The 70849-nt window shown below is 17.1% G+C and overlaps 15 protein-coding genes across 15 annotated transcripts in view, besides 91 other annotated features; 8 read left to right on the top strand and 7 right to left on the bottom strand. All coding sequences in view use genetic code 6, as the record gives it.

Annotated features, from left to right (window-relative positions):
* Nucleotides 1-1822, top strand: part of IMG5_194290 (hypothetical protein) — a gene marked incomplete at its 3' end in the record, with an annotated part of 2104 nt that extends 282 nt beyond the window's left edge. The window contains exons 1-2 of the mRNA XM_004024969.1: nt 1-1107; nt 1182-1822. The exon at nt 1-1107 is cut by the window's left edge and continues 282 nt beyond it. Of these exons, the coding sequence (XP_004025018.1) occupies nt 243-1107; nt 1182-1822 (1506 nt within the window). The 5' untranslated portion in view covers nt 1-242. The remainder of the gene's footprint in view (nt 1108-1181) is intronic.
* Nucleotides 1823-3217: 1395 nt separating this feature from the next.
* Nucleotides 3218-3268: a microsatellite.
* Nucleotides 3220-3263: a microsatellite.
* Nucleotides 3226-3265: a microsatellite.
* Nucleotides 3269-3337: 69 nt separating the features above from the next.
* Nucleotides 3338-3403: a microsatellite.
* Nucleotides 3339-3387: a microsatellite.
* Nucleotides 3404-3484: 81 nt separating the features above from the next.
* Nucleotides 3485-3531: a microsatellite.
* Nucleotides 3532-3649: 118 nt separating this feature from the next.
* Nucleotides 3650-3710: a microsatellite.
* Nucleotides 3650-3725: a microsatellite.
* Nucleotides 3726-3984: 259 nt separating this feature from the next.
* Nucleotides 3985-4022: a microsatellite.
* Nucleotides 4023-5069: 1047 nt separating this feature from the next.
* Nucleotides 5070-5127: a microsatellite.
* A 2244-nt stretch (nt 5128-7371) lies between these two features.
* Nucleotides 7372-7435: a microsatellite.
* Nucleotides 7436-7924: 489 nt separating this feature from the next.
* Nucleotides 7925-8005: a microsatellite.
* A 439-nt stretch (nt 8006-8444) lies between these two features.
* Nucleotides 8445-8469: a microsatellite.
* Nucleotides 8470-8668: 199 nt separating this feature from the next.
* Nucleotides 8669-8729: a microsatellite.
* Nucleotides 8730-11727: 2998 nt separating this feature from the next.
* Nucleotides 11728-11772: a microsatellite.
* Nucleotides 11773-11871: 99 nt separating this feature from the next.
* Nucleotides 11872-11920: a microsatellite.
* Nucleotides 11874-11919: a microsatellite.
* A 250-nt stretch (nt 11921-12170) lies between the features above and the next one.
* Nucleotides 12171-12219: a microsatellite.
* Nucleotides 12187-12237: a microsatellite.
* A 60-nt stretch (nt 12238-12297) lies between these two features.
* Nucleotides 12298-12376: a microsatellite.
* Nucleotides 12303-12368: a microsatellite.
* Nucleotides 12335-12376: a microsatellite.
* A 178-nt stretch (nt 12377-12554) lies between these two features.
* IMG5_194270 (hypothetical protein) lies at nt 12555-16881 on the bottom strand. The gene has a single exon (XM_004024967.1). It carries the CDS (start codon nt 14973-14975, stop codon nt 12993-12995), a length of 1983 nt encoding a protein of 660 aa, XP_004025016.1. The 5' UTR covers nt 14976-16881; the 3' UTR covers nt 12555-12992.
* Nucleotides 14948-14987: a microsatellite.
* IMG5_194280 (hypothetical protein) lies at nt 15638-16876 on the top strand (the record flags this gene model as incomplete). The annotated part of the gene is made up of 1 exon (XM_004024968.1): nt 15638-16876. One exon carries the CDS (start codon nt 15638-15640, stop codon nt 16874-16876), a length of 1239 nt encoding a protein of 412 aa, XP_004025017.1.
* Nucleotides 16882-16926: 45 nt separating the features above from the next.
* Nucleotides 16927-16980: a microsatellite.
* Nucleotides 16945-16992: a microsatellite.
* Nucleotides 16993-16998: 6 nt separating this feature from the next.
* Nucleotides 16999-17054: a microsatellite.
* Nucleotides 17001-17051: a microsatellite.
* Nucleotides 17001-17054: a microsatellite.
* Nucleotides 17001-17056: a microsatellite.
* Nucleotides 17012-17104: a microsatellite.
* Nucleotides 17063-17223: a microsatellite.
* Nucleotides 17158-17217: a microsatellite.
* A 191-nt stretch (nt 17224-17414) lies between the features above and the next one.
* Nucleotides 17415-18865, top strand: IMG5_194260 (mboat family protein, putative; the record flags this gene model as incomplete). The annotated part of the gene is made up of 2 exons (XM_004024966.1): nt 17415-17750; nt 17804-18865. The coding sequence occupies 2 exons, from the start codon at nt 17415-17417 to the stop codon at nt 18863-18865; spliced, it is 1398 nt and encodes a 465-aa protein (XP_004025015.1).
* Nucleotides 17752-17785: a microsatellite.
* A 978-nt stretch (nt 18866-19843) lies between the features above and the next one.
* Nucleotides 19844-19879: a microsatellite.
* A 324-nt stretch (nt 19880-20203) lies between these two features.
* Nucleotides 20204-20267: a microsatellite.
* Nucleotides 20228-20269: a microsatellite.
* Nucleotides 20270-20423: 154 nt separating this feature from the next.
* Nucleotides 20424-20502: a microsatellite.
* Nucleotides 20433-20508: a microsatellite.
* Nucleotides 20435-20511: a microsatellite.
* Nucleotides 20512-20662: 151 nt separating this feature from the next.
* Nucleotides 20663-20721: a microsatellite.
* A 58-nt stretch (nt 20722-20779) lies between these two features.
* Nucleotides 20780-20837: a microsatellite.
* A 20-nt stretch (nt 20838-20857) lies between these two features.
* Nucleotides 20858-20953: a microsatellite.
* Nucleotides 20954-21073: 120 nt separating this feature from the next.
* Nucleotides 21074-21116: a microsatellite.
* A 67-nt stretch (nt 21117-21183) lies between these two features.
* Nucleotides 21184-21231: a microsatellite.
* A 4827-nt stretch (nt 21232-26058) lies between these two features.
* Nucleotides 26059-26089: a microsatellite.
* Nucleotides 26090-28514: 2425 nt separating this feature from the next.
* Nucleotides 28515-28552: a microsatellite.
* Nucleotides 28553-29052: 500 nt separating this feature from the next.
* Nucleotides 29053-29119: a microsatellite.
* Nucleotides 29120-29156: 37 nt separating this feature from the next.
* Nucleotides 29157-29932, top strand: IMG5_194250 (hypothetical protein; the record flags this gene model as incomplete). Its single annotated transcript, XM_004024965.1, has 4 exons — nt 29157-29199; nt 29524-29629; nt 29669-29675; nt 29915-29932. The coding sequence occupies 4 exons, from the start codon at nt 29157-29159 to the stop codon at nt 29930-29932; spliced, it is 174 nt and encodes a 57-aa protein (XP_004025014.1).
* Nucleotides 29710-29766: a microsatellite.
* Nucleotides 29710-29767: a microsatellite.
* Nucleotides 29933-30081: 149 nt separating the features above from the next.
* IMG5_194240 (hypothetical protein) lies at nt 30082-31313 on the bottom strand (the record flags this gene model as incomplete). Its single annotated transcript, XM_004024964.1, has 5 exons — nt 30082-30351; nt 30398-30526; nt 30570-30695; nt 30770-30997; nt 31074-31313. 5 exons carry the CDS (start codon nt 31311-31313, stop codon nt 30082-30084), a joined length of 993 nt encoding a protein of 330 aa, XP_004025013.1.
* Nucleotides 31314-31548: 235 nt separating this feature from the next.
* Nucleotides 31549-31599: a microsatellite.
* Nucleotides 31600-31657: 58 nt separating this feature from the next.
* Nucleotides 31658-31696: a microsatellite.
* Nucleotides 31697-32567: 871 nt separating this feature from the next.
* Nucleotides 32568-32636: a microsatellite.
* Nucleotides 32637-34695: 2059 nt separating this feature from the next.
* On the bottom strand, nt 34696-35310 carry IMG5_194230 (rab guanine nucleotide exchange factor 1, putative; the record flags this gene model as incomplete). The annotated part of the gene is made up of 3 exons (XM_004024963.1): nt 34696-34717; nt 34952-35065; nt 35144-35310. 3 exons carry the CDS (start codon nt 35308-35310, stop codon nt 34696-34698), a joined length of 303 nt encoding a protein of 100 aa, XP_004025012.1.
* Nucleotides 35311-36854: 1544 nt separating this feature from the next.
* Nucleotides 36855-36887: a microsatellite.
* A 731-nt stretch (nt 36888-37618) lies between these two features.
* Nucleotides 37619-37670: a microsatellite.
* Nucleotides 37671-38854: 1184 nt separating this feature from the next.
* Nucleotides 38855-38897: a microsatellite.
* Nucleotides 38897-39955, top strand: IMG5_194220 (hypothetical protein; the record flags this gene model as incomplete). The annotated part of the gene is made up of 1 exon (XM_004024962.1): nt 38897-39955. The coding sequence occupies one exon, from the start codon at nt 38897-38899 to the stop codon at nt 39953-39955; it is 1059 nt and encodes a 352-aa protein (XP_004025011.1).
* Nucleotides 39956-40685: 730 nt separating this feature from the next.
* Nucleotides 40686-40731: a microsatellite.
* Nucleotides 40732-41174: 443 nt separating this feature from the next.
* On the bottom strand, nt 41175-42907 carry IMG5_194210 (hypothetical protein; the record flags this gene model as incomplete). Its single annotated transcript, XM_004024961.1, has 4 exons — nt 41175-41737; nt 42057-42588; nt 42690-42760; nt 42856-42907. 4 exons carry the CDS (start codon nt 42905-42907, stop codon nt 41175-41177), a joined length of 1218 nt encoding a protein of 405 aa, XP_004025010.1.
* A 971-nt stretch (nt 42908-43878) lies between these two features.
* Nucleotides 43879-43916: a microsatellite.
* An 80-nt stretch (nt 43917-43996) lies between these two features.
* Nucleotides 43997-44053: a microsatellite.
* Nucleotides 44046-44138: a microsatellite.
* Nucleotides 44057-44138: a microsatellite.
* Nucleotides 44139-44422: 284 nt separating this feature from the next.
* IMG5_194200 (sec13, putative) lies at nt 44423-45603 on the bottom strand (the record flags this gene model as incomplete). The annotated part of the gene is made up of 2 exons (XM_004024960.1): nt 44423-45462; nt 45519-45603. The coding sequence occupies 2 exons, from the start codon at nt 45601-45603 to the stop codon at nt 44423-44425; spliced, it is 1125 nt and encodes a 374-aa protein (XP_004025009.1).
* A 2305-nt stretch (nt 45604-47908) lies between these two features.
* IMG5_194190 (hypothetical protein) lies at nt 47909-49555 on the top strand (the record flags this gene model as incomplete). Its single annotated transcript, XM_004024959.1, has 2 exons — nt 47909-48818; nt 49005-49555. The coding sequence occupies 2 exons, from the start codon at nt 47909-47911 to the stop codon at nt 49553-49555; spliced, it is 1461 nt and encodes a 486-aa protein (XP_004025008.1).
* Nucleotides 48410-48441: a microsatellite.
* Nucleotides 49077-49110: a microsatellite.
* Nucleotides 49216-49258: a microsatellite.
* Nucleotides 49556-49755: 200 nt separating the features above from the next.
* Nucleotides 49756-53246, bottom strand: IMG5_194180 (kinesin-like protein, putative; the record flags this gene model as incomplete). Its single annotated transcript, XM_004024958.1, has 7 exons — nt 49756-49962; nt 50037-50105; nt 50146-50211; nt 50268-51312; nt 51369-52246; nt 52306-53057; nt 53108-53246. The coding sequence occupies 7 exons, from the start codon at nt 53244-53246 to the stop codon at nt 49756-49758; spliced, it is 3156 nt and encodes a 1051-aa protein (XP_004025007.1).
* Nucleotides 53247-53667: 421 nt separating this feature from the next.
* Nucleotides 53668-53707: a microsatellite.
* Nucleotides 53708-53982: 275 nt separating this feature from the next.
* Nucleotides 53983-54052: a microsatellite.
* Nucleotides 53983-54061: a microsatellite.
* Nucleotides 53989-54059: a microsatellite.
* Nucleotides 53998-54061: a microsatellite.
* Nucleotides 53999-54061: a microsatellite.
* A 681-nt stretch (nt 54062-54742) lies between these two features.
* Nucleotides 54743-54795: a microsatellite.
* Nucleotides 54750-54833: a microsatellite.
* Nucleotides 54751-54838: a microsatellite.
* Nucleotides 54753-54831: a microsatellite.
* Nucleotides 54791-54871: a microsatellite.
* Nucleotides 54872-55930: 1059 nt separating this feature from the next.
* Nucleotides 55931-55976: a microsatellite.
* A 255-nt stretch (nt 55977-56231) lies between these two features.
* Nucleotides 56232-56286: a microsatellite.
* Nucleotides 56287-56487: 201 nt separating this feature from the next.
* Nucleotides 56488-57492, top strand: IMG5_194170 (protein kinase domain protein; the record flags this gene model as incomplete). Its single annotated transcript, XM_004024957.1, has 4 exons — nt 56488-56805; nt 56860-56978; nt 57022-57120; nt 57165-57492. 4 exons carry the CDS (start codon nt 56488-56490, stop codon nt 57490-57492), a joined length of 864 nt encoding a protein of 287 aa, XP_004025006.1.
* A 2088-nt stretch (nt 57493-59580) lies between these two features.
* IMG5_194160 (protein kinase domain protein) lies at nt 59581-60330 on the bottom strand (the record flags this gene model as incomplete). The annotated part of the gene is made up of 3 exons (XM_004024956.1): nt 59581-59613; nt 60015-60215; nt 60322-60330. The coding sequence occupies 3 exons, from the start codon at nt 60328-60330 to the stop codon at nt 59581-59583; spliced, it is 243 nt and encodes an 80-aa protein (XP_004025005.1).
* A 381-nt stretch (nt 60331-60711) lies between these two features.
* Nucleotides 60712-60781: a microsatellite.
* Nucleotides 60782-61094: 313 nt separating this feature from the next.
* Nucleotides 61095-61155: a microsatellite.
* Nucleotides 61156-61442: 287 nt separating this feature from the next.
* Nucleotides 61443-61477: a microsatellite.
* Nucleotides 61478-62684: 1207 nt separating this feature from the next.
* Nucleotides 62685-62724: a microsatellite.
* Nucleotides 62725-62935: 211 nt separating this feature from the next.
* Nucleotides 62936-63087: a microsatellite.
* Nucleotides 62986-63063: a microsatellite.
* Nucleotides 63088-63250: 163 nt separating the features above from the next.
* Nucleotides 63251-63309: a microsatellite.
* Nucleotides 63251-63314: a microsatellite.
* A 137-nt stretch (nt 63315-63451) lies between these two features.
* Nucleotides 63452-63488: a microsatellite.
* A 1756-nt stretch (nt 63489-65244) lies between these two features.
* IMG5_194150 (hypothetical protein) lies at nt 65245-66712 on the top strand (the record flags this gene model as incomplete). The annotated part of the gene is made up of 6 exons (XM_004024955.1): nt 65245-65289; nt 65352-65493; nt 65553-65749; nt 65820-65867; nt 65985-66077; nt 66131-66712. 6 exons carry the CDS (start codon nt 65245-65247, stop codon nt 66710-66712), a joined length of 1107 nt encoding a protein of 368 aa, XP_004025004.1.
* Nucleotides 66713-67661: 949 nt separating this feature from the next.
* Nucleotides 67662-67699: a microsatellite.
* Nucleotides 67700-68846: 1147 nt separating this feature from the next.
* Nucleotides 68847-68896: a microsatellite.
* Nucleotides 68897-68986: 90 nt separating this feature from the next.
* Nucleotides 68987-69019: a microsatellite.
* Nucleotides 69020-70418: 1399 nt separating this feature from the next.
* Nucleotides 70419-70479: a microsatellite.
* Nucleotides 70424-70484: a microsatellite.
* Nucleotides 70451-70522: a microsatellite.
* Between the last annotated feature and the right edge of the window lie 327 nt (nt 70523-70849).

Below are 70849 nucleotides of genomic sequence, written 5' to 3'. Positions count from 1 at the left end.
TTTAAAATAATAGGAATTGATGAAAAATGGATTAACTTAAGAATAAGCGTTCAAAAAAACAGAAGTAATGTTTTAAGACAGAATTTAAAGAAAAGTTGACCAAAATAATTTAACTAGAGGGTTAGCAGTTAATAATAGAGCAAGATCTTTTATGAACTATTATTAATAATAAGCAGAAAAAGAATCTAGATTAAAGGTATTGAGAATGAAAAGAGACTTAAAATAATATTAATAATAAATGCATGATTTCGAATAAATATAATAAGATGATGGAGGTATTTACAACAACAAAAATATAATTAAAAAATAAATATATAAAAATAGATAATGAATAAGATTATTTAGAAACATAAGAAAATATTTATAATCGTGTACTTTTCAAACTACAAAATTAAGGTCATAAAACAACAGAAGCAAAAGAAGAAGAAAGAAAGCTAAGCAATTCAAAGGAATTCATAGAAAGAAATGAAAATATGTTTAAAGTGTATTATTAAAGAGCTGCTATTTACGACCGTCTTTAAGGTCTATCAGATTAATAAATACAAGAAGAAGTTAGAAATTCTCCTACTAAAATGAAAAACAGGGTAAGAAAATTAATTAAAAAATTAGAAAAGTTAAATGTAGTATTAAGGCCTGATGGTACAGTAGACTTTTCTTAAGTAAAAAATGAAAATTTGCGTGCTAAATTATAAGAAAATTTATACGTAAAATATGCTTTGATGTAGAAAGATTTAGAATTCGAGTTTCCTCATAAAGAGCATTAAATGGATTAAGCATTAGTATTAAAAAAACAATTAGAAAAAGTCAGATAATAATAAGAAAATTATACTAGAGATATAATTTAAATAGCTGGTTCACCTTTTAAAATGATTTAATAAATTCAAAGTTATGAAAATACTCATGATAGTACTGAAGAATTAGCTCAAAAATAAAAAGAATAATAAAGATTAGGTACTATTCAATTAGAACAAAACTATTTACAGTCTCTTTCTAAACCTCTATATGAATCTTAGGGTACTTATAAACTTTTTGAAACATATGAAGAAAGAATGCTTAGAATTGAAGAAAAGTGGTTAAGAAAATAATTAAAGAATTAAGATAAAATAGGTTTTTTTTATACAATAAATTTTTATTTCTCATTATATAAATAAATTTATCTATATTAAAAAAAAAAATAATAGATGATGATAAAGAAAATAGATTAATTGAAATTATAGATAGATTACGAAGATTAAAATATAAAATTGATTAACAAAGTTATAAAAATGCAAAGTAATTAATTTTTGAAGAACATGAAGTTTTTGGAGAAGATTTATTATAAGATGAGAAACATTCCTATGAAGATTTAAGAAATTATCTTTATTAAACTTAAGAAGAACGTAGGAAGTCAGACTTAGATATTTAAAATGATAACAAAATAAATGAAATGATTTAAATTAATGAATTTTATGAAGATTTATCAAATCCCTATGACAAAGCTTATTTATCAAAAATCAATCTTAAAGACACTATAGAATTTAAAAAAAGTAAAGAATAAAAAATATAAGAATTACGATTCATTAAAGAAAGCTAAGAAGGTTTAGAAGAAGATTAACAAAACGCTCTTGATTAATTAGAAGATAGCTAAGAAAACGATGAAGGTCTTATGACTATGCAAGAATATGAAAAAGGCTTAGAAATGGATTCTATTAAAATAAATAAGAAAGATTCTGAATAATTAGTTGATGAATCTAAGTAAAATAATGAAAAGAGAAAAATTGTAGATTTTATTAATAAAGCTAATAGAGAAAAAAAAACTAAGTCCAAGACTAAAGTAGAATGATTTTTATAAAAAACAATTAGAATATATCTAATTGTTTTTTATATTTTTTTTTTAAAAAAAAATTATTTATTATTAAATTAGCTATATTTTATTATGTTTTAGAATATATAAAATATACATATTTAAAATCATTAATAAAATATAAAAATTTATATTATAATAAAATGTAATATTGTTTTTTTAAATAAAAAATTATTATAGATATTAAATGATACATAAATATTAACTTTTATTTTTATATATTTTATATTATAATTTTATTAAAGTATAATAATTTGCAAATTTAAAAAAAAAATTATTTTAAATAATATTTAATTACTTATTCTTTATATGTTAAATATTTAGATAGTATATAAAAAATAACTATTACATAAACATTATATGATTGAATATGAATTAAATAAAGATTTTTCAGTGAAAATAATATGTTTTAAAATTTTAATTTACAAAGAAAGTAAATAAAATTAAAATATTTTTTTTTATTTTAAATATAATTAAAAATACTAATTAACATAATTTTATATTGATTTTTAACGAAATTTTATTTGTAAAAAAATTCATAAAATTAATAATGTTATTTTCTAAATAAATAAATTTATTAAAAATGAAAATTTTATACATTTTTAATATTATCTATAAATAATAGTGAAGAATTATAAAAAATATAAGAAATATCAAATTATAGAAATATACATATCATATACACAAAAAAATTTAAAGAGGAATATATTATTATAATTGTAAAAATATCAGAGAATATAGCTAAACATGCTTTATAAATAAAAATAAAAATAAATATTGATAAAAATATTTTTTATCAATCAAAATATATATATAAAAAAAAAATAATTAGAAAACCAAGAAAAAATTATCTATTTTTTTATCCTTGAACAATTTCTTAAAAATATTTCATTTTATTTTGTACTATATCAGATTATATAATATATAGACTGTAGAATTCAATTATGTTTTTTATTTATTAATTTTTTTTTGCTTCTTTATTTAAAATTTATATATTAAGTTTATATTAACTAAATATAAAATGCTAATTAAACTAGCATATAAACTATTAAAAATTTCGTAGATCTTATAGAATCAAATTAAAATTATGTTTACAATAATTTAAATAAAAAGAAAAATAAAATTGATATTTTTTGCTTAAATAATTATTTTAGATATTTTTATAAATAATTATATAAAAATAAAAGGAAATATTTTAAAAGTATATATTGAATAAAATAAAATTCGACTTGTAAGATAAAATATAAAAATTTTTAAAAGTATATTTATAAAAAAACTATAAATTAGTAAGCAAATATGATAAATATTTATGATATAATTTTAAAGATTTTCAAAATAAAATATAAAAAAATATTAACTTAATATATTATACTAATAAAAACAAAAAACAAAAAAATAAAAAAATAAAAAAAAAAAAAAATATAATATAATATAATATAAGTAAAAAATAACTTTAAAATAAAAATAAAAAGTAAATTATATTTTAAAAATATTTAAATATAAAATATTAATAAAAAATAAAAATAAATTATAAAAAATTAAAAAAAAAAAAAAAATATATATATATAGATAAAAATTGTTTTGATTTAATAAAAAAAAAAAATTATAAAATTCTATTATTTAATTTATATATTATTAAAAATATGTATATATACATATATATATATATATATATATTTATATATATAAATAATAGTTTAATAATGAATTTATGGGATTTAATAAATTTTTTTTTTTTTAAAATTAAATATATAAAAATAAAAAATAATTTAAATTTAATTTATAATTTAAAATTTGTTAAAAGTTTATAATTATAAATATATTATAATATATAAAATAAAAATATACATATAAATATAATATAAAATTAAATTTAAAATAATATTTTCTATATATAGAAATTTTATGACTAAGAAAATGACAAATATATAGAAAAAATTTTAATTAAAAAATTAATAATTAATAAAAAGTTTTAAATATTAATAAAATTCGCAAAATATACAAGAAAAAAAGTTAAATTTAATATAAAATTATATATGCTGAATAAAAAATTATAATTATATAATTTAAAATCTATTTAAAATATTTTTACAAAAATTATTTGTGCAATATTTTTTTTAGATCATTGTTATTTTTAATTATTAAATAATAAAAAAATTTAAATAATAAAAAAAATTTATATTTATTAAAATTTTAATTAAATATATTATTTCTATTTAAATATTTTAATAATAAGTAAATATCAAGTCTTAATGAGCAAGAGCATAAACATTTCATCATCATCCTAGAGCATCTTATAGTACCAATAATATACATATATATATATATACATAAATAGATTAATGTTTAATATATATATATATTTACTCATATTTATTTTACTTTTACTTAATAAAAGTAATGAATAATAATAGAAGCCAAACTAATCATAATAGTTGTCATTATAAAATAATAATAATTATGCATCTCCTTAATTTAGTAAAAATAATTCAAATTCTAGCCTGAACTAAAATCAAAATGGATATAAAAAGTAATCATAAATTTCCTAGATTACATAAAATAATAATTTACAATACCCAATTATGATTCCCACAGATTAATTCTAAATTTAAAAAAATTTAGTGCAATAATAATCAAATTTAAACGAAGCAAACACAATTAATCAATTAAAAATATAAATAGAAGTTTTATAAGCAAAGTACGATGACACTTTAGATAGATTAGCTTAATAAGAAAAATGTATTTTTGATAAATAAAGTTGCGTTATTTAAGAAAATTAGAATTAAGATAATAATGAAATTTAATAACTTAAATAGTAATTATATTTATGTAAATAAACTTTGGATAAAGAAAAGGAAAGATCACTATTGGTTATTTTAAAATTAGAAAAAGATTTAGAATACTATTAGAATGGAGAAGAGTTAAAAAAACTAAACTCTATTATATTTTCGTTATAAGAAAAATTAAATTAATATTAATAGTCTGAACAATGTTAATAAAAAAAAAATATATATAATTATTTAATTTCAAATATTTAGTAAGTTCTATATTAAGTTTAGAAAAAATGGATACGGAAAACGTTGTAAAATAATTACGAATTTAAAATTAATAATTAAGTGAACAAATAAATAATTAATCATAAAATTCGGAAGAATAAAAAGATAAAAAAACAATTGAAAACTAAATTTTATTATAATAAAATTATGAATAAGAAATTAATTTAAAAAATTAAATAATTTAAAATTTAGAAATATAATTAAGATAATTAAATTTACAAATTTAATAACTCTAAAAAGAAAAGAAAAGCTAAGAATATGTATTCGTACAAAAAAAATATTAATTTGAATCTGAAAAGAAAAAATTTTAGGATTAAGTATAAATATAAAACAATCTTTTTTATTTTGAATATAAATAATTATATTTTTATTTCAAAAATAAGTAAACAGATATAGATTCAGTCGAGTAATAAAGAAACGATCTAAAAAAAATATTAAGATTTAATAATTTAATCATAAAAAGATATAGATAGCATTCGTTAAGAATTTGATTAAAAGAGCAAAATATAAGAAGAAAAAATTATTAATTATAAACATTATATGAAAAAATATTAATTAAATAAATGAAACTGTTAAGTAAAAAGATTCCTAAATATCTTAACTAAATTAATAATTACTTTAATTTTAAATTAGATTAAATTAAGATATTAAAGAAGTATTTTTTTATATAAATGATAATATATATTATATAAATAGCATTAAAATGATAAGGATAATGAACTGTAAATTTTATAAGAAAAAATATAACTTTTAACTTAAGAAATAACTAAATAATAGTATAATAACGAAAATTTATAAAAAATGCTTAAGGAAAGTGATTTTAAGTTAGTAAATTAAAATCAGGAACTTAAATAAGTTAACCTTTTAATTGAAAATTTGAAAAAAGAATATGAATATAAACTTAAGTAATAAATAAAATTGAATTAAATAAACAATAATAATGAAATACAAGAATAAAATTATCAAAAAGAATAAAAAATTTAATAACTGAAAAATGAAAATGATAATTTAAAAAATTAAAACCTGTAAAAAGAAAATGAAATCAACTTTTTGAATAAAGATATTGAAAATCTTAAATTATAAATAGATAATTTTTAAAATGAAGCAAATATTAAAAAATAAAAAATTGAATTTTTAGTTGATGAAAATGAAAATTTAAAAACTTAAAAAAATGATTTCGAATAGTAAAATTTCTCTTTACTGTAATCTTCTTAACAATTAAATAATAGAATTTCAGAAATTAAACAAATAGAAAATATCAAAAATGAATTAGAATAAATAAATGGTAAATTATTAATTGAAATAGAAAATCTGAAAGAAGAAAATAAAAAAAAAAATCATTAAATAAATGAAGCTTAGTAAAGTTTAGCCCATTTGAATGAAGAAAATGATCTAAAAATGTTTAAATTAGATTAGATAAAAATGTAATTGCAATAAAAGGAAAATTAATTATTAAAATATGAAGAATTATAATAATAAAATTACAAAAAACTACAAGAAGAATTCGAATAAAAATTAAAAAAGTAAAAAAACGAGCTAAACGAAAATTTTAATCTTTATATGTAAGAAAGCTAAAAAAAATTTAAAGAAATAAATATTCAATAAGAAAAAAATTTAAAAAAATTAGAAGAAGAAAAAGATAATGAGATTAAAATTCTAAACAAAAAAATACTTAAAATTTAAAATGAAAATTAAGAAAAAGATTAACTTAATGATATTTAATTAAAAAATATAAACCAAATTAATATATAACTAAATAATTAATATTAAGAATTAATTAACCAACATTAAATTAATATTAATTTCCTCAAAGTTGAATTGTAAGAAGATATATCAAATAAATAAGTACTTATTGATAATCTCGAAAAATAAATTTTTTACTAAAAGGAAGAAATTTTAATTTTGAAAGAAAAAATAGATAACCTTAATTTATAAAATAATAATTTGAATTAAAAAATTTAAGAGATGAATTCTCAAAATTAAATAGAAAATAATTTAGTTGCTTAAATTTAGTTTTTAGATTGTGAGAATTCAAAAAACACTAAGTTAATAGAAAATTTAAATAAAAAAATTTCTTTTTTAAATAATGAAATTGAAAAATAAAATGAAGAGAGAAATTAATTGATATAATAAAAATTAGAAAATGAAAGAGTTATTTCTTAATAAATAAATATTATTAATTAAAACGCTTTACATATGTAAAAATAAATTGAGATGCTTAATACAGATAATAATAATTTACAATAAAACAATATAAAGAAATAAAAAGAATTAGAGTTTTATATTTAAGAAAATAATAATATAAATAATTAAATTAAATAATTTTAATAATAATAAAATTAATTATCTTTAAATGAAGATTTATAATAATTAAAAAATAATAATGAAAAAATAATAAAGGAAAATAATTAAAAAGATAAATAAATATGCAATTTATAAAATTAAATAAATGATATGTAAAAAAATTTGAATATTAAATAAATAAACTAAAAAGATTAAAAAAATGATACATAATAAGATGAAATAAATATACTAAACAAAAAAATTATTGAATTAAATAAGTAATTATCATATTATAAAAATAAATATGATAATCTTAATAATTTATAATAACTTGAATATAAAAAATTTAAATAATAAATAGAAAATTTTACAATTAAATAAGTATTTAAGAATATTATATTAATAATTTATAATATAAATTTATAAATATTAAAATATATTCATATATAAAAAGGAAAATTAATAAAAAATTTAATAAGAATAAAAAATTGAAAAATAAAATTAAGAGTTAAAATAAAAAAGTAAAGAAATTGAAAAAGCATATGAATTAATTGAAATAAAAAAACAAGAATGCTAATAAATTCATAATTAAGTAAATAAAAATATAAAAATAAATATTAATAAATAAAATTTAATGTATAATTTGAATTAAATAAAAAAATATAGTTTAAATTTTTATAAATAAAATAAATAGTTTAAAAATGTTTTATATATAAAAAAATTAAAATTTCTTAATATCTTAATTTATTTATTTATTTATTTATTTATTTATTTATTTATTTATTTATTTATTTATTTAATTATTTATTTAAATATTTATTTAATATATTTTTTAAAGTATATAGTTTTGAAAAATTTATTTGAAAATATTAATCTATAAAATAGTTTTACAACTGAACATTTTACTGAAAATTCTTAAATTTCAAAAATAGAAAACGAGTCTAATTATTTTTTAAATTTTTTATTTATTTTTTTTAATTTATTTATATTTAGGAATATATAATCTAAAATTCTTTTTAACAATTCTTATATTAAATCAGTTAACAATGCTATAAATACATTTTAAAGTTGTACATAATATTATCCAAAAAAATTTAAAATAGTCAATTAGATTCTATTGTAATATATTTATAATATTTTTTTTCAATTTTACATTTTTTAAAAGGATAAAGAAAATAAATATTGACAGACAACTTATTGTTAAATATAATAAAAATGAATAAAATATTAAATAATAAATTCAATTTTTTTCATTAACAATATTTTTATTTTTTTTATTTTTTTTATATATTTATAATTTTAATAAGCAGTCAATAAAAAATTATATTTTTTCTAAAAAAACAATATTTTAAATAAAAAAATAAATTGAAAAAGTGATATATTTATAAAAAAATTATTAATCTTTTTATTTAATTTTACTAAAAAAAGTAATTTCAATATTTTATTTTAAAATATATTTATAAAAATTTTATATTTTTTAATTTTATTATATAATAATATTTTTAATTTCTTTTAAAAATTAATGTTTTTATTTTTTTTATTAAATTTAAATATATAATTTTTATTTAATAATTATCATGTATTTAAAAGAATTTAATTTTTTTTTATTAATAATTATTATTTAAAATTATATCTTACTTAAAATTAAATAATTATATAACTTTTTAATATAATATATTTATCTTTAATAACCCTATTTGTATTAAAAATGCTTAAGTAATAATTATATATTATACATTTTTTTTATGTGTAAATGTAAAAAATTGTAATTATTTAAATTATATTTTCTTTTATTAAATATAATAGTTTTTATTCTTAATTCTTACGATGCTAGTTATTTAATTTTAAAGTATGTTTTAAAAATAGACGAAACAAATTAAATTTATTATAATTTTAAATATAGTTGGCATTTTACACTTTATCAAGTATTAAATATTATTTTAAAAGCAGTAAATTTTAGATTTTAAATTACAAATATTTACAATGTCTTTTTCTAAAGCAATTATTTACATTACTTTTATTATATGAATGATAAAATTTGAAGAAATAATAGAATATATATTGAATTTAATTGTACAAATTTATTGAAATTATATACATACTGATAATATAATTGATATAAATAATTAAAATAAATCAAACAATCGAATGTTAAATAATTATACACATTAATTAAAAATAATATGTAATTTTATGATTAATAGTTAATAATAAAAAATAAAAAAAAATATTTTTTTAGTAAAGGGCATATTAATTAGAGTATTTTAATGGTTAATAATTTGGTTTTAATAAATTAATTAGATCAAATTATTTTTAAAAATAACGAAACAAATACAAAATAATATTCTCTAATTAAAAGCAAGTGAAGTTATATAAAAAATATATTTTATAATGTTACCTAAATTTTAAAAGGAATAAAAATTAAAAAATTTTAATAAATTAATTTATTTAATTTAATAAATAGAATGTTAAAACATAAGATTCGAGTCTTAAATTAAAGTAACTTTTATAAATAAAAATATAATTTAGATTAATATAGCATAAATCTATAAGAATAGGAATAGCTACTTTACTTAGATAAAGATGATTTATAATATAATTTAAGATTTTCAGTATATAATTTTAAACTTATAGTTATCAATAAAATTACTAATCTATAAAGAACTTTAAAACATTTATTATATTAAAAATTTTTTCCACAAAAATTATTAGACAACTTAAAAAACTAAAAATTATCAAATATAAATTATAATTTATATAAAAATAAATTATTAAATTTAAACTAATTTTTTATTATTAAATTAAAATTATAATATAATAGAAACATTTAATAATTTTATATAAATAATAATAAAAGAATTATATGTGTATTGTGTATATTTTTTTAAAAAATCATTTAATATTTTAATTTACTAAATTATAAAAAATTTTTCTAAAATTAAAAAAAAAATTGTAATTAAATAATTAATATAAAAATCACCTACTTTAGATGTATTTCTACTTTAATCAATACAATGTCCCAAAGTATTATTAATCTAAGGGGATATTATCTTAAATTATTTAATTCAGTGTTCTTTGCCTTGGATTTTAAGGTAAGAATCCAATAATATGTTTTTCTTTAATATATTCAGTTGTTTTAGGACCAATTAAAGGCAAGTGCCTAAGTGATAAATTATTGCTACCAAAATAATCTTTTTTTTATCATATTTAAATTAAAAGTGTCATTAGGATTATTATTATTTTCTAATTTTTTTTATTATAATGATTTAATTTAAATTGATTGTTTTTGAATAATGTTTTTTCTAGTTTCAGAGTCTAATACTTTTGTTGTTTAGATAATTTCTTGAGCTCCTTTGTGTATCTGAATGATTATTTTTATTTGGTGTTTTATGTAACTAATATTTTAATTTATCCATTTTTTAATATTTACACTAATACTTTAAACTCTTTTATCTGTTCTATATGCATTATGGAAATTTTAGTAACTTAAATATGTGTTATTATTTAGGCTTAAAGCTAATTTTTTTCCTTATTTTTTATATTTTAAAAATTTAAAATCTTTTTACGAATAAATGTAACTATTATATTCTATTTTTTGTCATTATTTTGGATATTTATAATTATAAATTTGAGCTTCTTTGAGTCTGAGATAGAGGGACACTAAATTCAATTCCTTTTTTTTCTTTATTATTTTCTTATAAACGAACTCCGGAATTCATTTTAAAATATTAGAAATTATCTACAATTTCTTGCCTTGAAAAATAAGTGATATTTTCTGACTTCTCATCTACTAAACTTAATGCCTTATTTTTTTAAAAACTGTTTTTTATACTATTGGAGGTTTATTCTTGGTTAAAACATCAATTCCTTATAGTTTACTTGATAATTAAAAGGTGGTAATTTATTCATATTTACAGGCTTATAAATAATAAATTTTCAATCATAATCATATGTGTATGTTATTTTTTAAGTCTGTTTATTTGTAGCGAATTTTTTATTCCTTTACTTCTTATTGTGGCAATTGTTTAGCTATTTATTTTTCTTTCTTTGCTTAATTTTCTCTTTCCTTTAAATACCTTAATTGCGCTTCTTCACAATCTATTATTCGGTCGATACCCAAATCAATAATTTTTCCAATCTCATTTTTTAATTTTTTGATAGACTCTAAATTTATTAATTAATTTTTTATTTAATGTTTCTGTATTTTAAAAATATCTGATTAGCTTTTTAATTTAGATTTTTCTTAAGGAGATTATTAATATGATTATACTTCAAATTTTATGCAAGAAAAATTTCCATGTTTCTTAAAAAAAAAGGAAGGTTAATTCTCTTTATTAAAACATTTGATAAATTATCGTATCTGATAAATTCTTACGTTTGTTATGTAAATATTAAATTAAATATTTTTTCGAATGTATAAAAGCTTCTTTTTGTATATAAAAAATGATTATATAACAATTATAAAGATATTTTATAGATTTGTTCTAGAATTTAAAATGAAAATAAGCAAAATGAAATAATAATTTTGATGTTGCAAAATCTTTATTTTATGATTTAATAAATGAATATTTTTATAATTTAAAAATAATAGTATAGTAATATTTAAATTTAATATATTTTTAAGAATTATTTTAAAGAATAAAGTAAAATTTTGTTTTTCTTTTAAAAATATTAAATTATGGTTGTCCGTAAAAATAAATTATATATAAAAAAAAAAAAATATATATAAAATAAAAATTTTTATAATCAATTATTTTATATAATTTATGAATAATATTTATTATTTAAAAATAAATTATAGATAAAATATTTTTGTATTTATAATTATAATGATTAAATAATTAATTATAAAAATTATTAAAGAAAAATAAAATTATTAAAAATAAGAAATTTGATGTTAATAATAATTGAAAAATAGATAAAAATAATATATTTAAGTAAAAATTAGATTAAAAAAATATTGAAATAAGGAATTTTATTATTTATAAATTTTGATATTTAAAAAAAAAATTAATTTTATATTTAAAAAATTAATTTTATATTATAAAAATTAATACGTATATAGCAAAAAAATAAAAAAAAGATACAATTTTAATAATGCAAAATAATTTGTAAATATTTATTTATATATTTTATATATAAATTTTTAAAAATATTTATATATTTATATATATTTATATTTATATTTATATTTTTTTTATTTTGTTAATTTATCCATTTAATAATAATTAATTATTAAAAAAAAATGCACTTAGATAAAAATCTTGAAAATATAGTTAACAGAGAAGCATCTTTACCTAAATCAAATGCTTAGTTTCTAGATGAATAGAGTCATGATCGAAGTTAAGATTAAAAATTTAAAAAGAATCCCCCTAGGAAATAGATATCAAAATTTGTTAATCCAGTAACATTAGTTAAACAAGAGAATTAAAAATTAAAAACGGTACATTCAGAATAAAGTAATTCTAATTTAATATAAGTAAAATATGGAAATCGTTAAAAAGTTATAATATTATCATCTATAGGAATTCTTATAGCTATAGGATTAATTTTAGGAGGATTAGCGATTGGAGGAATGTTTTCTCCACAATCAATAGTAGAAAAGATGAATTATAATAAGTAAGTTAAACTTCCTGAATCATATGTGAAATTTGAATAATAAATTAATATAGGTTAAGAAATGAATATTGTATAATTAATTTAGGTCCCTTTATCTTAAAAACATTATGAATATAAGTTGGAAAATGAATAAATTACTACTACTGGGGACGGAAAAGTTAATTCTAAAAAATCTATTATTACACATTCTTTCAGTCTTTTATGTTATCAAATATCTAATACTGAATTTAATATGTTTTTGTATTTTACATCTACTATTATTTCTGAAAATGATTAAGTATAATCTACATTAACCGGTTATCCTGCTATATTAGAGAAAGAAAAAGCAAATAATATAAGAAATATAGAAGATAATGTATAATAATCTTCAAAAACATAGGATGATACTTCTACATAAGTAAATGAATATGCACCTTTAACTCCATAAGAAATTAAATTATTGTTAGAAAAAGGAATTAGTGAAGAATAATTTAATTTTAGTAAATATCCTATTATTCGTTTTACATTAAGTAAATAAGGAGAGATAAAAAAAATATACGAACCAATAAACTTAAGAAATGATTTATAATAAATCTACTTAAATATTATTGAATAGCTTTCTCCTTTATTGCGTATAGATTTATACAATATCGTCGAAACAGACAAGGAAACAGGTAAAAAACGTATTTTGAAAAATGCAAGTGAATCTTATAAATATAGAAATTTAAATAATGTAGAAGTAACTCCATAACATGAAGCTGAAATTTAGGAGGATGGAAAAGGAATTTTAAAATCCACAGAACCTGAAGTAAGTGAAAATGGAAATTAGAAAGGAGAATATACTCAAGAATGTATTATAGAAAACGGATCATTATTAAGAAGTTCTGTAAGTTCAAAATTTACTGTAAAAGGAAATTAAGATGATAGCACTTCAATGTTTAAGCAAATTGACAATATTTCTGCTGTTATTATTTAATATATAGATTGGGATCATAATATAGAAGAAGCTTTTATTTAAAATTTGGTTTAAATATAATAGAAAATGAGCTACTTTATAATGACTAAATAATAAGCTTTGGCTAAAAAAGCGAAACAACACTTAAAGCCTAAAGAAAATCCTAGTTCAGTTATTTCTGATGATAATCAAGAAAGGGTTTTGGTTGGAATAGATGAAAATAGAAATTTAGTGTTTGAAGATTAACCGAAAAATGATGATAATTTTTAAGAGCCTAAACCTATGGGAGAAGTTATTTAATAAAGCATTTTTAGAAAAAACTTTGAATCAATAGAATTCGGAGCCGATATTAGATCTGAATGTATTGAATCTGGATTTTATAGCTCTGAAGATGTTTGTACTGTCGGATTATATGGATATTTTAATGGATCTATAACAAAAATTATTGAAAGATAAACTAAAATAAATGTTTCAAGATTACTTAAACTTAATTGGTACATTTAATATGTCCTTGTAGAAAAAATGGGATCAGTAGAAAATTATGTTAATTAAAAATTAGATAGAATAGTTTAAAAGGTAAACGGTGTTTTAGATTAATTAGAACTTCTTCTTGATATTAATAAAAACCCTGCTTTAAAGGTTATTAATGATGCAATATAAAATGATTAATTTGAAATTATGGATTCTATTAATAAGTTTGAACAAAAAATTAATAAATCAATAAAAAGTATTAATTGCTTTGTAAAAGACCCTTTAGGATTTTTTAAAGAAAAAGTTTTTGCTTTTTTGAATAAAAAAGGAATCTAAATAGAAGATCAAATAAAAAATATATAGAATTTTTTTAAAGATAAAATAAAAAGAATAAAAGATTTTTTAGTAAAAAACCGTGTAGAAGGAATTTCAACAAAAATAAAAGAAAAAATCCAGCTTTTTATTCAAAATTATTAACTTATTATAACCTAAGTACTAGATGAACCTATAAAATAATTATTACATAATACAGAATCTTTTATTTTATAAAAAGCAAACGAATTATTTACAAATACATAAGATACAGATAAATAAGTAGATAAATATACAGAGGAATTAATTGAAAAATCTGAAGATAAATTAGTAGAAACAAAAGAATCTATCTAAAAGAAATCAACGATTACAAAGCAAATGAAAAAAATGCTTTCAACATCTTTTTTAGTGGATAAATTAAAGGAATTTATAAAATCTATAATTAAAAAGATAACATCTTAATATAAAATAACTGATCTTCTTTAAAAAGGTTTATAAAATGCTATAAGTTTTGGTAAAGACTTCATTTTAAGTGAACTTTAAAATATAAGTACGAAGAACGAAGGACTTTAATCTTAAGAACTTGATAAAATTTTATAAGAAGCAAATGAAGTTGTCGATTATAGTTATGATTTTTTTTCAGGAATTAGAGATTTGAAAAAAGATATAAATAATATAGTATAGTCATTAAAAAAATTACAAAAAAAAGAAATACTTGATAATGTAAAATCATTTACATCAAAATTGGTTAGTTATCCGAAAGAAGTTGCTAAAACTTTAAAAGAAAAAGGCTTGTCAGTTTTAAATAAAATAAAAGCAATGGGTTTAAATATAAAAAAAAATATATTTGATTGGAAAGACGAGCTTGTTTAATTATCCAAAGATTTATGGGACGAGATAAAGAATACTTTCGAAGAAATAAAAAATTTCGCAACTAAACCTAAATTTCCTCCTAATGACCCTAGTTATTATAAAGAACCAATATTTACTTAAGTGTTATAAGTAATTGATTCATTAAAAAGTGTAAGTAATTTGAAATTTACATAAGTAATTTCTATTTTTGATAGACTAAAACTTTTTCCTAGTTAATTTATGGCTTTTGTTGAATAAATTAAAGAAATGGGATTATCTACTTTTAAATATTGGGATAGAGTTAAATTAGCATTTAATAATGTGAAAATGGAAGGATAAATTTTGTGGACTAATATAAAAAGTAGAGCTGACTAAGCTAAAAATTTTTTTGAGAATCAATTTAAAAAGAAAATTGTTTCTTCATCTGAAAAAAAAGGAAGACTATTATTTTAAGAAACTTAAAGGTAACTTGATGGAAGTATTGATATTAATAATTTGGAATTCGCAACTGTTTTTGGATAAGTTTAAGATGTAGCAGATAACTTTTAAACTGAAGGGCTTACTGAAGTACTTAATAATGTAAGTGATTTTAAAAGTCAAGTTGAACAATAAACTGAAAATTCAGGAGGATTAATCTAAAGATTAATAAAATAAATTGTTAGCAAATTGGAATTCTCAAAGTCATTTCCTTCATAAACACGTAAAATTCCAGTAGATTATGCATATACATATAGTGGAAAAATTGCAAAATTCAAACTGGTTTTAAATGCTTAATGGGAAGTCACATTTAACACCGGAATATAATTTAAAAATGGCTTATTAGATTTCAAAGCTGGAATAAATACTAAAGTAAGTGTAAATGGTAATATTTCTTTTGGTATTTCAATAGGAGAAGTAGGTGGAACAGCAGAAGGAACATTTTTAAATACATAAGTATAGATTGGCTTAGGACTAAAAGTTTTGGAAAAATTTGCTGGTTAAGTTTACATTGATGGCAATTTTAGCCCTTATGCATTTAAAATAGGAGCATATTTAAATCTTAGTCTTTAAAAAGAAAACAAAGTTTGTGGGAAAAATAATAAACGTTATTTAGGAACTGCTAAAAAAAATAATGCAGGCAATGTAAATGTATAAGCTATAGGTTAGGCTGCTGATTTAGCTAAAAAAAATTAAAAAGTTGTTAGTTCCGTTAATAAAAATTCAAAAATGATTAATTCCGCTACTAATGCTGCAAAAGATAAAGCTATATAAGAGGCTAAAGGACTTGGTTCAGGTTCTATTACAAATGTTAAAAGTGCAGTTTAAGATATTGTAGGTGGTGATGAAACAACATTGGTAAAAAATGAATCTATTGATAATGCATAAAATCAATGTTAAGTTAATGTAGAGGCTGTACCTAAAAAAGATTATATTTTCGGACCATTTGAGTTTATAGGTGAAACATATAAAAAAAGATTACTTGATAAGTCATGGAATGGCTATAATTAATCTAAAGAAGGATAATGATGAGAATAAATTCATATTTAATTTTTAAATTGAAAAATTTCTTAATTAATATATTTTTATCTTAATAAGAAAAATTATATATATTAAATGAAAAATATTTATATTATATAAAAATAATAAAAATTTTTATTTTTATATTTTATTTATAATTTTATTTTTATATATTTAATTTTATTTTATACAAAATTTTATTTATTATTTAATAATATTTTTATATTTTTTTATTTTTTTTATGATAATTTGTTATTTATTTTTTTATTTAAAATTAAATTATATATATATATTTATTAATTAATTATTTATTTATTTATTTATTTATTTATTTTTTTATTTTTTATTTAATAATTATTTTTATCAAAAATATACAACAAAAATATTATATTAAATTTTTTATATCATTTTAAATAAAAAATTTTTTATATCAAAAATAAATTTTATTTTTTTATTTTTTTAAATTATTATTATATATATAGATTTTTATTTTAAAATATAAAAGCATAATATTTATATTTTTAATAAAAAATATACAATAAATATAATGATTTTCTAAATCCTTGATTAGTTGTTCCAAAATATTTCTATTTTATTAGGTGGTATGGAAGTTGATTAGATAAGACTTGCTGTTTCTTTAATAATGACCATTCCATTTGGGTTGATTTTTTACTTTATAAGAGGATTTTTTATTAGACATTTAATAGGAAGTGCTTTAGGTATATTTTTATAATATTTAGTATATCAAGATGGATTAATATTTTTATTATTCCAAACGGTATTTGTATACATAATAATTTTGATATTCTAAAGAAAATCTGCATTGATAGTATTTAGTTCAAGCCTTTTTTATTTAAGTTTACACCATTTATACAGACAATATGTAAAAATATAATATTAATAAAAATAAAATATTAAAATTTAAAAATAAAAAAGAATGATTATGGAGGTTGGAAAATGGATATAACAACGATATTAATGATGACAATGTGCAAATACACAAGCTTTGCGTGGTGTTATCAAGATGGTGACTAAAAGCTTTAAGATTAACTAAGTGAAGATTAAAAATTGAGAAAAATAGAGAAATTGCCCAATTTCTTTGAGTATTTTTCCTACATTCATTTCTTTGGTAGTGCTATATGTGGACCTACATTTGATTTCCATGAATATAAAATATATATGAGAACCTCATCTACAAAATCAATTTCTTTCCCATTAAAAAACAGTTTGAATTGGCTTTTATAAGGACTAGCATTTACTTTTACAATCATATTTTTATTACCGAAATTCCCATTAAAATATGTTTTGACAGAAGAATATAATTAATCTTCTATGCTTTTCAAGTTTTATTACTTTAATGTATGTATTACTTTAATTAGATTTAGATATTATGCTGGATGGTCCTTATCCTAAGCTGGATTAGCTTCTACAGGTATTACTTACAATACAAAAACACAATAATGGGATTAAATTATTTCTTGTAAAGCTTCTCATGAACTTACACATGATGTAAGATATAAAGTTGAATGTTGGAACACTTCTGTTTAAATTTGGTTAAAAAAATATGTCTATTTAAGAGTTTATCCATAAGATTAATTAAAAAGTAACGTTAATAAAAGTAACATAGCTTAATATATTACTAATATGGTTTCAGCTTTCTGGCATGGATTCTACCCTGGGTATTATTTATCATTCTTCTAATGGTCTTTAGTAATGAATTGTTCAAAATTGCTATTTAATGCTTCCAAAAATAAACCAGAGTTCTTTGATAAATTGGAAAAAACTTTAACTTCCCCAGTTTATTTTGCTATAAGATTCTGTATTACTCACTTTTCCTTGAACTGTTTTGGAATCGGTTTCTAATTGTTATCATTATACGATAATTATGCCTTTTATAAAACTCATTATTTTTCTGTTTTAATTGTTAACCTTTTAGTTATTGCGTTCTTTTCCGCCACTAAATGGGGATAGAAATCAAGTAAGCCAAAAGCTTAATGATTTGTTTTTTGTATTTTTTTGTTATTTAATTTTATTATTTTTAATTTCCTTATTTTTTCTTTATATTTTTAAATAATTATTATATCAAAATAACAAAAATAATTTTTTACACATATATATGCTTTAGAATAATATCTTTTATAAACAAATATATATTAGAATTACATTTTTACATAATTTTTTTTAAATTTAAAACATTTTATTGATATCATATTTCTTTTCTACAAAGGGGACACTTCCTGTTTTTCATTAACCAATTTCTGAGACATTTTTAATGGAAAAAATGCATACATTTTAGTATTTTTAGATTTTATAAATGACTATATTTTCTTAAACAAATTGAACATTATTATTCCTACTATAGTTAATTTTAATCATATTATATTATTTTTAAGTTATTAAATTATTATTAGGAAATCCCAATTTAATTCAATGTTTTATTAATAAATATAACATTACAATTTTTACCTTAGAATTAAATTGCTTCTTTTAAATTAAGCATGAAATTCTATTTATATTATAATTTAGCTTATTCTATATTATTTGTAATCTATATTTCTAATTCATTTTATTAATTATTATATATTATATTTTATGTTTGTTTTTTTCTTATAAATATGTATTTTTATACTAACTTAATTAATGCAAAAATCAAAAATTAAATACTAAATATATACAAAATTGCCTTATATGTAAAAAATTAAAAAAAGAATAATAAAAAGAATAATTAATTTAAAAGGAATAGTAATAAATAAATATAATATGAGTGATAAAATTATTATGGCTTCAATATGTTTGAATCAACGATTTTTGAATTTTAAATTTTAGGCTCATATTCTTATTATTATCTAAATTAATTTTTCTAAAATTATTATTATAGAGTTAAACAAATCTAATTTTCCAATTAATCATAATTATTTTATATAGAAGAATTATTTGAAGATCCAGAGGAATAATTACTATCAATATCATCATTAATTTTCATTAAAATAAAATTTTTAAATAAAATAAAATATATTATAATTATTATTTTATATATATAATAATTAATTTGTTTAAAATTTTTATATTTTCATGAATTAAAATATTAAAAAATATATATATAAACATATATTTTAATATTTAAAGTAATAGTTTATAATTAAAAAATAAAGATTTAGTAAACCAAAAAATTTTTTTAAATAAAAAAAAAATGTTATAAACAAATAAAAAAAATTAAGAAAAAAAAAATATCCATATAATAAAAATTGAATAAAAAAAAAAAAATTATTAAAAAATTAATTTATTATTAATAAATAATATATAACAATATTATTAACATTAATTTATTTATCTAATAAAATTTATTTTAAAAATCTATATTATTATTAAAAATAATATTTTAAAAAATATTATTATAAAATAGTATCATCTTTTAATAAAAAAAATAAATATTAAATATAATATATTTTTATTTAAAAAGTAAAGTTATAAATTATTAAAAAAAATAATATAAAAAAAATATTAATTATAATATTAAAATAGAAAAAACAATAAAATAAGAAAATTATTTTAAAATAAAATTTCAATATAAATAAATAAATAGATATATAAATAAAAAATATATATATAAATAATTAAATAAATCAATAAATAAATTAATAAATTTATGAATTTATAAATGGATAAATGAATAATTTATTAAAAAAAATAGTAATAAATAAACATATAATTAATTATCAAATACATATTTATAAATTATTTTAATTTTTATTACTCATAAATTAAAATCTTTTTATTTTTTATAATATACTTTTATTTTATTTTTTTACTTTTTTATTTTTTTTATTTTTTTCTTTTATTTATATTTATTTATTATTGCAATATAATTTTGTTTTGAAATATTTTATTATAATTTTTTTCTTTCATTTTTATATTTTTTTATTTTTATTAATTAAAATAAATTTATTTTTTATTTTACATATAAAATAAAGATTTAATAATTTTATATATTGTATATTATATTTTTATTTTTACTTTAAATAAAATGAATTTTATTTTTATCATTTTTTTTAAATTATCAAATGTATATTTTTTTTTATTTTTTTTTTATTATTATCAAATATTTTCAATTAAATGTACAAATTCTTTGTACAATTCATCAATTTAATTTTAATATTACTAATACTCTTAGTTTTTATACTTAAAAATGTTTTCTACTTTGTTTTCTTATTTGAAAATAAATAAATTTATTTAAAATTATAAATATATTAATATAACTTATTTTTTTATGTTAAATATGTATTTCATCTTGAATATAATTTGCCCATTTCTTTTTAAATTAAATCCATAATTAGAAATGTTAAAACAATAATTAAAATAATTAATAAAAACTTTAATAATTAATGGCCAAAATTTAATTTTTATCCAAAATACTTACTGAATAACAACCCAAACCGTAATTATGTAAATCATATTCTACTGACATACTTAGAAATTTTAATCTTTAGGTTTATAAATTAATGCTATTGCAAAAGTTAGCATTATCCCATTTATTGAAAGAATGTTCAATAAAATTTAAACAATCATAAGCATTTATTGCTAATTATTTCCAATATTCAATTTAATATTCTTAATTTATATTCTATTTTTCTACAAAGCTATTTGTACTTTTTTAAGTAAAGTTTTATAATATATTTGAATGCGAAAAACCTTCATTTATACATAAAGTTATTCCGTAAAGTATATTTTAATAATGCATTTCTACTTGAAGAACAAATAAATTATATCCATAAGGAGTTTTCTATAATAAATAAATATATTCTATTTTATTAAATAAAAAATACATTTTAATCTTATGATGTTTTTCTGTTTAAAAACAATTAGTCCTGTTCAATTTTATAAGGCGTTTAAGAAGGAGTTAATATTGAAATATAAGCATGAATATTATCTCCAATTATAGTATGATCAATTATTTATGAAAACTTTTTCTCGAATTTCGATACAGGATGGAATACTTAAGAAATTTGAAGTCTTGATTTAAATAAATTTATAGTGTAATGAGTTAGATTTTATAAAATTTTATCATATAATTAAGGCGATTCTTAATAAAAAGCATATGATTCTGCAAAAAATACTGACAACAAATCTATTATTTATTCCATTTCTTCTGTAAACTTTTTTTATTTTTAAAAAAAACATTTAATTTAATTTTTTTACTGCTAAAGAAAGCTTTTCATATTCCATTTAATTTATTTAAAATGAATTTTAATTTTATTTAAAAACTATTACTTAAGGTATTTATAAAATTTTCAAAATTCTCTTACTATAAACTTTTACAAACTAAAGAGTATTAAATGTATTTTAAATTTATGTAGTTAGTTATAGACAATACTCTTTAAAAAAAGCTAATGTTTAACACCAAAAAGAATGTATAATATTTCTTTCACCGTTTTGAAGATAAAAAAGTTCACTTTCAATATTTTTGTATAAATTGCTGCTACAGATTAAAGAAATTATATTAATTCCATTAAGCAAATCTGCTCCTTATTCAGATGTTTAAGCTAGCTTTTTGAGGAAATAATTTATACTTATGAATATTTATGCAGTTTATATCTCAAGAATAAAATAAATATAATTAAAATAAATTAAAAAATTACTTTTTATTAATAAATTTTAAATGCTATAGTTTCTAAATGCTTAGGATTTGTTTTAAAGGCTTATATAATAGCATTTGGCTAAATAATTAGCAATGAAGTTAAACAGGAAACAAGTATAGGCAATCCATCAATATCTTATTTAAACAAGATCATAAGAATTTCAATTAATTCATAAACAAATTTAGATAATTGTTAACTAAATGATAAATGCACTTAGTTTATAATCATAACTTCGATTATTTATAATTAATAAAAAAGAACCTAATGTTAAAAAATATAGTAAAATAATAAAATTATATATATTTACCTATAAAATTTCACATAAAAGTGCTTATGATTAAAATTAAGTGTATTTATTAAGAATGAGGCAAATTAGTTTAAATTAATCTTCAACTTCATTAAAATGGAAAGTGTCTTAAATATTATTCTAGAATTATTTATCTTTTTTCTTTTAGTTGTATTCTAAATCTTGCAAATGTCTCAAAGCATTCTAAATATGGAAAATTAGTTAAATTTTTCTCTCAAAAAGTTCCCCTACAATTTACAAATTATTAACATCCCAAACTATTTGTTTTAATAAATCACTCAAAAAGCTCATAAAAGAGGGAATACATTTTTTTCCTTCTCCTTATTCAAATACTTAAGTAAATCCACTCACAAATTCCATTTCATGGTTTGGATATAATAATCCTAATTGCTCTTTTGCAGTAATAATTTTCTGTTATTAAAGTTCTTTTATTGTAAAGCTCGGATAAATACTACTTATTGTACTCATAGCATGTCCTTCATTTCCAGCAGATAAAACAAGACAAAATAAGCGAATCCAGGAATCGTATAAATCTAAGCTTATATCTCTGATAGAAAAAATTAAATTTTAAGATCTTATTTAAATACTTTTAGCCAAAATTTAAAATCCTCTTTCAAAATATGATTGTTTTTATAAATTCGGATGATCAAGTTCTGTAAAATTTTCATTTACTTAATCTAATAAATAATATTGACCATATCCAAATATATTTATATTTAATAAATTATAAAATGGTTGTTCGAAAATAGTCTTTTTTGTTTATTATATTCGAACTTCTTAATCCATCGTATCTTAATTTTAAACTGTTTAGTATATATATTTGCAATTATGTTATTAATTGTAAAAAACAAATTCTTTTAAGTTATTAATTATTTCAATTCTTTTTTATATTTAAAATATTAATAATAGTTTTTTTATTGTTTCTTACGTTTTTTAATAGTTAAATATTTGCTTCAAACTCTCTAAAATAAAATTATGCTTTTAAACAAGGAATTATCTACTCATTAGCTCTAGTAATGTTTGGAAAGTACTTGCACAAACCATTTAAATATATAATTCTTGGTTTCTACTTTATTCCTTAAATAGTTTTATTAACTTTGTTTTTTAGAAGTTGGAAATAGTTATGTTACTTTAGTCGAATTCAGATTCTATTTAATTAAATCTATTTTAAATTAATCTGTTTATTTCATTAGGAACGAATTTATTTATGACTAGTTTTGTTATTTTTTCAAATAAATCTGAATTATTGTTTCTAAAGTCTTAACAAAAATTGCTGTATTAAAATTCATTTTTAAATATTTCAGATAATAGTATTAAATACTATTTTTAATAAAAAAATAAATAAAATTATTATAATATTTTTTTTACTTTGTTCATTAAAATTGTATTTTAATTACTTTACTCAAAAAACTACTTAATTATGCTTTTTAATTCGATATCTGTATTAGGCCCATTTATACTTTAAGGTTTTAAGATTTTATCAATAAAAGATTATTAAGTATATAAATTAGTTATCAAAAAATCAATAGCAGAAATTTAGTCATAAGAATTTTCAGATTATAACATTTTAAATAATTAATTGATGAAATAATATAAATTTTAGTTATATGATGACAAATTTAATGATTCTTAGTAATATTCAACATTTTTATTACTTAAATAATCAATAAGAAGAGGTTTTTTAATAAAAGGTTAAATATTCCAAATAAGCAAAATCTAATTCAGAATTCTCAAACAATATGAATTTATAGAATTATTACATTAATAAGGATTTACAGAAAAGCAATTTCTAATAGAATTAAAGTCTATTTTATCGATATGTTCATCATTAAGTTCAATAAATTACTAATTCAAAATATTAAAAATACTATAGGAAAAAGATTAATTCTTAAAATGCATTTCTTTTTAATTGAAATTAATATATGATGCTATAACGAATAGTATATTTGTTTTTGATATGAAGGATTTGCTTTTTTCCTAAAAAAATTATTGTTAATAATGGTATAAACATTCTAGCTTGCAAAAATTTCTTTCGAAAAATTCCAAGCAAGGAATATCATTTAATAACTTATATTTCTGAGCTAAATACTATTAAAATACGGATTATCTAAGCATTTATTTTTAATAAATAAGTTTCATTATTGTTTCTACTAATTTTAATGTATTCATAATTAAAAGTGTAAGGCTTTACTAATTTTTAATATCTTCGAATATTATTTCTTTTAATTTATTAGAAGAACTTTTACAATATGTAAGCCAAATTTTATTTTAGAAAGCATTAATTTAATTAATTTCTATTTTTTATAAAAAAATAATATGTAAATAAAAATTAATTTATTTTTTACTTGCGTTTTTCTAATTACTTGTAGTTTCTAATATATTAAGTATTAGTTCTTCAATTCTTACTTTTTTGAGTTAACTACATAAAAAAAACTTCAAGAAAATAAAATTATATGAGTTTTGCATTTGCTAATTATCATTTTCATTAATTAGAGTGATGTTTTTAATAAATCTTTGTAAACAAACATCAGTTATACTTATAATAAGTTAACCTAAATCAAAATAAATACAAATAATAAAAATTTAAAATACCTATTTTCCATTTATATTTTAAACTAATTAAACCATAGTTTTGTTCACAATCTATAACAAAACTTGCATAAAAGCTAAATAGATTTTCAAGTAAAGGTGATTCTGTTTCTTAAACTAATGTTTTTGATTATCTTATAAAGCAAGCTGGGAAAGCTCTTAATGGTTCTTCATAATTAATAAGGATATAATAGAGCATTTTTAGTAATTACTTTTTAAATTTTAGTTTTTTAATAATAAAGTTTATATCATCTTGTTAAGCTAATAATTTGAAAAAAAACTTAGTTATTGGTTAGCCATATTAAGCTTAATAATTTTAAAAAACATTTTATATTAAATGTTAATTAAAACTAATTATTACATTTATAGTTTTCAATGCTGAATTATAAAATTAGAATGAGTCTTTTGAATTTACTACTTAATAGTTAAGTAAAAAGCAATTTATTAAAGCCTATATTGTATTAGAAATTTCTATTTATTCAAAAGCTCTATTTTAGGTTAAATTAGTGTAGTCTTCATATGTTAAGATTGGATTAGAAATAAACGCATCTAATAAATTTATGCATGTATAATCAACTTATATTAATTTAAAAATAAGTTTAAGCTTAATAAGTAAGTAGCGGTTATCAAAAATATAATTTACACTTTATTATCTATATATATTATATAATTTTAATATTAAATAATTTTTTATTTTCTTTTACGCTTAATTAGTTTTTAAATCTATTTAATACCAATATTTTTGTGTTTAACCTTAGAAAATAATAACTTTTTCTGAAAATGGTTCACTTTGTGTATTGCAAGCTATTTTCATTAATTTATAAATCAAAACTTCATCAATTTTATTTTATTATGAAAAGAAAGTATTATATTCTGGTACATTTTCCATTTTCTCCCAAAATTCTTTAATTAAAATGCTATTTTTTTTCAAACATTCGATAAAAATTTAGGTAATATATTCATAGTTTTCTTCATTTTCATATTAAAATTCTACACATTAACAAATAATTAAATCTGCATATTTAAATAAGACTTCTTGATAAATATTTTTAAGAATACCCAAATTTTGATTTTATAACACTTTTTTAACAAAAGTAAAATACCTTTCAACACATTCGTTAAAATTATCTGTTAATTTTCCTTATTTTACAATTTTTAATAAATAAGTTAAAAGAATATACTTATCATTATCTTATTAAAACTAAGATAAGTTCAAATCTTTTTGTTCTTCTAAAAAGGAAATTATTTACACAATACAAGCATCTTATAATTAAATACTTAATTAATTGAGCTTATCTTTCTTTTTATTTAACCATACTTTAACATTTCCTCTATAATTGGTCTTAAATAAAATATCTAAGCAATGATTAATATTTATTTTATTAGGGCTCCAATTATAATTTAATAAGAAAGTTAACTACATTATTTAATAAATTTCTCTTTAAACCTAGACCTAAAACCTATCCATATCTTGCTAAGTTAACTGTTAAGGAATATTCATATAGTTTTCATATAAGAGTTTCTATAAATTTTCTTCAAACTTACTTTCTTAAAAAAAATCTTTTATTGTTTGATTGTGCTATTAGTTATCTTATTAACAAATGAGTATTCTTAAAGCTTAAATTAGGCAATTTCTTTGATAAAAGTATTATTTTTTCATAAATTAGGTGTTCAAGTTTTCTATAAATTTCGATTTATTTTAAATTATAACTTCCTTGCCACCATCATCAAACTTTAAACAATTTTAATCGTAAAAATATTGAATCGAAGGTTGTTTTGTATCGGGATCAAAAAAGTAATCAATATATTCTTTATTCGTTTGAAAGAATTAATCAATTTAATAGTATACTGATAAAGGATTTAAATCTAAATATAAAGCTATTTCTTCAATGAATAATACAATTATATATTAATATTTATATTCAGATAATTCTTTTATTGAAAATTTCAAAGGAGACTTTCCTTGTTTTGAATCATTCTTATATTCCTATTTTTAAAAATTTATTTAATATAATTATTTGAATATACCTCCCATTTTTTTTAATCTTTATGACTAATTTTATTTTTTTAGCTTAATAATCCAAATAAAAGTTTATCTTTGATATTCGAATCTTTTAGAAATGAAAATAATTAATTTTTTTCTATTTGAATAATATTCAATAGAAGGTTCAATATATTTGAGTTTAGCTTTAGTCCTAAAGAAATTATATTTTAATTATCTTTAATAGTTTCTTAACTTAAATTTCTTTTATCTTGAGGAATTTAAAAATTAGAAATTTTTTTATCCTCAGGTTGGTTAGGTTATTGTTACTATTGTGGTTATTATTACAATTACTTTGGTTACTATTAATCTTTTTAAGGCGATTTGTTTGTAGTTTACGGAGTTTTTAATTCAATTTATTATCCAAATAAGCCTTTATTTTCCGTTTTATTTTTATCTTGATCACCTTATTAAGCTTGTATATTTTTTTAAAGCAACTAATTTTAATCATTTTAAGCTTTATTAGTAGTATTTATTTATTGTTAATTATTAAATAAACTAATATTAGATTAATCTCCTTATACTATTGGACCTCCAAATAAGCCTCCACTTTTTGTATTTACTTATTATTACTAATCTTGTTTATCAACTAATCCTTCTAAACCAACTTTATTTTCGTCTTTTTTTTGAACATTGCATTATTAAATTTCTTAATTGCTTGAGCCGAAAAGTCCTCCAGTTGTTTGTAATTAATCAGCATTTTTTTCTGTTTTTTTTTAATCTAACTAATTCTAGATTGTAGAACCTTAAAAAAGTGGGGAAGGTATTGTATTTACATTCTTTTTATCACCTTATTATTATGTCTATCCAAAAAGTCCTCCTTATTATGTTGAATTCATACCCCCTAGGTTTGCAAATAATCCTCCAGAAGGTTTCTATTATTATGTTGTGTTTAAATTTGAAAATAATCCTCCTGTTTGATTTAAAGGTACATGCTATTATGGTTATTGTTATTGTTGTTGTTAATTATTATTAATTTAAGTCTAATTTCCAAATAAACTACCTGTATTAGCTTATTATTATTAAATTTATTGCGTAGTATTTTGATTTATATTAGATAATTAAGATTCTTTCTAATTTTAATTTTAATTTTAATTTTAAGTTTAAGTTTATTATTTATTAATTGAGAAAAGTTAATTTTACTATTAATTTTAATTTGTTACATTACCTTATAATGTTTAAGGTAATATTTATTATTATTCTTCTTTATTGATATTACTAAATAATTCTTTTTATTTACTTTCTTCATTTGTTTTTTATTATTATTATCCAAAAAGGCATTCTTATTATTATGTATTTTTATTTTCTATATTTTAAAATAATCCTCCTGTTAAAGGCTTATCTATTTTTTAATCTTAGTTAATATTTAAATTAAATAGCCCTCCTCCAACTTTTTATGTTTAATTCTGATTATTTTGTTGGTTCTAAGTATTTTAAATTATTTAAAATAAACCGCCTTATTACTATTATTGATTTTATGATGTATCTTGTAATACTGTTAATTATTGTGTTCCTGGTTAAATTTAAGTTCCTGTTTATTATTATTAATTTTCTTGTATATTAGAAAATAAACTCTATCCTATTAAACCCTAATTGGTCTAAGGTTATTTAAATTATTATTATTATTATTATTATTATTATTATTATTATTATTATTATTATTATTAATTATTTTATTAAGGTTATTATTCTATTTGCTATTATTATAATCCGAATATGACTTTTTATTATTAAGGCTGCTATTATGAAAACGGCTATTGTTATTAATTTGTTATTTATTATTACTATAATTTTTATTATTAAGGCTATTAATATTCTCCTTAATTTTATTAAGTAAATAAAGTAGGTGTTTAAGCTTAATTATTCTAATTTTACATGCCACCAAATAAACTACTTTATGCTTATTATTAAGTATTTTACGTGTTGCCAAATAATTAAGTACCTTTTTAATTTTATATATTAGTGTTTGGATTTAATTATTGGTTTGCTGATAAAGAAAATAAACTTCCTTATGTATTTTATAACTAGCCTATCAATTTATTTTATAAATTTAAATTTTTAAATATATTAATTACCAAACAAGCCTCCTCCTTACTACTAATTACCAAATAAACCTGTAGAGGTGTTTTGTTAATTTTATTAATTACTGAAAAGTCCTTAAGATTGACTCATTTATTATTTATTTTAATGTAAATATTTTTGAAAACAATATTGATTTTTTATTTTAGATAATATGTAAATATTTTCTAAAATTATTATTTTTTATACAATTTTTTTTATTTTTTATATTTATATTTATTTTGTTTTTTTTATTTATATTATATTTTATTCTCAATTATTATTCTTATTTTTGTCTAGAAAATTATTTATTTATATTAATAAAATAATATATAAATTTAAATTTATAATTTAAACAATAAATAATTTTTTTTTTGATTAATAAGTATAATATTATTTTTTATATATTTTTTTAGCAAATAAATACATTTTGAGTAAATTAAAATTAATAAAATACCTTTTAAATATAGTAAAAATAATAATTATTTTCTGTTCATTAAATATGCACTAACTTTAATATATCAATAAAATTTGCAAATAATTATATATTTAATAAATAAAATATACTTAGTTTATCTTCAAATCAATTATTTATATCTTCTATATTAATTTCATAGCTTCCAAATTAATCATTCCATTCGAAATAGGCATTTAAATCTTTTTTTTAAACAGTTGCTTTAACTTTTTTGATTGCTTGCATAAAATCGCTTTTCATTACAGGTCTTATACTATCTATAGATAATTTTTAAATATCCATGCAAGTTCTTATAGGCATCATAGATGCTTCAGCACATAAGTTTCTCATATCAGCGCCTGAATAACCTTTTGTAACATCAATAATTTCATTTAATTCCTTTTTTTTACAAAATATTTAATTATAAATAAAATTTTTAAATAACAATATCATTTATTAGGAATTTATTTCCTTTTTCTGATTCAATTTAAATAATTCTTTCTATTAACTGCTTTCTTGCATTTTTATCAGGTAATGGAATAAACAACCTTTTTACAAACCTTCTTTTAACAGCCTAAATATTTAATAAATAATATTTTATTTTTATTTTTTTATACATCATCTAATTCTTATGGTCTATTAGTAGCTCCTATTAATAGAATTCTTTCTTCACATTTAGTTTGTGTACCTTCCATTTAAACTAAGAATTCAGTTTTTATCCTCCTACTGGCTTCGTTTTCATTCTTTTAAAAATTAAATTATAATATTGAAATGCTAAATTTTTAATCTAAATATTTAATATATATAAAATATAAACTTCTTATCTTGCACACAATAATGAATCTATTTCATCAATAAATATAACACTAGGTTATTTAGAAATCGCTAACTTAAATAGAACTTTGACCATTTTTTCTCCTTCACCTACCCATTTGCTTGTTAAACTACTAGCTGAAATAGAAAAAAACGTTGAATTAGATTCACAAGCAATAGCTTTACCAATCAAAGTTTTGCCAGTTCCAGGAGGTCCAAAAAGTAGTAAACCCTAATTAAGTTAAATGAATACAAATAAAATTATTTAAAAGATAAAATCACATAAATAAATTTAAATTAAATTTTACTTTTGGAGGAGCTCTTATTCCTGTAAATATTTAAGGATTAAGCATCGGCCATATTATAGATTCGTAAACTGTCGTTTTAGCTGATTTAAGCCCTGCAATATCATCCCATTTTATATTTGCAGCATTTTCAATAATTTCACTTTCTATAATACTAATAAGCTTTTTTATTTTATTTTTTAAAATATAATTATTTTTGTGTATTTTTTTATACTTTTTAATCAACTCCTTTTAAGTTTTCATTATTATTAATTTTTTATTCTTTTTACCCTGCTAATGTTGGCTGTCTAAATTTTTTGAATAAACCTCCTTGTTTTTATTCTTGTTATTCTGAGCTTTAAGCATAATTATTTTTAGGCTATTAATAATCTTCTTATTATTCTTCTTATTGATTATTGGTTTTATTTTTATTTTAATAGTATTTATCTATAGCAGAAATAAAATTTCCATTTGTATTTAAGTTATCAACTTCTTTTACATTATTTCTAGTTTGTATAAATTATTAATTCTAATTGTTAAAATTATTATTATTTTTTTATTATTTTCCATATCCAATTAATGTGCTGTTATTAATATTATTTTAATTTTTAATTTATAATTTTTATTAATTTAAAATATTTTCATTATTAGTATTATCATTCATTTCTAATAAAAACTATTAACTATTATTAGGAACTCTTGCTTTTGGATTGATTTAAATAGCTGTTTGTTTAAATGCATTTTAAGTATTATTTTAATCTTATTCAAATTATAAAAAAGCAAAATATTTTTATGCATCTAAAATATTAAAATTTTTAATTTTTTTGTTATTTTTATTTTTTTTAGTAAGAATTTTATTTTATGCAAATTTCTCTGATTCAAAATACATATTTTCTAATTCTTAACTATAACTTTTTTCTTAATGTTTATCTATAATATAATTTAGTTAGAGAGCATTATATTAAAGTTCGTCTTCTTAAATTTTAGTAAGTGTATTATTGTTTTATAAATAATTAACGTGAATATTTTAAATTTGATTCTTATAATTAGTAATAAAATAGTTTAGGTTATTTTTTTACTATTAATTTAATTAATTATTTATTTGTTTCATTTTTTTGTTTATATATAAAAATAGGAAATATAGATTAAATAGGAAATATAAAATTGTAGAAATAATAATAAAAAACATAAAATTTATTAATATATATTGTAAATTTTTGTTTTAAACTATTTAAATTACAATAATATAGTTTAAGTTAAAATGTTTATAATACTGATATTTTATTTAAAATAGAATCATCTTTTTAATTAATTATAAATTGTAAAAAGTTTTATAATATTAATTTAGCAAACTTGTTTAATGGTCGGTCTATATTAACATATTATAATATAAGGTTAATATTACATAATTAAAAAAATATATAATTTATGTGTTGCTTAATTATAATGGGCCTAATTTTATTTTAAAAATAATTAAATCTTAAAAATATTGTATAATTTTAATTTTAAAATTTAAAGTATAATTATATTTTTTTATAATAATTATTAATATATAATTTTTTTTTTTTTAATAATTATTAGTATATATATTGATATTTATATTAAATTATAGAATTTTTGCTATTTAAATTATTATTATATTAAAAATTTTTAAATATTACCTTATTTTATGATTATTAATATTTATTATTTAGCTTAAAATTAAATAATTTAATATGAAATGTTAAGAAATTCAAAATTTAAAACTAAATAATTATTAAGATTAATAAATTATAGCAATAAAGATTTTATTTTATATAAAATAAAATTGCATATATTTTTTATTATTTTTTCATTACTTATTTAAATTTTTATTATTTTATTTTCTAAAAAAATTATTTTTTATTATAAATATTTTAAATTATAAGAGCATAATAAGAAGATATAATCCGATTAACATTTAGTAATTATATTAAATGTTAATATTTATAAAAGAGAATATTATAAATATAAATAAATAATCATTAAATTAATATTGATAATAATAATAATATAAATCGCTAGTTATTAAGTTAAGATTATAATAATTAAATAGAAAAAACTATTTTCTTTGATTTTATTTTTTTACTATTAATATTTTATTAAGAATAATTTTTATTTTAATTTTTTATTTAATAATACAAAAATAGAAATATTTTTATATCTATAAATGTAAAAAAAGAAACTGAATTCTAATAATAAAACATTAATATTGCCTAAAGTTATTGAATATATTTAATAATATTCAAAAAATAATTAGTATAATAATAAATATTTTTATAAAAAAATAATATTTAAGTTGTTTTATAAAATTGAATAATTTTTTATATTAGATAAAGTTAAGATAATAAAAGAGATAATATTTAATTTAAGCCTTTTATTTAAGAAAGAAATCATTTAGGAAAATTAATTTAGTAAAAATTATAAATATGCGAGATATTTAATTATGATTAAAATGTTTAAAAACTAAATTTATTAAAAAAATAGAAGGTAAATAAAAGTTAATTTTTTTCAAATTTAATTTTAGAAATTTCATATGCTATTGTATTAAAAATAATATATAGAAATCTAGGATGCTTGATAGTTTAACAATATAGCATTTAAATGAATACATTTAAAGCAGAAAACATGAAAAAACATTAATTTCAAATGATTCTGAAAGAATCGAAGTTAGGCTTTAATCCCAAAATAGTGATATATCGTTAAATACAAATAAAGAAGAATTATTATGTTAAGCTTAAAATATTAATTTAAAAGATAATTCTATTAAAAAGCCATCATTAATAATATAAAGAAAAATCGCAAAATAGGATACAATTAAAATTAATAGAAAATCTATTTTGATTTAAAAAGATGAAATTGAAAATTTAATTTAAAATTAAGAAAAACCGAAAGAAGACGCAAATAATAAATATTTAAAAGTTGTAAAATAGCTTTTTTCTGAACCTTTAAAAAAAATATTCCTAAAAGTTTTTAATAATTATTCATTATATATTTATTTTAAATTATATATAGAAAGGCATATAAATCAAACCTAATATTGAATTTTATGATATAGCAAAATCAGATAATATAAAATTTAAAAAAATTTAAAACATTTTTATACATTAAAATAATTAAAATATTAAATAATAATATCTAAATAAACAGAAAAACCAGGCAAAAGTTTGTACTAAATTTTAATAATAATAGATTAAAAAATAATAATAAAATAATAAATATTAGAATTTTAGTGCTGAGGAAATTCAACTTTAAAAAAATGAAAAAAGTAGATATTATTTATTTTATAAACATATAGATATTTATTTTAAATTATTTTTTATATTATTTTAGACCTAAATAGTTTAAAATACTATAAATAATTTTAAGATGAAGATTAAGTTCTAGAATAATAAAACCAAGAATTTTTTAAATATCCATTGATGTTATAAAATAAAATAAATTACGCTGAATTGAAAATATAATAATTAAAAAACAATTTAAAAAGTTTATAAAGTTTGTAAAATTTTAATTCAAATATGAATTAAAATTAACAATTAGATTATTAATGAAATTAATTTTATTTTAAAATTATCATTAGAATTTTAAATAAATAAATGTAAAAAAATAAAAAATATAATTTTAGAATTCAAATTAAATAAATATATTAACTAAATATATATTATAATAAAAAATTAATAATTATATTATAATTTATTAAATAATACTACATAAAATTCTTTTTGATTTTTTTAATTTTATAGAAATCTATTATTCATTATTATTATTATATCTAACTTAAATCAATTAAAATACCTTCTCTTTCCCGCTTTTTTAAAAAGGCTATTCCATTTTAAATTTCTTTTTCCCTTATTTTTAAATGAAAATCATTTTTACTTATTTACTTAAGCTCGTTCCAATTTAAATTTTCTAAGAATTTTAGAGCCCCCTGGATTTAAACAAAACAATATCCTTATTCTGAAAGCATTTTATTTTGATTTTTAAAAACTTTAATGAAGCTAATTAATTAAAATAAGTATATAAATATTAAAAACGAATTTATAATCTATATGTATAAATACTTTATATTAGAATACATTCTTTTAGGTTTAGATTTAATAAGAATATATATTAAGTTAGGCAAAGTAACATCAGCTGATGCAGCCTCATCATTATTAGAACTTAATTTTAGTATTTCAGTCATAGTTTTAGTACACTCTAATAAACATTCTAATTTTTAAGATGGTGTTTATTTAATATCCATATTAATTAGAGCTTAAGATGATATTCTCCATAACCATTCAGTATGCTAGTTTTAATGAATTTCTAGATTTAGAAAAGTAACAAAATCAAAAGAATTTAATAAAATATAGAATGAAAAATCTTTATGGGTTTACTATTTAGGAAAAACGTTTTAATAGAATTATTTATTTATTTTCTTTTGTATTAAGTAACTAATGATTTACAATTCCTCTTCGTCATATTCTTTAAAAAGCGTAGAACTTTTAATCTTTTCATCTATTAATTCTATTACTTCCATATAAGAATCATTTACATTGTAATAATCAACACCTTCATTTAATACTTATTAAACTTCAGGCAATTTTCCAAATTCCTTTAAAATTAATATATATATAATTTTAAATTATTTTTATTTTTTGAACTTCTATAAAATCATATATTGATTAACAATGATGTATTTATTCATCTTTATCATTTTCTGCAAAATCTCCTAATCACAATTAAAATAAAAATAGTTATAATTTAATACCTGTCAAATTTTTTATAAAATCATAGCTTATTATCGAATGTATGCAATTTTAAATATCTTCTACCCATATTTTTTTATAAATGGTTTCATCATATTATTTAGTGTAAATATCACTTAACTTTGAACGTGAGAAAGGTGAAGAAATGCAAATATTTAATTATGTCTGAGTTATAAAAGTTCTAATTTTTTATTTCTTTTTATCTTTTTTTGCATTTTAATTTTAACTGTCTAAGCTTTGAATTGCTTTTTCAATATTTTAAATTTAATTTAGATATTTATTCTTAATTTAATATTCTAACTAATTCATGTTTATTAATCTTTATTAGCAATCATACAATAATATATCAATAAAGTTTTTATCTATAAAATTTTACATAAAAAATTTTGAAATATTTTGAGCAAAAAGTTTTATTTTTTTGTTATTAATCTCATATTTTTACTTTATACATAATTTAATATACATATACATATATTTTGCGTTTTTATAAATAATATTTTATTTTTTACACTTTAAAGTAAAGTAAATATTTGAATAATATTAAATTTTTCGCTAAAGTTAATTGATGTATTTATGTTTTTTACATTTCTTAAAATATAATTTATTTCAAATTTTATTTAATTCTATCTATTATAATAGTTTTACAGATAATTTTCCATTTATAAATCTTAAAAGTAGAATATTGTAAAAACATCATCTTTAATTAAATTAAACTATTCGCTTTTTTAATTATCTTTTATATATTTTGCCAATTCAATAATATCTTTAGGTAAATCGTTTTAGTATTACAAAATAATATTAATTAAGTATTCTAAATTTTCCAAAGAAAGACATGTACAAGTATTACCAATAAAATTTATATTTTTCTGTTGAAGAAAGTTATGTATTTTTGGAGTCGGAATATTAAGTAACTCTTAAAAAAAGAATAGACACTATGTTAAGAATCTTATATTAGTTAATTAAACTTTTCAAGTAGAAAATTTCCATAAAAATATTATCTACACATAACCTTATAAAATAAAATGAAAATTTATCAATAATATTAAAAATATAAATATATAAAAAATATAAAAAAAAAAAATTACAAATAAAATTTTACATTTTTCAAAATATCATAAACTTAATAAATATTATCATAAATTATAGATTGTTTTTCCTCTTTTTGAATAATGATTTTGAAAGATTTTAAAAAAATAGGCATCATCCAATAATCAACTAAAAAATTACTAATTTATAAATGAAGTTCACTAATATTAATTTATCCGTATTTTTAACTTAAATGATATCTAGTTAACCAAAAAATCACTCGTATTTCATTAGGAATATTTTCTAAATTATTAAATACTTAGTCAAGAATTAGATTAACTAAATTTGTTATTTTTTGTATTTTCCTATCGATTAAATTTTATAATTTTCTATTTTATTTTAATATACAATTCTCTTATTCAAATTTTGCTGAAGAAGGCATATTATGAATTAAGTTTTAAAAAAAACTGTTTTTATTGCTTGTAAAATAGGCTCTTTCTTAAAAAAAATATTTTTATCTATTAATTTTTTTAATTCGAATAAAATACCTTGTATGTCTAAATTTAAGATGTCCTAAACTTCATCAGAAACTTCGTTTTAGAGATAATTTTATGAAATTTCATATCTTTTTAAAATATATGTATAATACTCTGCTTTGTTTAAATTTTTAATATATTGATAAAGTAATTTTTATTAATGTTTTTAATAAATTTATTAATTCTATTATATTTATTATTCTTATATTAATGATTTTTTTTTATCTTTTTACTCATATTCTTTATTTATTCTTATTTTTTTTATATTTAATTTATTTATTTTATTTACTTTTTTAAATCAAGCTATAAATCTTCATTTATTTTTAAAAACTCATTAAGAATATTTTTAAAAATATCCTATACACATTTATTAAATTTTTATTAAGTCAAAAATTCTTTTATAACACGTTTTATTAAAAAATTAGATCTAAACTATTATAAGCTTTGGCTTTTATTTACTTCGTTTTCAATTAATTTATTTATAAAATAAAGTTAATCAGATTATAGATAATGCTAAAAGTCTGTAAAAAACATATGAAATATTTATTCTGTTAAATTGTTTATTTAATTTGATGCAATATGTTTAGTTTTTTCTAATAAAATTAGTATTATATTAGGATTTTTTCTTAATTTATAAATTATTTGGTGCATTTTTTCATGAATTTATGGAAAGTATTATTAATAATTTATAATTTAAAATAGTTTTTGAATATTTTTTTAACTAGTTTACAATTATATATAATTTTCAAAATATTTATTTTCTAATGTTTTTATTTATTCAAATATTGTTTTAAAACATGATTTGGCTTTTTTATAGAAAAATTAAAATACAATTTTAGTTTTTTTTAATATATATTATGAATTTTTTTTATAATAAAGCAAATATAAATACCATTTTTATAAATGAAATATTCCTTTTTTATATTTTCTTGCAATTACTACCATTTGTTATCCCAAAAAATAATATTTTATTCTGCTTTAAGATTTTTTATTTAATCATATATGTATTCTTAGTTTGGTAAAATACAATCATTGCTTTGCTTTTTTCAAATATAAAAATACATAAATACATATAAAATTATAATTTAATTTTAAAATGTTTAATATATATTATTTACTTTCATAATATTAATGAGTATGATATTTATTATTTATTAATATTATTATAGTTTAACTTAATTTGGGAATAAAAATAAATTATTCAATAAATAATTATAAAAATTAAAAAAAAAAAATATAGACAGATAATAAATATTTTAAAAATTAACAAAATAAAACTATAAATAAAATAAATCTAAAAATTATTTATAAAATTGAATAATGATTCAGAATTACTATTAAATTTTTTTAAAAAGTATAATAAGAAATATTTAAATTGCTGATTATACATTTATAATTATATATTATAAAAATTTAATTACTAATTTAAATATAAATATTTATTTTTAAAAAATAATATAACATATGTATTTTTTATATAATAAAAATAAAACTCATAAAAAAATAATAATAAAAAAATATGGATTTAATTAGAGAAAAACTAGCATAATTAGAAGAAAAATCATTATAACTACAAAAGCAAGGTAAATATGGTGAATCATTAGATACATTAGAGGAAGCCTTTAACTTAAAAATAAATGCATATGGAGAAAATAGTGAAGAAGTTATAAAAACAAGTGAAAAATTATGTGAGTTATGCAATTTAATAGCTATGGTTTGTTTAACAAGAGAACGTTTTGATGCCTGTTTTGAATTTTTAAAAAAAGCCAAGGTATTGTGTTAAAATTCTCCAAATTTTAAAGCCGTAACATATAATAATATGGCCTGTTATTATAGAAGAACAGGGAAAATACGAACAGCATTAGATTACTTGAACAAAGCCTTACAAATCGAAATTACATAAGAAAAAAGTTAAAGTTTAGCTGATACACATTTGAATTTATGTGCTGTATTATCCCAATTAGGAAAACATGAAAGTGCTTTAGAACATGTATTAATGAGTATAGTGCTTTTATAGGAAGAATATATATAAAATATAGGAAGAAATATCAATAATAATAATTAAAATACTAATTTTAATAATGAAGAATATAAAGAATTTAATGATAGAATTGCTGTTTTGGCTATTGCTTTTCATAATTTAGGAGTAGAATTAGAATTCTTGAAAAGATATGAAGAGGCTATACAAACTTATAAAAAAGCTGTTAAGTTTTCTATTGAAAATTTAGGCGAAAATCATAATTTGGTTGAAAATTTAAAAAATGTTTTGGCTTAAGCTGAAAAACAAATTTAATAATAATAAGAAAATTAAATTAAAAGAAAAATAATCAAAGGAAATACTACTTCTATAAGAATTAATAAAGCTACAGGCATTTATGGACCTAAAGATTAAGAATAAAAAAGAGCTACTACTACATATACTATTTAAAATTAAAAATAAAATAATATTAATAAATCTCCTAAAACTTCTTTAAGACCTCTAACTTCTAATTATGCTACTAATAAATATTAATCTTAAAAAAATGATAATATTAAATAATTTAGTGAAAATTCTATTAATGATGTTTCACCTGAATGAAAATACAAATTATTTTTTATTTATATAATATAAAATTTTATAAAATAATTATTTTACGATTAAAGCATATAAATATTTATTTTAATAGAAATTTTTAATAGTTTAAAATTTTGATTATATTTATTACTTATTAATATTTTGCTTTTATGTATTTGATTATTTTTATTTTTATGATAATAAATTATAAAAAGGTTAAATATTTTTATTCTTTGTAAAAAATTTTTTAATTATCTTTTAAATTATTATATTTTTTAAGCACAAAATCATAATTTTATTTTATTTAAATATTTTCCGATTTAAAATACAATTTATAATACTAATAACAATGAAAATATTAGATTAAAATTATTTTAATTTAAAATTTCGTATCTTTTTAATTTATAAAAATATAAAATAATTCAAATCATTTTATAAATATTATTTTTATTTTTTAAATGAAAATCACTATACTATTATAACTTTACAATTTAGTAATCCTTAGTTTCTTTTAATATGCTTTCTATCCACTTAATTATAGTGTTTTTAAGAATATTTTTACCACTAAATAGCTAACTATTTGGCTTGATATTTACATAAATATTTTTGGTATTTATTTTGAGCTTAACAAATATGTTTATTTAATTATAAATTCCATTGTGCATTATATTTTTATCTCCATTATTGTTCTAATAATTTTATTTTTTAATATTCTTAATTATTTTTTATCTTTTTATCACTTACTTTCATAATAGTATTTTAATTTATTTATGTATTTTATATTATTTTTTATTTTATTTGTTTAATATAATTTAGTGGAATACATGTTATAAATACTATTAAAAATGTTAAAAAAAACAAAACCTATACTAAGATTTATAAATTTAAATAATTAATCATATTAATTAAATATGTTTTATTTATAATTATGAATTATAAAAATAAATTTTATTTTATAATAATATAATTAATTTTTTTCGGAAGTAAAGTTAAATAATATATTTTTAATTTAATATAGAATGAGAGTTTTTACATTATTTTATATTTTTATATTCATTGTAAAAAAATTGAAAAACAAATATTCAAATAAAGAAGAATAAAATATAATTATTTAATTTTCTGTTTATATAAAATATTATATTATTCTAAAAATAATATGTAGAAATATTCTGTTTTTATTTTTTTTAAATCTATAAAAGATAATATAAAATTTAAAAAAAGAAATCACTAACCGTCCATCAAATCAATTTTAATCCTTTGATTTAAAAATAATAGATTATTTAATTTAAATTCCCTAAAGATCATTGTAATCAAGTACTTTAATCAAAACTACTTCAAAATTATTAGATGGTACAGTGAAGTTAGAAATTTTTCCAGTAAAAGGTTTTCTAAGTTTTAATCCTTCCAATTTAGAGAATTTAAATTCACATTACATAGGTTAATCAGTGCTATTTTAAATTGCTAAATAGAAATATCCATCATCTGTTTATTCTAAAAGAACCCAAGCATTTTTATTATGCATCAACTTTTTAGATTTTTTAGAAACATTACGAGCATGATCAATATAAATATTTCTAAGAAACTCAGGGCATTCATATTTGGTAATTTCAGTTAAAATTGTATTATTTACACCATAAGTACTAATAACAAAATCTTATATCTCTGATTAATTCCAATCTATTTTTGTATAAATATAATATACTCCAGCTTCTAATTCTTAATCTTAAGGTTAAGCTGTCCAGACTTCCCTATCTCTTTTTTAAGTACCTTCTATGTAGCTTAAACTTCCATCTGCATTTTCTTTAGCTAATAATAAAGTTACCTTCGAATATTTAAAGTTTTCTTGTTAGTTTTTATTGTATTTTCTTTTTGGTTTTTGGTTTATTTGAACATAGTATTTACCTTTTTTTTGTATTTTCATCCTGAAATATTTCGAATGTTTTTTTGAACTAGTAACTTTCATTGAAGTGTGTTTAAATTCATCGTTTACATAACATATTTAACAATCTGTAAAATATTATACAAAATCTGAAAATTCCATTAAAAATATTCCATCTCTATGTGATATTTAAGTATCTTCAACTTTTTTATTAAATAATAAATATATATTGATTAAAATATATACTGCCCATTAACTATTTTTATTAATGAGTTAATTTCATGAAGTTTGCGTCATTATCTGAATATTTTCCTCTCCATTCAACAACTTGCCAAGGATTTCTTAATTTTAAGATTCTTGTTTCTTTTCCTTCAACATTTATTTCATAAGCGCCTAATAAAGAATAAGGTTATCCTTTAAGAATTCCCACTTTTTAGTAATCAGCTAGTGATTTTCCATCCCCTGACCCACAAGTCATTACATAGTTATTTTTCTCTGCCCTCAAAAGTTCATGCCATACATAATCATGGTTCGAAGAATCATCTAACCATAGTTATAATACTGGAGCACCTGTAAAGTCATGTAAACATTCTCTTGTTAAACCTTTTTCGATCTCACTGTATGATCCGTTTACTTTAGCCCAAGCTTTTTCTAAGAGAAGTACCCATATTTCTCCATCGTTTCCTCTTGTAAAAGCCGGACCTCTTTACTTTGTAATACAGGGGAAAAACTCATCAACAATTACATTTTTCCATTAACCTTAAACACAAATTTTAATCTATAAAAAAAAATATTAATTAAAATTATTAAAAATAATATATATATAAATTCGTTATTTTCATACAATTTGAAAATTATATAAAGATAATTTTTAATTACATTATAAACACCAAATTCTTTGTTATATGATAATTCATTATTTTCTTAAGTAAAGAGTTTTTTAATTCTATCTTTATAATTAAAAATAAAATAACATTAAATTAAATTGGATAATTTTTAAGCATATATAAAATAAAAAATATTTTTCATATATAATTCAATTTACTTGGATTTTCTGCTATAGCTGATAAACTTGCTAAAAAGTAGCAATTTCCCATATATCCTTATCTTATATCTTAAGGTTTTATATCTTTGTAAATCTAGTTATTTTCAAAATTTGCGATATCCTTAGGGCGATACCATTAGAGTCCTTTCCAAGATTATCTAACCAATGCATCATTTCCAACAAGAGAAGCTATTTCATGTGGAAACTCTTCATCGACAAAGTCATTTTTTAGTATTTTTTATCATTTTAACGGAAATCAGGATCAGAGCTGTTTTTCTGCATATTCTCAAAATCATTTAATATTACGAGTTTTCAACTGCATTTATACTTTAACGCAAAAACTTAAAGTAGTCATTTTGCCCTATTTAGGAATATTAATCTATTTCAGCTTTGTCATAAGGTTTTAAAGAATTATAGATTTCTCCTTCATGTTATACTCTCTTAACTTATTTTTTTTTCTTGCTTCATAGTTCAAACCAAATTATTATCTATCACCTTTTGATTAATCACAATTAATAATGGAATTTGTCGGAGACATATTTTATGATTCCATACCATTAAAATTTTATTACTCTTAATTGTTAAATTTATTACTAATTGCATATTATTAATTTGTTTAATTTGGTTGAAGATAAGAACTTATTCCTTAACTTTATGGAACAATGTTATTTTATTATTAATTAAACAAAGTAGAAGGTTAAACGTAAGGATTTATATATTTGTTTAAATCTGAATTATTAGTATATGAATTGTTTTATTTTAAAGGGCTAGAATTTTAGTTGTTTAAGTATTATTAATAATACATTTTTATTTTATAATTAAATTTATAAGTTTTTTTTATTTTGTTTTTCTTTGATTTATTTAAAATGATATGATTTATTATATTTATTTATTAGTGTTTAATTAAAATTCTTTCAGCATATATATAATAAATTAAAGATTGTATTTTTTTTTATTATTAATAAAATTAAATAAATATATATGTATTTATTAAAAAAATCCATTTCATATGAAAGTAAATATTTAAATATAAAAAACTTAAATATAAAAAATTAATATATTATTTAAAGAAAAATAAATATATTTAATATATTTGATATGTTTTTTTTTTAAAATTAAATAATATATTTATGAATTAAAAAAAATAAAATAATATAAATTAAAAAAGATCATAAAATAAAAAATATTTAATATAAAATTAATATTATATATAAATATATTATATATATATATATATATTATATTATATATATATATATATATATATATATATTTATTTATATTTGAAAATATTATTTAAACAATTATTATATACTCAATTTTATTTTTATAAAATTTATATTTAATATTAATTTAAGAATTTTTTTATTAGTACTAAACAATATATATAAATATATAAAATAATAATAATTTTATCATATATACGTATCTTATTTTTACTAATTTTAAATATATATTATATTTTTTATTAAGTAATTTTTATATATAATTTTTTTTATATTTTCTTATAATAAATTATAAAATATTAATTTAATCTTTAATTTTATATAAAAATTAATTTTTTTTTTCAAAAATAAATTTCATCTTAATATAACTTAACTGTTTTTACATTTTACCATTATCCAATACCTTTACTTTAGTATACATTCATCTCTTCTGCACTATCAGTAGTAGAAACTAGTTATCCACTTAAATTCCATGAGATTTTCCAAACTTCAACTTCTAAATTGTAGTTAAGGATTACTTTTTGCAATACTTATAGTTGATTTTCTTCTAAATTTTTTAAATACCATACAATTGCACCTTCTTTACCACAAGTTCCTATTAAATGGAAAGATTTTCCATTATGTAAACTCCAAGAAACATCATTTACTGCTTATGAGTGAAGAAACTCATTTTATTTTGTTTCATCTGGATATATTTTTATTTATTAATTAAGTTTTTGTTAATTTGCTATAATATTAATAGCATAAATTTAAAAGCATTCGCTTTTTTCAACTTCTTCAGGCATTTTTATTGTATTTCCATATACATTACAATAATGTTTTATTTATGAAGTATTGAAATCTTTACAACCAATGGCTATCATTGGCTTGTCAAACCTATTTTTGCTCCAAGAAATACTATTAATTCCAAGCTTTGTGATATTTATTTCAGTAATTTTTTCTTATATTTGTAAATTTAACATATCTTTGAACATAAATATCCTTATAATACCATCTGCTCTTGCTATTGCTAATATCAAACCTAAATGTTTTGGACCAAATTTCATATCTTCTATTGATTCATTGTCATATATTTATGTATTTCGCCATGTCCCTTATTTATCTTTGTTTATTTTATATACATATTTATTATACTTTTGATTATTTTTTTTACTTTAATCTTTCTAATTAAAATCACGATTCTCTTCATATATATTTATATATCTATCCATTGAACAAGCAGCTAAAATGTTACCGAATTCAGGATGAGCCCATTTTACTTTCCAAACAGGCCCATCCTAGTTTGTAATTGAATTTATTTATTTCCATTCTCCATTTGAACTTTTTTAATATATTTTAACTGATCTGTCTGTTGAGCATGTTGCTAATTTTTTACCGTAATCTTTAAAATTATTTTTTTTATATTTATTTTAATTGCATTTTTTTTTATATTAGTACAGTCAAAAGCTATATCGTGAATTATATCTTCGTGGTTTGTATCAATTTTTTAAAATTAATTAATTTTTTATGTTTTTTAATTCATTTTAATTAACTAATTAGCTTTTTATTTTTCTAGATTTTATTTATAGTGTATAAATATTTAATAATTATATTAGTTTATATATTTTGTTTTAAATTATTAAATTATAAATATTTTTTATTTTTTATGAAGAAATATTTAAATAATTTGTTATATTATTTTCAATATAAAACTATGTGCTAAAATTCAAATATGAATAATATTTATTAATAAAAAAATGAGTTTTTAAAATATATTTTTATATACTTTAAAAATTAATAAACGTTTACTTTTTATATATAAAAAAACAACTTTAATTAAATACAAAAGACAAAAAAATGAATTTAGATTAAATATTTCAATAATAACAAGAGAAAATACAAGAATTTTAAGAAAAATAAAAATATGAGCCCATATATTCTCCAAGAACATCTTTAAAAAGATTCTAAGATTAAGATTAAAAACTGTTAAGTGATCTTCTTCTAAAATTAGACCCATTTACAGTTAGTATTTTAAATAACGATTTCGAAGCATAAGGCGGTTAATTAAAAGTAGCAGAATTTATAATAATGATGCTACATCATTTATCAGATTGGAATGTAAATTTAACAAATAGAAAAGCAAAATTAATTCGCATTTTACATAATTTATTTGATTAAATCGATTTGAATTCAAACGGAGATTTAGAATGGATTGAATTGTCTAATTATGTTATGGGAAAGGCTTCTATTTTATAATAAAATAATTAAGTTATTCGTCAATATAATTAAAATTAATTAAAATTAAATTATAATACTATTAACATTATAAAAAAACTTATTTATATTAATAACATTGAAAGGATTGCTTTTTTTGAAGAAGGAAGTAGTATAATTTATTTATTTAATCCTGAAAATTTTACCTTAAATAATAAATTTTTACTTGTCTAACCCGATAATTTGAATGTTAACATAATTAACTATACAGTAAATTAAAAAATTAACTATTTTTATTTTTTTTAAAAAGAAGGAAAATTTCACTTAAATTTAAAAATAATTAAATATTTAACGAAAAACATTCATTTTAGATGTAATCTATTTACAATAAAAATAATTATTATTAGTTTCCACTTCTGATGGATTTATTAGGGCTTATAAATACTAAGCTTAAGGTTTTAGTCCTGCTATTATAAGCAATTAATTAGATACTATTCGTATTTAAAAACATTTTCAATAAGAAGTTTATGTGTTAGCATGGGAAAATTAAAAAGAAATTGTTTTTTGTGGTTAAAAAAATGGAAATATTGTTGCATGGGATATTAATGAAATTTGTAATAAAAAATAAGATTTTTTTTATATAATAAAATAAAAATAAAAAGAAATAATCAACACCAATAAATATGATAAGCTACTTTAAAATGGACATAAAGATGCTGTAACAAGTATTGTTTGTATGGCTTAGCTTTAATTTATTGCTTCAGGGGGTTTGGATGGTTTGTTAATTTTATGGGATACTATATAATATAAAATTAGAACTATCTATAAATAACATACTAGAGGAATAACTTGTTTAACTTATGATCCTTCTACTATTCTTTTATTTTCTTCTGGTTTTGATCATTGGGTATATACATAATTATTTATATTTCAAATATATTCAATTTTTTTCTAAAAAAATAAGATTGGAGTATGGAATCCTTATACAAATCATTTGATATATAAAATATAAGATTATAAGTATCCAATATAACATATATGTGTAATCGAAGGATTAAAATAACTTTTATCAATAGATATAAAAGGAAATGTAAAAGTGCGAGATTTATAGAGATTTAATGTTTTTTAATAATTTTCTCTTGAGAAAAAAAATTAGAAATTCTCATTTAATGCTTAATATTTTTTCTATACGAAGTAACCTCAATTAAATTTATATTTTTGTGGATAGACAATTATTTAATATAATTATGATATGGAATTTAATTAAAATATTTGTGATGATAATCGAATCATTACTTGCATTATGAACTCTTCTTAGCTTAAAATATATACACCTTCTGGATCTAGTGTTAAGGTTTGGAATGCTCTTACAGGATAAGTAGATAAAGTATTCAATATGACTTAATAAGGGATTTAAATTTCCGCATTTTCTTTAGATTATAATGAAAAAAGAATATTTATAGGAAATTAAATTGGACATATATAAGCTTTTAATGCAGAAAATGGAGTTCACATAAAAAATCTTCCAAAGCATAAAGAAGAAGTAATTTAAATAGAAATAAATTAAGTATTAAAAATTATAGCTACTTTAGCAAACGATAATAAAATTAATATTCTTAACGATGATTTTGCTGATGAAGTAATTATTTTATTTATTATTTTTTAAAAAACTTTAAAAGAATGAATAATTAATATTAACCATAACTCCAAAAGATGTTAAAATTTAAAAAGTATAAATTTGTCATAGAAAATAAATAATAATTGCTTCAACTAATAATAGTTAAATTGCTTTCTTTGATATTAAAACTGGAAAACTTTTAGGTTAGTACACATACTAATTTGATAATATAAAAATATATGATATGATATTAATTCCTTAATTAGATTACATTATAATTTGTTTGTCAAATGGATAAGTTTAATTTATAAATACTGACAAGTATTTTTAAGCAATAACTTATTTAATGGTAGAAGATAATGCCTTTTTAACTGGAGGAGATTTTTAAGTTCCTATGGCACTAGCAATATCTAAAATAAAATATTGCGATAAAACTTAAGTTTTATTTGCATATGATTTTAAATAGAAATTATTATCATTTAAATTAAATGAAATAATAAACGTAAATAAATATTTAATAAAAAATAAAAAATATAAAAATATAAAAAAGGATTTATAATTACAAACTTCTAAAAAATTAATGGAAAGTAAAAATAATAAGAATTATAAATATATAACTAACTATCTTTATTGGTCAGCTAAAGTTTAAACAGATTAAATTTAAAATTTCGAATATAATTTCGAACACCAGCTTATTTTCGTAGTTTTGGTTGAAAAGAAAGTCTTAATTTATAATTCCTTAAATGGTGATTTTATTGAAACGTTAAGATAATCAGAACAAATATATTAACCTATTCCTATAGGGTATAGAAAAAAAAATACTATTGATCTTTATGATAATACGCTGAAAAAAAGGATTGATGTTAATGATGATGAGTTGACTTTAAAATAAAAAGATTCGAAAAATTCTGTAAATAATAGTAATAGTAAATCTTCGAAAAACATAATTTCCACAAATGAAATAAAAGAAAATGATTAATATTTTGATTTTTTATAAATTTCGAAATATCTTGAAAACCCTTCAAATAATGAATTTTGTGATAATGATAAAGACGTAGTAAGTTCTTAGAATTCTTCTTAAGAAGTATTTGAGACTCTTCAAAAATCTACAGATCTTACATTACATGAAACTAATTATATTTATCTAAAATTTCCATAAATCGAATAAGATCCTTATTTCTTTTTAAACTTAATATAATAAAATTAATATAAGAAACTCAAAAGTAATACAAAATGGAATTTACATATTAATTATGAAAAATATAGTGCTAATACTAATGAAATATAAAATAAGACTGAAAAACAGGTTGAAGAATTACTTAAAAAAACTTAAGTTTTATAAATTAAAAACTAAAGATTTAAAATTGTTAGATTTTAAGTAGATTTATAAAATTTTGATCCATTTAATAATTATAAACCTATCCTTAATTTTAAGTAAGATTTAAAAAATTAAGAAAATTAATAAAATAAAGGATAGGAATTATAGAATTAAAATTCAAAAATATGGAATAATATAAATAATTCTAAAGCAAATTAAAGAAATAATCATAAACTTTTTGAAAAAACTATAAAGAAGTTAAATCTTTCGGATAAAGAAATTTAAAAACTTTAAAAACTTAATACTTTATTTAAAGAATCATATAATTTGAATAAAATCAACTGATTTTATAATCAAATAGTAATAATAAATACACTTTTATATTAGGTATACTTATAATTGTTTTTATGTATTTAATTCTTTAAATTAAAATATTTTTAATTTATTATTTAATAAGTTATTATGAACATATATATTAAATTATATATACTAAAAAAAATATTTATATGTATTTCCAATTAAATTTGATTTTATTAATTCAATATTCACTTCTCCCCTAAATATAATATAATTTAAAATAATAATAATTATAATACTTTTTTTAATTCCATTATTTTTTTTTAATATTCAAGTGTGCTTTTTTGTAGATGTTCTTATAATTATTTTAATTGTTCTTCTGCCATTGTTGCTCTAACTAACAATTAACTTTTATCTTTTTCAATTGATTTAATCATTTTTTCATAATACATCAACTAAATATATACAATAAATTAAGTAAACAAAAAGACAATTTAAATAAATATTAACAAAAAAATATCAAAAATACTTTTGTTTTCATCATACCAGGGTCGCCAGAAATAGGAGCTATTGATTACCCATCTTCATATTATTTAATCTTTTTATATATAAAAATTAAATTTAATTATTAAATTTACAGATTTAACAAGTCTTTCGTTTTCCTTTTACAACATATAAATATCCCATTTTTTGTTATCTTTAAGCTTTTTTATTAGCAATAAAATTATATTTTATTTAATATTAGAAAAAATAAAAATACCATATTAACAAGTCTTTTGTTCTCTTCAAACAAATCATTTCTTTCTCTTCTTAAAATTTCATTATTTTAACTACTAGATCCAGGTCTGACATTAGAGCTTTTAATATATTCGATTTCATTAATAAGTCTTTATTAAATATCAATATCTTTTTCGGCTTTTTTATTAGCTTAATTAAGTAATTAATCTTAAACTATCTTTAGTTCTTCTTCAAGTCTTCTATTTCTTTTCCTCAATCTTTCAATTTCTACATTTTAATCCGACTTAAAACAAAAATAGAATAATAAAAAATAAAAAAATATTACGACTAAAGCAGGTGTATTTTCATCATCTAATTAAGTTGGAGGATTTCTTTTAAGTATTTCAGGGTATTCGACTCCGACAGGAGCCCAATCTTCAGCTAAATACTTGAGCTATAAAGAAAATTTTTTTAAAGCTTTAATTTCAATTCTTAGATTTTTGGAGACCTTTTTTTCTTTTTCAAGAGCCTAAGTAAGTGATGTTTCTTTTTCATTGTAACTTCTAATAAGTTCCTCTCTTGCATTCATATCATATCCAATTCTTACTGATTAGGATTTATCTTATTAATTTCTTCCTTAATCGTTAGTAAACTATAATAGTTTGCTTCTATAAATTGATCGCATTTCATCTAATTATAGTTACATTTTACTATTTTCTGCTGTTATTTCATCATTATATTTTAATAATTCTTATAATCTGTCTTCTAATTCTTAAATTTTTCTTTAGAATAATTTGTTTTTGTGAGTTAATTCCATTTTTTGACTTTCCCAAAATAACTTTTCGTCATTATTTCTTTTTAAACTTATTTCGTTTTCTTTTGTTAACTTTTAATATTCGTTTTGCTTATCCTTTGTTATTTCTATATAACCTTTTTCCATTTCTATTTTCTTGTTGTCTATATCTAATCTATGCTATTATTCCATTATATCATATCTTAACATCTCTGTCTTTAAGCGTTCTATTTCCGATTTCGCAAAAACCAAAGCTTCTCTTTATTCTTAATTTTCTCTTTCAAATTTTTCAATTCTTTTTTAATTTTTTATCAAATATTTTTTATAATGAAAATAATAATATTAGTTTACTTATGAATAAATTTAGCATTTTCTTCAGTAGTCAAAGATGATTTTTTATAAATAGTGTTAATTTCATCATGAAGAGCTTTATTTTCATTAACCATATTAATTAATTCCATTCCAACATTTTGGTTTTTGGCTTTAGAATCTTCATATAATTTATTGATTTCAATGAAATTTTTTTTCAAAGCAACAAATTCGATTTCTAATTCACGTTTATCGTCTTCCAATAATTTCTTCTCATCAAACAATTAACTAATTTTTTCCAAATTCTTTTCGTCTCTAATTTTTAAATCAAGTAATTCACCATCAGCATTAAGTAATTTTGTATTGCTTTCATATTTTTCAGTTTAAATAATTTCCATTAATTTCGTATTTTCAATTTGTAATTCAACTAAAGCTTTACTAATTTCTAATTTTTCCTCTTCACATTTTATTAATTCCCCTTATAGATCACCTTTATCTTTTACTAATTAATTATATTTTTCTCTTATTTCGGTTAGTTTTTGTGCATATCTTTGCCTGTCTTCTTCTAATTTGAGCTTATCTAGATGTGATTCCATAAGTTTTTTTTCATATTCTTACATTTTATAATTCCCCATATCTCCATCTATACCTACTAAACCTGCATTATTTCCTCTATTGTTTGATTATGCAGCCATGCATTCTGCTCTATATTTTTTAAGTAAACCTATGGCTTTGGATTCATTAACTATTGGGAAATTACTTATATATTCTGCCTTTTTTAATAGATTTAATGTATATGAACTTCCTTTAGGATCTCCATGCTAAATACAAAAAATTCCTACCGATAAGCAATTACCTGCTATCGCGTCTTTCATTAAATGAGTTACTATTGAATTTTCATAAAGGTAATACCCATGATCCTTTTTTTGTATATATTTTTTTTAAATTATATGATTAAAATATAAAAAATAAATAATACGTTTTTTTATTATTAATTAGCAATATCTCTTATTAAAGTTGTAAAAGTGATAATACTTTTATTTAAAGTGGAACCTTATCTAACCCTAATAGCTTCAGGGTCATCAAGCATAATTTCAGACCCTGGCAAATCAATGAAAATCATTTTGGATACCATTACAAGGTTTTCTACTTATCCATCATCAGTAACTATTTCAGATGTTTGAATAAGTTCCATTATAAAAATTGCTGTTGCTTTACTAGATAACTTTCCAAATTCATTTGATGTTTAGTCTCTTCTTTTTGTAGAATTCAAAAGAATTTCATTTAGTTATTCACTGGTTTGTATCGTTACACATGTTGAATTTGATATAATCGGACCTTCCCATATTGTTTCATCTACTCTTAATACTTCTGTAAATTGTGTACCCTTTCCTAATAAATCAGCAATTTCTTCATCTAATATTTCTACAAATCTTACTCTTACTGCATATGAATAATTCTATAAGCCAGCTTAGCGTTATTAATTTGATTATCGCTTTCTTGTATCTAATTAGTTAAATAATGAATTTCCCATATGCATTATTAAACCTGATTCTTTTCTGTTACCTTCTATTGTTTATGATTTGCCTGCACCTGTTGAACCAAAACTAAAAAAACAACAATTAAATCCTAATATAAATGTCGAGACGAAACCTTTTAATGAGTTTTAAAATATGGTTGATAAATCCGTTTCTGGTCCATATACTTCTGAGCAATCATGCTCTTCAATAACTTTTTTTCAATTTTTTTATTATATTTTTTTTGTTATTATAAGTTTTTACTTCTATTATTTGCATCAGTTAAAGATATTGTATTTCCTGTTAATTTAACATCTTCCCTTTGAAAATTTGTTGGAGGTTTTATGCGAACAATTGTTTTTAATGGAGTGCCTTTTATAATCTTTTAATATTCAAGACTCATTATTATTATTTTTTATGGAAATGTATATAATAATATTTAAAATTAATATATATTTAATTATTAATTTAAAAGCTATTTTTTCTTTGTAAAATATTATTTAAATTATGTATTATTATTAATTAAACAAAGCTGTATTAATTAAAAGAAAAATTTAATATTTATAAGTATATAGACATAAGTTTTTAATAATATTATAATTAAAAATTTCATTTTCAGGAATTTAAAAATTAAAATATTTCATTTATGTATTTTTTTTTTTATTTGGATTAAGAAAAAAAATGCAAGCAATTAATAATTTATAAACTAAATATATAAAAAATCTTCATTTTTTAGTCGTTTAAAAGCTTTTCTGTTTAGAATTGTTTATACTAAAATTATCGCTGTAAAAAAATATTTTAAATAAAAATTAATTCTATATTCTAAAATAAAAAAAGAAAATTAAAAATATAATAAAGATAAATACTAGAATTAGGCTTAAAATATTTTTTTTAAATGAGAATATATTATAGATAAATAAAGCTATGATTATGTATTATTAAGCATTCAAATAAATGAAATTTATTAAATTTTAAATTAAAAAGATAAAATAATAAAATAAAGAATTAAAGCCTTAAAAAATTGAAATAAATTATTTTCTAAAAATATGATATAATCATATTTAATTAATATAAAAACTAATTAAGTTTACAAAAAATTCATTATCTTTATTAAAATAATAAATTCTAAAATTTTTTTGTAAAAAAAAATTAATAATAAATAAAATAAAATATAAATGAAATAAAATAAAATAAAATATAAATAAAATATAATAAAATTGGCAAAATTTCTTATTTAAATAAAGTTTTATGGAATTTTTTTTCATAATTATATATAGAGGCTTTTTAGAAAATGATGAAAATAAATAATAGCAGTAAATTAATCAACTAAAAAATAACATTAATCAAACAAGTAAATAATTGAAAATTCAAATAAATAAATACAGATATAGACATTTGATTGTAATTTAATAACAAAAGTTAATAAATATGAATAAATTATATTTAATAAAAAATTAATTTTTTGTTTTTAAAACTTACTTATATAAATAGAGATATAGTAAAATTATATATATGGTACATGTACATGTAAAAACTTACTTAAGTTTTTAAAATATTATATGGATGGAAAATTAAAAAAAATTACAATAAAATAGAAAATATACATAAAGTGAAATCTGAGGTACTAATGTAGTTAGATTTTTTTCTAACAATTAGTCAATGTTTTAAAGTATTATGTAAAAATATTATTATACATAGAGATTTAAAATCAGAGAATATAATTATACATCAAATATTAGCAAAATATCTGATTTCGGTTTTTCTAGAATTATAAATACAGATATGAACCACTAAGTTTACAAAGGTAGGAACTCATTTATATATAACTCATTAGATTATAAAAAGAGAATTCTTTTCAACAAAATGGGACGAGTTGTAGAATTAATTTATATAAAATGCTTTACCGATATATATATTTATATATTTATAAATTTAAATATTTATATATTTATATATTTTTTTATATATTTTTATATATATTTATATATATTTATAATTATTATTAACATTTTTTATATATTTTTTTATTTTGTTTCTATAAAAATTATTAAATGTTTTAATAGTTAAATTCTTAAAATTAAAATGCCTTTTTTTTTAACTTTTAACTTATATTTGTTTTATGTAAATGCTAGTTTTTCAATTTGCGTAGAATTTATATAATGTTACAAAGTGTTTTTCTCAATTTTTTTTAAAAAAAAAAATAATAAAGATATTATAAAATTATTATTTTTAAATTTTTTTTAAGAAATATAAATAATCAAAGATTTATAAACAAAAAAATCAAGAAATTTTTATCATAAATTTTATGATATACTTAATCATAATATTTTTTTGGATTTAAATTTTACTTATATTAATAGTTAATTAAATAATTTTTCATATTATTTTAAATTAATAATATTTAAACTAAAGATATATTATAAATTATTAATTTTGTATAGATTTGTTAAAATTTTTTATATTAAACTTTGTAATTATAATTATGATTATTATAAATTATACGAAAAACGAAAAATATTATTTATATCAAATTATATAGAGAATAGATTAAAAAGTTTGATTTATATATAAAATTTATAAGAGAATCTAATATAAAACCATTAAAAATATATTTTCTTTAATATTCTTAATTAATGTTAATTATATTATTATTTATTTTTTTATAAAAAATTTAATTTAATTTTAATTTTATAATTAACATATCATTTTAAATATGAAATTTATTTATTTAGGTTTATTTAATTTTTTTTTTCACTATCTATATAAAATAGTATTAATTTATTAATTCATTTATTTTTTGAGTTTTCTAGAGATTTGCTTTTTTAAGATGTTATTTTATTTGTGATATTATTTTTAAAATTCTTAGATATTTTGAATTTTTCTGGCGAATTACTTTGTTTAATTTAAGGTAAAAATATTTATTTATTAAAACTTTCAGGTGAATGACATATTTTAAAGGGGGATTAATGTCTTACTCTATTTCCATACTATTTAAATAATAAAAAAAATTATAAAAAAAAAGTAACTCTTTCTAAATAATTTTATCTATCAAAATTTGCTTTAACTAATTTAATTTCATTATGCTATTTTTTTATATTTTAAATAAATTATTTTTTATTATTTTGAAGCAATTGTTAGTATTTTTCTATTTTTTATTTTAAACTTATATCTTCGTTAATTATATTTTAACTTATAAACTAAATAGAATTTTACTACATAATATTTTATTATTTTTTATTTATTATTTATAAATAAACTACTTTTATGGTAATACCTGAAAATTTAAAAACCATATATTATAATATGAATAAATAAAAGAAATCAAAAATTTTCATAATTTTAAAAATAGTTTAGAAACATTTTGTACTTAACTTAAATACTATATTAATTAAAAAATATAATATATTTTTGAAATGAATATATTTTAAAAAATAAAATATATTAAGTTTTTTTTATATTTTTTAAAAAGAAAGACAGATAAGCTTTATCACATATATTTTTTTAAAAAATAAATAAAAATATTACATCATTATTTAAATGTAAATTATTAAATATTTTATAAATTTATTTTATACATGAAAATTGTCAGTAATTTTTATTAGATTATTTTTTGAACTAATTTAAATAAATATATTTTTATAATAATGAACAATAATATTATATAAGAAAAAAAGAAAAATAAAGACGGTGTTTGGTATGTTAAAAGTTCCTATCAAATTTTATAAAAATTAGGTAAAGGAGGTTTTGCTAAAGTATTTTTGTCTAAGGAACTTTAAAGTGAATAATAATATGCTATGAAAATCATTGATAAATCAACTTTAAAAAAAGATTCGTTCAAATAAAAATTAAAGCAAGAAATTTCTTTTTAAAAGCAACTGATTCACGAAAATATAGTTAAATATTTTTCTTCTTTCGAAGATGATAATTTTGTTTATATAGTACTTGAATATTGTAGTAACGAGGTATTTTTTTTAAAAAAAGCTTACAATCTAAATATTTTTATTTATCAATAAAAGACTTTTAAAGAATTATTAGATAGACGCAAAAGGTTAACTGAAATTGAAGTATAAAGCCATCTACTACCTATTATATAGTCTATTAAATTTAGTCATTCCAAAGGGATAATACATAGAGAGTATTTTTTTATTAATCAAAAACTTTAATTATAAATAAAATAGTTTAAAAATAGCAAACATCTTTTTAAATTATAAAATGATAGTTAAATTAGCTGATTTTGGACTTTCAGCTTAAATATAATCAGAAATGCATAAAAGAAAGTAATAAAATATATGTATCTAAAAATAGTTATTTCAAAAAACAGAACTGTATGTGGGACACCCAATTATATAGCTCCTGAAGTTCTTAAAAATTAAGGACATGATTCAATGGTAGATAACTGGGCTATAGGTGTAATAGTGTATACTTTGTTAATAGGAAAACCACCATTTGAAGAAAATGAAGTAGAAAATACTTTAGCAAATATAAAATAAAATAGATATAGTTTTCCAGTAAAAAAATATATAAAAAAAAAATTAAACTTCTAAAAAAAATATAATAATAAAAAAGTCAAAAGTTTAATTATCATAATAAGCAAAAGATTTCATTTAGAAAATATTAGTATAAAATCCAGATAAAAGATTAACTATTGATGGAATGCTATAACATCCTTTTTTAAATCACAATGAATATATAATTCCAAAAACAATGTCAAACAGTACTTTAGCACTTCCTCCGACGAAAAGTTTTATAGAAAATTTAAAAAAATATTAAAAAAAAATATAAAATGAAATTGATTTTTAAAAAAAAAATTCATTAGATGAGGAAGCACCTAAAAATTTAATAAATGCAATATATTTAAAGGATTATATAGATTGTAATAATAAATTTATTTTATCATATCATTTAAGTAATGGCAATGTTGGAATAATTATGAATGATGGTAATATAGGTTATATAAATCAAACTAATATTTATTAATTATAATTTGTTTCTAATCAAAAGCAAGTCAAAATTTAAAATGATAACGAATATAAATAAAATATACATAACTTAATAATATAAATGTAATAATATTTTATTAACAAAAATTAAATTTTTATGAAAGTTTAAAATTTATAAATTTCATAAAATCGAGATTAAAATATTTATTTAAAAAAATATAAATATAATGAAATCGCTTCCTTTTTTAAAATGAGTAATAAAGATATGCATGTTATTTTCAAAGATAAAAGTGAAATTATTATTTCTTAGTAAAATAAAGTCATTTATTATAAAAATAAAAATTGTAAATTGTTTACTTATGAAAGCTAATATCAATAAAATATACCAATTGATGTTAGTAAAAGATTAAATTATATAAAATGTTATAACTCTAAATAAAATAAATAACAATTATTATTAAATGACGAGAATTTTAAATCTTAAAATAATAATTAATTGTAAAATGAAGAGAAACAAAATAAATTATAAATTAATATGACTACATAAAAAAATAATAAATTTGTTTAAAATAATAACTGTGGAGGGGAAACTTTAAACACTAAAAAAAATTAAAATGCAGTAAATAATAACTAAATATGTAGTAATGCTTATAATAAATATATATCTAATTGAATTTAATTTTTTATATTTAATTTAAATCTATATTTTGTTAAAATTTAAATTTTTTATTTTTAATAGAATTTTATTGGAAAAAAAAAAAAAAAACATAATTATTTATTTTATTTTCAAAAAATTCTAATAAGTAATTATAAAATACAATCTAAATAGATTATTTTCAATTTATTATTTAACATTTAATTATCAAATATAGTTTGATCTTTAAAATTAAATTTTGTTTGTTTTCAATTTTAAAATAAACATTGTCATTATTAAAAATTTTTTTTTTTCTCTAATATTTAAATATCATTATATTTATCCTCAAGCTGATATATTTATTCATTTTTATTAATTTAGAAAGAATTTTAATTATTATTAATAATAATATTATCGATACTAATTTTTGTACTTTTCTTTTTATTATAGGAAGTATTTAATTCTTCAATTTACAAATTACTACTTAACTTTATAACTTTTAATTATGATGTGTAGTATGCTTCTGTGTTTAAATTGCCTTACTTCATTTATAACTTAAGCTATTTTGTTTCGTCAGAGTCATTTAAACTTGAGTTAGATAGTAAATTTTATTAATTATCTGAAAATTTATTTATTCCATATTAATTTCTTTTTTTATTATTTTTCAAATATTTATATTATTATCATTTTTTTTTAATTTTACTATTTTAACGGAGCTTCTAATAAATAACTATTTTCAATTCTTTGTTATTCATTTGAATTTTTATTTTAAATATTTTATATTTATAGTTAATGCATTTTTTATAACTCTTCAGCTTCATTTTATAATCTAATGTTTATTTCATTATAATTTTCTTTTGCTTTTATTAGGTTAGTTAGTTCATTAATATAATTTTGGTAGTGTTTTCTAAAAATTTGAATATAATCTATTTTTTATTAAGCTTGTTATTATTTTTATTAAAATGTGTTATAATGTTAATTAACTATTTTTAAAAATAACAATTAAATTAATAATTTTTAAAAAAATATTTAAATAATTATATATATTATTTACTTAAATAATTTTTTATATAAATATATATAGAGAAAATATTAAATAAAAAAAAAATTAACTTAAACTATAAATTTAATTAAAGAAAACATCTTTTTACTTTATGTTATATTCATTTGCCTTTTCGTTTGCGAATGTTAAAATGCTATCATAATTAAATTCTTACAAAGCATTATCAATCGAAAAGACCTCATCAAATTACTACATTTTGAAATAAAATTAAATCCAAAATTTATTATCTTTTAATTCTCTGGTTTCAATTACATTAACATTATATTTTATTTCTTATATATTTTCTTTTTTAATTTCTTCAATTTTTTCTTATGATTTAATTACTAATAACTATTCTGGAACTTTTTCTCCTACAAGAAGAACCGGATAATTATCAATTTCACTTTCTTTAAAAAACTCATCTTATAATAAATCACTTGCTGATGGTCTATTTTCTGCATTTTACAAACACTTAACAATAAATTATTTTAATTATTCATTTTAAATAAGCTACAAGCTTTAAGGATGTATGCCTTAACTTACTTTTTTATATACTTGGGCTGGAGATCGACATTCTTTATAAGGAACTTCTAAAGTAGCCATTTCTAATAAACACATTCCAAATGCATAAATATCAACAGGTGTTCCATATTTTTCCTCATAAATTTCCGGTGCCATAAATTCTGGTGTGCCTAAAACACTACTTGTATAATCAGTTTTTAATGTTAAAGCGAGACCTAAATCGCCGATTCTGATCTAATTATTTGATGTATTTATAAATATATTCTCACATTTTATATCGCGATGAATAATACAATGAGGTTCTTACTAATGTAAATATTAAAGACCACTTAAGATTTACTTACACCATGTTTTTATTATTTTTAAACGCGGTTTCTTTATACGATTTAAATATCTTTTCAAAGAACCACCGCTTAAACATTCCGTTATAAATACTATTTCATTTTTTTATTTATTTATCCATGCATTTATGAAGTTTATTATATTTTTATGATGCAAATTTTTCAATATTGATATTTCATCAGATATTCTTTTTCTTTCATCTATTTTTTAAATAGTTTTGTGTTAAATAAAATTATAATAGTAAATTAATTTAATTATAAAGTTTTGTTTTATACTTTAAGGTAATCTTTATAATTTAATCACATTCCATGCTATTTCACATCCTGAATCATTATCATAACCTTTATAAACAATTTTATAGGCTCCAAAACCTAATTCTTCGTTAAACTTTATTTATTTGAAAATAAATAAAAATATTTAGATATTTAAAATGAATAATAAATATAATTATTTATTTATATTTTCTTTACACGTATAAATCGGCCTTTAGGACTATATTCAACAATTTGATTCTTTTACTCTTCTGTTAAATCTTCTACCTTATTTATTTTAATTTATTATTATATTTTGAATATTTAAAAATATTAGATAATGTATTATTTGATTTTTTTTTTTATTTCAATAAATAATTTAATTATTTTTTATTTATTTTAAATAAAGGTTTATATAAAATATAAAAATAAGGTCAATTTTTTTTTTTTTATTTATAAATTACAATATCATTCATATTCCTTTTAATTTCTTTGTATGTTTTTTTTTTATTATAATTTTTAAATCTAATAAATAAATAATACAAAGTAAGTTAATTAAGAAATAATAATAAATAAATTAAAAAAAAAATTGATAAAAATTATAAATATTTATATTAATACACTATAAAATTATATTTTTAAATATTTAAAAATATTATAATATATTATTTGATTTTTTTTAATTCAATAAATTAAATTATTTTTTATTTATATGAATAAATGCTTATATAAAAAAATAATAATTATGTTATTTATTTATTTTTATAAATTTCAATATAATTTATATATTCTTTAATTTCTTTGTAGGTTTTTTTTTATATTATAAATTTTAAATCAAAAAAATAATTAAATACAAATTAAGATAATTAAAAAATTATAATAAATAAAAAAATTGATATAAATTATAAATATTTAATATCATATTATTTCTCTATTAAAATATAAATAAATTATAATAATTTTAAGTATTTTTTAACTTAAAGAAAATTTTAATTATTTTAAATTTTAAATGTTATTATTTAATGATCAATCAATATATCATTTATTTATATAAACTTTAACAAATATATAAAGAATATATTCAATAGATAAATTATTTTTATTTTTAATATAGTTTTGACTAATGCAGTTGTATTAGAACTAATGCCAAAATATTGTACATATATTATAGGTGGCTAGTATAAAAATCGGATAAATACATCGTTATTCAGAGTTTTATTCTTTCAGTTATTTGTTTAAATAAAATTAACCAGAATTACTACACTTCGCTTACAGTCAAAGAAATTTTTATGAAATAAAAGATGCAAAATATTTGAAAAATAGAAGAATTTCACCTGTATATTTTATTGATAAATTTTCAGAAACAGAACATGTTTTTTAAAAATATTATAATTTATAAGAAACAATAATAATAATAATGAATTAAAAGAAATAATTTCATATATTTACATTTAATTGTTAATAAATATAAAAATATTTTTCTTTTTTTGAATGAAGGATGTTTTTAATTATTTAAAAGTAATTATAAAATAAAAAATTAAATGAAAATTTTTACTTTTAAAATAGTCTCTTAAAATTAACATATTTTTATTAAAATTTTGGATTTTTTTTAATTTATTATTGAAAATTTAAAAATTTATTTTAAAAAATAAAATTAAAATGTATATTTTTATTCTCAAAGAAAATACATACAATTTTAATTTATTTGTACAGTCATTTATGTAAAAAAAAATAACAATTTATGATATAAAAATTAATTTGAATAATATAAAGAAATAAACTAAAATTTTATATTTTGAGAAGAAAATTAAAAAAAAAAAATATTAAAGAATATAAATAAATTATTTTCAGTTATTTCATGATATGTTAAAAATAAATGAATTGAATAAAAAAAAGAATATTATATTAAAATTATGAAAAATAAGAAGACTTAGAAAAAAAAATTTAATTAGAATAAATAGAATTAAATAAAAGTAAGTGCTAAAAAATAAATTTTATAATAATTTTTTCTAAAGAAAATAGAGATGAAAATATCAATAAAATAAATAGATATATAATATATATATAAATATATTTTTTTTTTTATAAAAAAAATATTTAAAAAGTAAGAAAATATATATAATAATAATTCAAATATATTTGATAAAATTAGAAACTTTAATAAATATTTAAAAATTAATTAATATAATATTAAAAAAAAAATATTAAATAAAAATATTTAATTATATATTAAAGATTATAATACAAATTAAAAATAAAAATTAAATACAAATTTAATTTATTTTAATATATTTAGTTTTGTAAATATAATGAAAAAAGAAAAAGTATAAATTAAATATTAAAAAATAATAAAAAAAATTAATATATATATATATTATAAAAAATATATAAAAAAATCTATAAAGATAATAATATATATATCTATAAAAATATATATATAAATATATAAATATATATATAAATATATATATATATTTTATACATATATAAAAAGATTATAATAAATATATATAAATTAATTATTAATAATTTTTTTTATTTAAAATATATATTAATTAATTTATTTAATCTAAATAATTTTATTTTTTATAAGGTATATTGTATTATATATAAATTATTTATTATAATTATAATAGTAAGTCAATATATATAAATATTTATTAATAAAAATTAAAATATTATATATTATTTATTATATAGTTTATTATATATATCATTTTATATTTTAATATATAATCATATATAAAAATACTATCTATTTTTAAATAATTTTATTAAAAATTATAATTATTTATATATTCTTTTATTTCTAATTAATATTTATTTAATAATTTTATATATATATATATTTAAATTAATCAATATTCTTATATAATATATATAATTATTTTATTTATATATTTATTTATATTTAAATAAATAATCTTTTTATTTTAAAAACATCAATAGAAATAATTGATTACTTAAAATAATTTATTTTTTTAATTTTTAATCATTTATAAAATATAGTTTAAATTAAATTATTTTAAACTGTAAATTTAGCTTCTTTACATATAAAGTCTTCGCCATCAATTTCTATATTTACAATATCATTATGCATTATAACTTTAACTTCTGATCCTCTATAATAATGTATTGCATCATTGTAAATATGTGATCCATTTTATTCAGCTTATTTTAAGAAATTTATCATATTATTTATTGAGTTTAATTCTTCTTTTTTGCAATATATTATATCTATTAAACCATCATTTAACTATAAGAAAGTAAATAAATATTAAAATAAAATATAAAAGATTACTTAAGCTATAGGACAGGCTCTAAATTTAGCTCCAGTTCTTTCTATATTATTGATTTACAAAAAATTTATAAGTTACTTATCTTCAATAACTTTACCATCTATATAAATACTCATTAAATCTGCTTTAGCTTAAAATATTTCAATTATAGCAGATGCTTTATACTTAAAATTATATAAATACCCCAGTTTAGAAGATCTAGCATTTGCCCTTCCTGAAAATCCGATTCCTGCTTAACAACTTGAAAAGTATGTTTTATTTTAATTATTTTCATCAATAATTTCGCACTTAATAATATCAATCTATCTAATTTAAGGTTTTATTAAATATTTATTTACAAAATTATCCATTTTTTTATTATCAAAACCTAAGCTTCCACAAAAGTCGTTTCCAGTGCCCCCTGGTATTAAAATAATTCTACAATTTTAATATTTTTATAAAGATCCAATTATGTTCAAAGCCATAAAAATAGAACCATCTCCTCCACATATCATTAATAATTAAGTAAAATCATCAAAATTGAAATTACTAATAAAATCATTAAAAAATTAGATTGATTTCGAAATTACTTATTAAAATTATATTTTATTTTAATTTAATTAATTTATCACTTTTTCGCATACTTTTTAACTTTTTCCGCCACCACTCGTAGGATTTATTAAGATTATTATTTTTTCAGGATTTATTTATTAAATTTATTATTATATATCTTAAAAGCAAGGAAAAATAGGAGAACCAACTATACTTTAAGAGCAACATGATTTTCCTTTTATAGCTTAGTTTTTATTAAATTTTATTAAACCTTTTGCATTTTAATATTATGTAATGTAAGGATTTTAATTAATTTATCTGAGCTCAGTAACTTCTTCTTTTTATTCTTAAATATTTTATTTATTAGATGGTGATAATATCATTTTAATATTTATTTGTTTTTATTAAAATATTTTTATTTTTGTTACTTTATAAAATTTTAAAATTTTATTGAAATTTAAATAACTTTATTTTATTGAATAAAATAAATATAATTATTGATTTATTTTATTTTAAAAAATCTTTATAATAATTTTTTTATTTTAAATAAATGTTTTCTTAATAATTTTAAATTTAAAGCAATATATAATTAATATAAAATTTAATAATACATTATACAAAAAAATTTGATTAAAAAATTTATAATGTAAATTTAGCTAAGGAGACTAATAAAATTTAAATATCTTTTAATAATATTTCAAAAGAAAAGAACTATTTATCAATATTTTTTGATTTACTAATTAATTTTATTTTAACAAATAATATTTTTTACAATATGTTATTTTTTAATTTATTAAAAAAAAAATACATCTAATTTTCGTTGTACTTAGATTTATTTTAATGTAATAAAGGAAAACAAACAGACCTTCAAACAACTTTTTAGATGTAAATAATTTTGATTTTTACATAATTATTTTTATATATTAATTAACTAATATATACAAAAGGTTTCAACTTAGAAAGAGATGTTTAGAGTTGGTTTAAATTAAATTTAATAAGAAAAAATAATTTTAAATTGGGAATATGTACCACGTGAAATAAATATTATTTAATTAGCATGTACATAATAAAATTGGTTTTGCTTATCAAGTAAATTGTTAGATATATATTATAAAAATGATTAAAACACTCATAAAAAACATAAATAGCATCAGGAGATGTTTTTTCATGGGGTTCCAAAAGTACATGTTTAGGTAGACAATGTGAAAGCATTTAAGATGCAAGGAATCCTATGAAATTAGATAGAATCAACAAAATCGTTAGTATTGCAACTGGTTATAACCATATTTTAATTTTAGACACATAAGGCTAGGTTTATACTTGGGGTAAAAACGAATCGGGATAAGTATTTAATATTAATTTTCAAATAAATAACCAAATAAAATATTTGAAATTAATAATTTATTTTTTTGTAGCTTGGATAGAGTGACACAAAACAATATGATGAACCAACTTTAATACAAGTAAAAAAATATTTATTATTTAAATTAAATTCTTAAAATAAAATGAAAAATAATATTAATTAAATTTTAAATTATTGATTATTATTAATATTTAAAATAATATTATTTTAAAAAAAGACTTTTTAGAAAGATCCAGTTGTTTAAATTTATGCAGGTGGTGATTGTTCTTATGCTGTTTCAAGAAGAGGAAATATATATTCATGGGGTGATGTAATAATAAAAATAAAATAGTTAAATAATGATTTTTAAAAATAAAAAAATAGAATACAAATAATTAACTAGGACATAGAGATTAAGATATAGTAATTGAACCAAGGGTAATGATGCTCTGTCCTTGGGATTCATTAGCTGAAATAAGAATAATTTATGGAAGAGATAATGCTTCATATTTATTTAATATTAGCACTGAAAACATGATAGATAAATAAAATGAAGCTAATACAAAAAAAAGCAGTATTGCATAAATAAATTTGACAAGCAATATATTTTCTAATTAAACGCTTTAAAATAAAGATAATAATAATTAAAACTAAAATTAATATAATATGTATTCCTAAAATTTAGTTATAAAATAATTGAATTATGAAATTAATGATTTAAAAAAAAAAAATGAAGAATTAAAAACTAAACTTAAAAATTTAGAATAATAAGATTACTAAGAAGATTCAACTTAAAATAATGAAAAAAAAGATTATATTTTAATTAATATCAATTAAAATTTAGATGAACTTAACAGATTGAAAGCAGAAATTGTATTTTATTTCATATATTTTTTATTTTTTTATTTTATAAAAAAAAGGATTAAAAACTTAGAGGTTTTGAATAAGATTGCTAAAGTTATATGAAAGAAATTGAAAATTTAAAAACTTAAGAATGTACATTTTAATTTATATATTTTAATTATCTTTTATTTTTATTTTAATTTAAAAAAAAAGAAATAATAAACAAAAAGGATGAAGATTTGCTAACTAATAAAAAAAACTATGAATAATAAATTAAGCTTTTATAAACTAAAGAAAAAACACCTGAAAATTAATAATAATTAAATAATCTTTATAGATAAATAGGAACTACAAAGGAACTTTTATTGGCAAATGAAAATATCAAAAATACGCTTTTAAGCAGATAAAATGAAATAGAAGAATAAAATAAATTCTTATTAAATAATATAAAAACATTATCGCATTAAGCTGATGATATTTAAAAAAAATAAATTTTGTATAAAATGATTAAAGAAGAAAGAAACGAATATATAAAATAACATTTTTTAGAATAAAAGAAGGTTAACTTAGAAAAAATTATTATGATTATCTATTCTTAATTTAAAATACTCCAAGAAACTACAATAAACAAAATATCATAAAAAAACCTAAATAATTATACAGGGATAGATTAATTAGTTGAAGAAAGTACCAATAAAATACAGTAATATAATAATAAATTATTTTAAATATATTAATTTTTTCAAATAAAGAAAAATTTAATAAGATTTAAAGTAATTAAAACTTTCTTCAAATGATCCTTCTGCTGATATAGTTTAAAAAATTATAGAAATATTAGAAGATACTATGTTAAGTAGAATTAGAGTATTTATATTTTTTATTATTTTATATATCTTATATTTAGATAAATGATTTGACATAAGGAATATTAATACAAACAAGCATTAAATATTAGAATTGTTTACAAAACATGCAATAGCAAACATATATTTAATAAAACGAAGTATAAGATTAAACTATTAATGAATAAGATGTTTTATTAAATAAAAAAATAGAAAAGAAAAATTTTAACTAATAATTATTAGAAGAATAATAATTAATTGAATAATATATAGGATAATAAAAATATGGTAAACAAGCATATAAATAAACGAATAATGATTAAGGCTAACCTAAAAAGCGTGTAAAATTTTATTTATATATTGTAACAAATTTATAATATATTTTTTAAAGAAAAAAGCTGATGGGCTTTTTTGTTTTTGAGTTAAAATAATTAGATGTACTAAATAAATAGAAACCAATTTCAATATGAAATCGAAAAAATATTTAATTTTTACGTATTTATCAAATATATAATTTTTAAATAAAAATCAATTATTAATATATTACCCTTATTGCAATCTATATTATACTCCAAAAATACAAACTTAAGTATTATAATAGTTTATGCATATATCGAAATTTCAAAAATTGCAATATATTTTGCAAATGTTACATTTGAAGTAGTTCTATTAGGACAAAATTTTATACGTTAAATATTATTTTAAGAATATATTCATTAATATAAATAAAAGTTAATTTATATATATAAAAAAATTAAATAAAATAATATTTAAAATATAATTAAATATGAAAATAAAATTGTAGACTCTAAAATAAAATTAATAATTTTATTATATAAATTTATTTTCTGCTTAAATAATATTTTTATATAATTTATCTTTTAAGCACTATTAAAATTTTTGAGAATATTAATAAAATTATAAATTATTATTTAAGCAGAAAATAAATTTAAATAGAAATTTTTTAAATTATTAATATTTTAACATATAATATAATTATTATTATATTTATTTTATTTTATTAATTATATGATTTATCTAATTTAATATATTATTATAAATTTAATTAAGTTATAAATATTTATATGAATATATTATTCTTTTCTAATTTTTATATAAAAATACATTTAAAAAAATATGATAAGAAACTGTTAACGTTCTTTTTTTTTGATAAAAATTATATAAATATATGATATAAATATAAAAAAAAATTGATAAATAATGTATTTAGACTTTATAATTGGACATTTTATAAATTAAATATAACTCTAAAATTTATTTTTAGGATCATATAGTTTTACTATTTGCTTAATACAATATTTTTTGTTTAATTAATTATACAAAAATTAATTATATATTGTTAATTTTAATAAAAATAAGTAATTTTTTTATTAATACAAACTATTTAGTAAGTTTTATAATATTTTATTAAACTAAATATTATAATAATTTATTAAACTAAATAAAAAATAATCTAAAAATACTAGATATAAATTCAATTTTCATAAATAAAACTTTATATATAAAAAAAAAATACTAAAAATAATTTAATATAAATTGTATACATTAATTTTATACTTAATTTTATTATTGATATTTTCATATTTTTGAGAATAAAAAATTGTAAATATATAATTATATTTAATAAAAATTAATAAGATTTTTATTCTCTTATCTAACCTTTTTATATAAAATTGTATTTTAATGAGTTAATTTTAAAAAGCTTAAAATGATTTGAACTTGCTTTAGAAAAATGTTTCTTTTTTGAAAGATTAATATTGTAAGATATAAATTATTTTAATCTATAATTTATTTATTAGCTAATAAAAAAAATAGATAATTATAATAATTTTGGAATTGAAGTAAATGAAAATTTTGAACAAGTATATAAAAAAGAAATAAAAAATTTTAAATTATATGAAAAAAAACAAAAACAAAAAACAAAAGTATTTTACAGAAACAGTTTAACTTTCAACAGTTATAAACTAATTTTTATTCTAAGAAAAATATCTATTTTAAGCTAAAGAATTTTAAAAACTAGAAATTTAGTTTTTAAAAGTAATTATTTATTATGTTTATTATTTAATAAACATTTAAAAAAGCAACTAGAAATACTTTAAGAAGTATAAATGAAATTAATTTAAGACAAACAAAATGACTTAAAAATAATTAAATAAGACTAACAAAATAGTATATTAAATAAATCAGTGAAATCATTAAAATCAGCAAAAAAATCATTAAATTAGTCACATCAGTTAAATAAATCGTATGAATAATAGCGAAATTTAATTATAGCTTAACAATCAATTATATAAGCTTAAGGTGAATAGACTTTAAGTTATATAAGAAATAGTTAAATCGATGATTAAACCAATTAAACTCATAACTTTATTTGTAAAGAAAGCGATACAAGCGATGATGGAAGTCAATTCGATTAATCGTAAATTATTTTCCTCTAAATAATATAGAATACTGAATAATAAATAAAAGTTTTTTTTTTTTTTTATTCTTTCATTTTCTATTTCATATTTTTTTATTTTGATTTTAATATTCTATATATATATATATATACATATATAAAAAAAGATTATAAATTAAGAATGCAGCAAATAGTTTAAATAATTGAATAAAATAAAATATAATATGTTGAGGAAGAAAATATAGAAGAATCAAAAGTTTAAATTGATAGTGTATTTCAGGATAGTATTTACTAATAAAGAAAAAAATAAACTTGTATCGAACAATAGCTGCTTAATTAAAAAGAATAAAAAAATAATAAATAAAGTAAAAATTTAAAAAAAATTATTGGTTTAATAATATTATTAATAATTATTGCTTGTATTGTTACATTAGTTATTTTAAGAAAAAAACTTTGATTATTTATTTATATCATTTTTTATTAATTTTTTTTTATTTTTATAATTTTTTTTATAAATAATTAAAAATTACCAAATAAAATATATTTTAGATATAATACATTTTTTTTAAAAATAAAATAAAAGAAATAAAAAAAATGCCAAAAAAATAAAAATAATACAAAAAATAAAAGAATATAGTTGATGGATAAAAAAATACTTAAAAAATAAAAAAAGAAAAAATCATTAGAACAATATAAACAAATATAAGAAGACCAATGACACGTTCTATGTCAATAAAAAATAAGATTGCGAAACAAAATACATTTAATTTTCTACCTGATGGGGAAATGAAGGAAAGTAGTTAAAATAATGAATAATAATTTTCATCAGAAAACGATGAGTATTAATTTACTCCTAATTTTGGTTCTTGATTTCTAAAATTAATTAAATTTTTTAATGACATATATGATATAATATATAATATATTTTTAGTTTTGTTTCGTATTAAGTGAAAGAAATATAAAATATTTTAATGATTTTATAAATTTATTATAAAAATA

This window comes from Ichthyophthirius multifiliis, assembly GCF_000220395.1.
Source record: "Ichthyophthirius multifiliis unplaced genomic scaffold scaff_1120509251392, whole genome shotgun sequence".
Classification (NCBI taxonomy): Eukaryota; Ciliophora; class Oligohymenophorea; order Hymenostomatida; genus Ichthyophthirius; species Ichthyophthirius multifiliis.
This window is presented reverse-complemented; position numbering and strand designations above follow the sequence as displayed.